This window comes from Lissotriton vulgaris, chromosome 6 (assembly GCF_964263255.1).
Source record: "Lissotriton vulgaris chromosome 6, aLisVul1.2, whole genome shotgun sequence".
Taxonomy (NCBI): domain Eukaryota; kingdom Metazoa; phylum Chordata; class Amphibia; order Caudata; family Salamandridae; genus Lissotriton; species Lissotriton vulgaris.
Genome location: NC_141694.1, coordinates 628,386,613 through 628,458,701, shown reverse-complemented (window position 1 = coordinate 628,458,701; position 72,089 = coordinate 628,386,613).

Here is a 72,089-nt window from a genome sequence, read left to right as displayed (position 1 = left end):
CCACCATCTGAGTTAGATCCTTAAAGCGTAATTCTCTAATTCTCTACTCATGAGCTAAAATCATTTCTTTCTCTTCCATCTCGAGTTTTTCAAACTCTAACTGGAGCACTGTGACAACCGGAAAAGCAAAGCGATGTATTGGTTCCTTACTCCCAGGGGAGGTGATGCACCGATTCCTTACTGCAGAGCAGGGGAGGTGATGCATTGGTGTCTTACTCTCAGGGAAGGAGATGCATCTGTTCCTTCCTGTGAGGGGAGGTAATGTATCAATATCTGGGCACTCCTGGCCTAGGTTTCTCACTGCTGGGCAATATCGATGCAGAACATGGTGCCCAGGTTCAATGTGTTCAAAATCTGGATGAGCTGGCTCGATGTGGCAGCTGGAAAGTAGGCAATACTTTGATTTTCCAGCCACGAGGCAGGTGATGCATCAATTTTCCCAGCTGCAAAGCAGTGCCTGCATCGGAGTCAAAGCATGTGCCTGGGATTTCAGTGACACAGTGGTAAGGACTCTGGCTGCAGCAATATGTCAGGCACTGCATCAATTCTTCAGCTGCATCTCAGTGATGCATTGGTTTTCAACCGCACAACGGTGCTGCATCAGGAAACACATGCACTGGAGGTCAATGCATTCATTTTCTTCAGTCCTTTCCAGAAAGAACACCTTTAAGGGGCCAGAACTGGAATTGGCATCACTTGGCATAACAGAACTTCCAGCAGAGGAGGTCAGGGGCAGAAGATGTAGTCTTTTGGTGGCCCTGAGACTTCTTAACAGGAGGCAAGCACACACAAGCCCTTGGAGAACCTTGGCAAGCAGGGCACAGAAAGCAAAAGTCCAGTTCGTTCACTGCCCAAGTCAGAAGCAGCAAACAGTAGGCCAAGACAACAGAGCAACAGGCACAGTTGCAGTTCCCCTTCTACAGCTTCTCCAGCTCTTCTTCTTGACAGAATCTCCTCTTAGTCCGGATGTGTTCTAAAGTTATGGTGTCACAGCTCCAGTACTTACACCAGTTTCTGCCTTTGAAGTAGGAAAACTTTGAAGGAAAGTCTTTGCAGAGCACAAGATCCTGCCTTTCCCTGGCGTGGCTCCAGACACAATACAAGGGAGTGGAGACGGCTTTGTGTGAGGACAGGCACAGCCCTATTTAGATGGCAGTGACAACTCCTCCCTCCACTCCAGCTCAGGAAGACCAATCAGCCTGGTGATGGGCCTTCAGGTTATGTAGGGCACACCTTAACTCTCTTTGTGTGACTGTTTAGAGTGAATGCAGAAACAGCCCCACTGTCACCCTCTCTCAGATGTGGATTCCACTGGTAGGCAAAGGCACAAAATGGTAAAGCAAGAAAATGCCCATTTTCTAAAAGTGGCATTGTCAAACAAGGAATTTAAAAAACAACTTCACTAAAAGATGCATTTTTAAATTGTGTGTTCTGGGATCCCAAACTCAAAATCTTCATCTCTTCCCAATTGGAAGTCACACTTACAAAAGAGTTTTTAGCTCCAATGATAACCATTGGAATAGATAGTACTTGCAATAGTGAAAAAAGAAATTGGGTATATTTCACTATCAGGACATGTAAAGCACACCAGTACATGTCCTATCCCATGGGGCTATCTTTGGCCTGTCTTAGGGGTGCCTTACATGTAGTAAAAGAGAAGATTTGTGGTGGCAAGTGCACTTGCCAGGTCGACATGACAGTGTACAATTGCCCACACAGACACTGCAGTGCAGTGCAGATCCGAGACATGGTTAAAGGGCTACTCATGCGGGTGGCACAATCAGTGTTGCAGGCCCACTAGTAGCATTTGATTTACAAGCCCTGGGCACATACAGTGCACTTTACTAGGGTTTTACCAGTAAATCAATTATGCCAATCATGGATAACCATTCATACTCACAGTTTACACTGAGAGCATATTAACCTTAGCAGTGGCAAAGTGCTCATAGTCATAAAGCCAACAAAAACAAGTCAGAAAGAATAGGAGGAAAACAGCAAAAGGTTTGGGGATAACCCTGCAAAAAGGACCAGATCCAACAATCTGCTTCTAAAGTCATTGTAGTATGAGCCAAGGGTAAACCAAAGCCAAACACGGTATAGAAAATAATTAGACTGTCCTGACTAAATTAGGGGGACTGTTTAAAAAAACTCACACACATAAGCATGTTTGCTGCTGAGTGCAATTTTATATATGTTTTACACAATTGATTTCCCTCTGTGAGGTAGAAATATCAGTATTATTTAAATAGGGCTCTTGGATAACAATCTTTTTAGTTGGATGTGCTAAGCGTGCATTGTTTTCCTTCCTAATATTCCAATGTAATTCCATAGTACAGGTTGACCACACAATATTTTGAACAAGTTACCTTTACACACATATTTTGCAAATTATTTGCATTTCCTTACTTCATTATTTAGTCAGCTCACTTTTAAAATGTAGCCATCCATTATTACATTATTGCAGTAGCCCTTTATATATGGCACTTCAGACAACAGGCAAAGCAATGCAGACACAGCATTCCTAGAAACTAGGGACCTCATTTGTGTTTTTTGTTGTTGTAGGGCAGCAAAGCAGGCCTTGCTGCTGCTCTGCCCTATATTACTAGGGCAAATTCACGGCTACCCTAAGTGTAGTGAATTCATGATAATAGGGCACACTACCTATTTAAAGGTGCACCATGGCACCAACAGGGTAAGTGTGTCCTGTTTGAGATGCAGACCCTAGATCCATAAGTGGAAGAATCATTGAATAAAAGTCTTCATAGTATGTTCATCTTTAGTAACCATTGTGGCCAAATAAGAAAAATCAAACAAAATCTATCTTCTCAGGTCTTTATCACCACTGCAAAAGTTAATGGATGACACCATATCATGACATGACAGAGAATGTCCTCCTGAAGCACACCTTGTGTATTTCACATTACTGTACGAATATCCTCTTTCAGATTTTGCGTGCAGCACCCATTAATGGTAATCTTTTGAAGTGTTTTTTTATCTGTGAATTATGTGTTAATGAGAGAATGGATGGTGTGTTAAATTAATTTGGGAACTCTAGAGAGTTCCACATCTCGTTAGATCCAGTAATCCTTTGTAGGATTGTTTTTTAGCATATTTTAACACTATTGATTTAGACAGTTAGTTTATACTCCCTTTGATCTTGCCTCACACTGATGCATGTATAGTTCGTACTTAATGCTTCACATAAAGGTTTATCACTCATGTTATTAGGCAGGGGAAAGGGACATTGCTGACTTTGTGGGGGGTTCTGAATGATGTTGCCAATGTGATAGCTGTAGGCCATTCATAAAATCCTCCTGAACAACTGCAACATAGGGTGAGTTGTGAGGCACCCACATGATTAAGCTACCATCACAGGTTTTCTCTGTATTCGGAGAAATCAAAAGGCACAAGATTTGCTATTGCTCAATAACTTGCCTATATTTGATAAATTTTCCAGGAGTATCAGAGCTATGTTTTCCTCAAACAATTCAACCTCAAAGTGCATTAATCAGTTGTTAAACCTGTCATCCTTAGGGTGATGTCCCCCAAACCATTCTGCCTGCTAACCTCCTCTTTTTGCTGTATATTTTTGTTGGCCTTAGGACTCTAAGCACTTTGGCACTGCTGACCAGTGCTAAAGTGCATGTATTTCCCCTCTAAACATGGTGACAATGGTGTATACCCAATTGGCAGATTTAGTTTAAACGTTAGTCCCTTGTAAAGTGGTACACCAAATACACATGGCCTGTAGCCTAAATGCTACTATTGGGCCTACAGTACTGATTATGCCACCTACAAACGTAGCCTTTTAAACCTATCATTGAAAGGCCTGTGAGTGCAGTTTACTGCCACTTCGTCTTGGCATTTAATACCACATGACAAGCCTTAAAGGGACCTTTTATTACAAATATAGTCACTCCTAAGGTAGATCCTACGTAGCTCTAAGGGCAGGGTGCTGCGTAAGTAAAATGAAGGACATGCATTTCTAAGTTTCACATGCCCTGGTAGTGACAAACACCCAAGTTTGTTTCCACTATTTTTAGGCATACTTCCCTCATAGGCAGGCATTGGGAATTCCTTAATACACCTGTAAGCTATAATGATTAGAGAGAAGTACCTGCATCATGTTTCATATCTCTAAAATGGTAATGATAAGTCATCTTTACTGGTAACGTTTATTTATTTATTTCTTTATTTGTTTGTTTGTATAGCGCTAGAATCAACTCCCCAAGGAGTATCTCTGCCCTTAAGCGGACTCTGAGGGGAGGTTGAGGATCCTGACGTACTTAATAGGTACAGAACAAGAAGGTCTTTAACATTTTTCTGAATTTTACATGTTCTGGGCACTGTCTAAGAAATGTAGCAAACAAAAAAGGAGTATCACCATAAAGATTAAAAAAAATCTTAATGGGATGTATGTTGGAGAAAATGAAAAAATCTTCCTTTTTAAAAAAACCCTCACTCACCAACCTAGTGGTGACATGCTTCATCATCGGGGTCCACCCTGATGACCAACTGTCACCAGGGTGTGCTTCAACACCTGAATTACAGTGGAGCTGGTTTGTGTTTGAGTGCAAAAAAAGGATGTTAAAAATTGTCCTAGTTTAAACTCAAGAAATATATTTTATTAGTGCGCAACTGGACAATATTAAAAACAATGTGGAGATACTTTGAGGGTAGTTACGACCAAGAGTATCTCTGCAAGTGGTCTGGTCCTGAATTTTGCATGTTCTGGGCACTATCTAAGAGAAACAGGAAGTTCGTTCCAGTAGAATTTAACATTACTATTTTAGAAAAGCCACTTTTAGAAAGAGGGGATTTCACTATTCTTGCTGCTCTGTGTGAGTTGTACCCTGTCTCCAATACACGTCTGGGGTAGGTGACAGCTACACTTTGTGCTTTCCCCTTTAGACAGCCGCAAACACAGGAATAATGGGCTTACCAGTGAACCTATCTACATTCGTCTGCATTTTGATTGCTCTTCCTGGGCAGGAAAGGGGGGGACTGACACCTACTGTCAGGGTTTAGATCGGTGTGCGCCTACCTGAACTGCAATTCCCATGATTCTTTGGCCCCGAACTACAAGTCCCATGAACCTTTGCGGCACAGCAGGATATAGCGGGGCGGGACTGGAAGAACGGGGCTGGTGATTTTGGCAGTGCTTGCGGGAGCGTCTGGTTCCCGATGTCCCTGGATCCTGTCAGAGCCTTGGGAGGAGAACACGGATTCCGTTCTTACCTGGGAAGGAATCGTTTGGGTAATGTGTGTTCGCGCTGGCAATGCGCGTTGCTTTGGTCTTCTGTAACGGCTCGGGGCTAGTCCGCATGAGTCCACCAGCGCCTCACGGCTGCGAGGACTGAAAAGGAGACTACTTGAACACTCGTGAAGAGTGCCTTATTTGTTTGGACACTTGGGGGTGTTACTTTAGATATTCAAGTGGCGGACTGCAGGGGGGAGTCCTCCTTTATTGCCGTCATGAAAACATGACGTTGTATGTATATTCATAACCTTGTGGATTACAAATACCAAAGCGGATGGCAGTAGTGCAGGAACTACACCATGCCGTGTTTGGTTTAACTTTGATACTTGTTGTGCGGTCTTTGGCACTTTAGTACTTCTTATTGCAGAGGAGGAATCTGCTTGCAGTGTTTATTTACGCTTCTGTGACAGTTCATATTTGGATTTAAGTACCGGTTCTCCATTGCCTTCGGGAGTAGTTTCTCTGAGGTTTCGCTTTATACATTCGGGGTATGTATTTAGTGAGAGCATTTGCTTTAGGAAGTGTAGCGTTTCATTACCTATGTTAATAGCACTCATTGTGTTGTTCAGGGCAGGAAGGAAAACAGAAGATACAGCTTTATGAAGGTTAAGACACAATGCTTACTACAGGTGAATCATACTGCCCTCCATTTAGTGAGAATGTAATGAGAGTAGGGTTAAGAATATTATTAACCAGTTGTGTGTGTTTTTCTTTCAACTTCTTTTTCCCCGTGTTGCGTGTTTATCTAGGTTCCTGATCGATACTGTGACCTTATGCCCCTATTCGGCTATAAATCTATTTATTCTCTATATTGGCATAACCGTTCAAGTGCGATTTTCAGAAAAGTCATCTCTGGCCTCACACGAACAGAGCCACATTCCAGCATAGCTCTCTGACACTTCCTTTGCGACCAATTAGTGCAATGACAGAGCAGAAGTCACTATCTGATATTCTTAGATTAACACTCCGAGTTCTTCAACAAGATAAAAACTCAGCAAACCTGGAAATCCCCGCTTGCTGTGTTTTGATTAGTAATGGAACTCTAATGAGCAACTGATAACTATCACTTCCTAGTGACATCTTTAATTGACGTCTTATGTCCAGCAAACTTGCGTCAAACCCGGCACCTGTCAGGTATAAATATTACCAACATTGCCTTAAGCAATGAGCTACTGTTGTTGTTGCTAGCTGTCTGCAAGACCCCGTGTTGGTGAAGCTAGCACCCTGTCGCTGCAGCCTGCTGTCCCCTTGGTGGTGAAGCTACTGATACCATTATCGCTGCTAAAGCGCGAACGATGGTGCAGAACGCTTAGGAGCTGAACAGCCGTTCCTCTGCGAAGACATCCAGCAGATTCCAGCTGCCCGCGGACGCTCTCCCCCCTCCTTCCTCGACGCGCTGAAGAAGAGCTGCTGCCTTTCTCCTGCAGAGAAATCCAGCTCCGGCGTTTCCGGTCTACCCTTGCGGGTGACTGGGATATCGAGAGTGACCCCTGAAGGAGATACCAAACCTCCATCATTTTATTCAGAGGTATGGTGTTGACTAAACCCTTAGACGAGAATTCTTGAAGCAAACCTTGGCAAAACCAACTTAACTTAAAGCTACTTACTTACTCCCCTTCCACGTGTTAGGCTTAGGTCAGGCACACTGGGGTAGGCATAGTTAGAAGCCCCAGTTGAGTATGTTAGCCTAATGTATATATGACTGTATATATGTTTTATTACTTTTAAACCATTGTATGGCTAAGAAACCATATCAATGCTTTTACAGTATTATTTCGCAATGCTTATCTTACTGTACGTACTTTTTATCATAACAAGTCTTGCAATTGTGGCAATGCATTTCTCTTGTACGAGAAGAAAGAATGTTCAATAAATGTTAACCCTTTATTGACAAACACCAGTCTCTCTATTCTCTACATCTTGTGAAAGTAAACTGCACTAGACTGACTGAGTGAAATACCTGTCTATTGTTTCACACGACCCTAGAGATTGACTCTTGATCTGAGGAGCAAAGTTGTCATGTTGCACGGTTGTTGGAAAGCTGAATCCCTTCTTGTCTGTGCCAGGGAAGCTGATCACTTCCCATGCAGAGAAGAAAGTTTCCAGTGACCTCTGAGCTAGTTGGTAACACACCCAATTAAGTTTAGCATAGTCAGTGGAGGCCTGGAATATAAGCAGTTCCACGTCGATACTACTGTTTATGTTATTCCAATGCGCAGGGCCTAGTGGGAAACTAGGAACTACACTACATGGTGCCCAACCGTTTGGTAAGGCGATAAACTAACGCAAGACGTTAGAGTAACTCAGTCGTGCATATTTCACACAGACCCCTTTCTCCCGTAAATACTCCAATAGACGTCTGGAGTGGGTGAAAGGTTAAAATCCGCCCGACCTTAGTAGGAAGAGATTCCTATGTAAAGCTCTGGTTTATTCAACGTTGAAGGATACAGTGTTCCAAAATATTGTGCACCTAATCTTTGTCTCCTTGGAGACCTACTCTGCAAACCTTGCATTTTAACAATGCCAGGAGTAAACGGAACCACTGGGGCCGCAGCAGATGCGACTCAGCAAGGTCCCGAACACACAGACCCGGATGCTATTATCATCCCGGTCCACTTAAGAAGATCTATAACTTTAAAACTTATAGAGAACGGACTGACACCTCAAGGTGGTACAGTAATTTTCGTGATAGAGGCTCACGAGTATCGGCAGACAGAGGTATTCTATTCATGGATAAACTTTCCAGCGGTAAACGCTATAACAAAAGAGTTTCACTATTACAAAATAGAGAAACCTCCGGAAGAGTACGCTCCTTTCGAGGAGATTGAAATTCCACTTAAATTTCAAGAGCACCTGCTCTGGTTTAATGGCGCCCTAAAACACAATGATCACATAACTAGGCTCTGTCCACTAGGTAGACCAGGAGCCACGTGGCCGGTTCTAGCCAGCTACACACCACATCCTGACATTGTAAAAATGTCAAAGGAAGAGCTGTTAGTACAGCTCAAAACACTAATTAAAATACATAGGCACTTAGTCCAATATGTAATGCGGACTGCAACAGTCCAACCAGCTGTTAATATACCACAGCTGACCCCTCATCAGGGGAACACAAATAAAATTACACCACAGAACATACAGTCATGTCTTGGTAAAACACCCGTAAAACGGGAACAAATTCCTTTCTGGTTAGCACAGAAAATCACTCAAATAGAGACAGTATTTCCTGATACTACCCCTATAGAGAAACACAGAATCTTGACCATCTGCCTTCCAATGGGAATCGCACCACACGTGGAGGACTGCGACACTTGGGGTACAGTCTTTGCTTCCATCTACACAAAAACACACGGTGTTCCGTCTATGGCGGTAATACCAGAAGTGCTAAAACAGATTCAAAATGAATACGGTCCAGAGCCCGCTTTAAATCTAGGTATGAAATTACTGAAAGACTTCAAGCAGGTCTCGGCTATATTATTAGCCAACATTAAAGGAGAAGCAGCATCTGTGGCGATCCGCCAGAAGTTGAAGGAAACAGATATAAAAGATCCTGTTGAGCTTGCAAAAATCATAGAAAAGTGCTATGAAGAATTAGGTAGAGACAGCTTGGGTGGGAAACCGGTAAAGCCCCAACTGCTCGAAAATCCTGAAAAATTATTTATTAAAAATAATTCAAACACTCCTAAAAAGAGCTGGGATGGAAATAAACAATCCACTCCCAAGGAAAAAGTTTTCCAGTCCAGAGGAAGGTCTCCTCGACGGAGGGAAAGAACTCCGACTCGAGAACGCCAGTCTCCCCAGAGGGAGCCCCCTGAGAAAAAATATAACCTTAGAAATAGGGATAATCTGAAAAAACCTGATAGATATCAAAGTATTGATACACGTCCCTCTCGATCTCTTCCACAGAATTCGGAAAGAAGAGGACGGTCAGACCCAGGAGAGCACACCAAGTCCAAAGACAAGGAACCTGCTCAAAATAAGAAATCACAATTTCAGAAAAAGAAGGTAGCCAGTATTAGAGTAATCAACCATGCCGAGAATACTGAGGACACAGTTGAAAAACGGGGAGTGGGCATTGACAATGTTGGACAGTGCAGCAGAAATCAGTATAGCGCGCAAGATCTTGATGAGTCATCTGGAGACAGTGGACACGAATGAATACATTCAAGTTGAAACTGCCGACACCAGACTTAGCGAGCCCCATAGAATATACGAAATAACATTGCGTATAGAGGGTGATAAGACTAGGAAAATAAAGGGTCTATTTTGGGATAAGCTCTCAAAAGGCTATGATATTCTGTTAGCTGGAAAAGATTGGCCCCCAGAGTTTGTCAGGGAGTGCCCTCGTGGTGAAGAAGTGATTATGCCAGCCTTCTCGAATAACATTCCGATTCACAAAAAATATACATATGCAAGGAAATGGGCAGTAGCCCAGGCACCTGCATTATATAAAAATCATGTAGGATGGGATGAGGATTCACCTCCTCACAAAATCCAACTAAAAAGTGAACCAACTGCCCAACGGCAGTATCCCATAAAGCAAGAAGCTAAAAAACAGGTCAGGGAGATCTTAGATCAACTTGAATACCAGGGGGTGATTGAAACATGCACCTCTCAAATGAACAATCCTTTGTTTCCTGTCTCCAAGCCAGACAATTCATATCGTCTAGTTTTGGACTCCTTAATACATGTTGCAAAACTTTTGCAGTACAAAACTCGCATAGTGCAGCCCTAATGAATAATATAGTTAGGAAAAAATATAAAACGACATTAGACATATCTAATGGCTTCTTTTGTCAAAACATTGCACCAGAAAGCAGATATTTGACCGCTTTCTCTGCATTTGGGTCGCAGAAAAAATTCTGTCGACTCCCACAGGGGTTCAAGAACAGCCCAGGACTATTCTCAGCTAGGGTAACAGAGTTACTACAAATCTATGATGATGAGGCATTATCTTACGTAGATGATATTTATCTCACAGACGACGACTTGGATACTCACTTGAAAAGAGTGAACACCATAATACTTGGGTTCGCAGCAGAGGGTTACAAATTCAACTTTAAAAAGTCTCGAATTGCCCATCTGACAGTACTATTTTTAGGGTACGAATTATCAAGTGAAGGGAAAAGCCTAGCAGACAACTTCTTAGAGAAGTGCGCTGTACTCCAAGCTCCAAAAACGCTGAAGAATTTACAATCCATTCTAGGTTTTCTGAATTTCGGAAGAACTTACATCCTAAATTACGCAGAGAGGGTTAAACCTCTCTACGAACTAATTAAACCTGATTTTAAACAAATCAATTGGACTCAAAAACACACAGAAATTTTGAGATCACTGCAAACAGACATGTTAGCAAAAACAAAATTAGATACACGTGACAACACACGCGATCTTGTAATCCGAGTCATCCCAGGAAGATGGGGATTCACGTACCTGACCTCTAATGAGGGAGAAAAGGTACCAATAGCTTACAAATCACATTTGTACACAAAGGCTGAAATAAAATTCAGTTCAACTGAGAAAATTCTAACTGCGGTTCAGACTGCTGTAGAGAAAGAAAGGCCCCTAGCACAAGGTAAACGAATAATAATCGTAACATCTATACCGGCTTTAGAAGCGGTAACTAAAGCAAGCATTCCTAATGCTAAAGCTTTGCATCCGAGATGGATTCAGTGGGTTAATTCTCTTGCTGCAACAGACGTAGTTTACGAATTTGATCCTAACTTAAAAACACAGGAATTTTTACAATATGAATATGAATGTCCTCTGCCAATTGAAATCCTGCCTCTCGAAGAATACAGAAGTATTATATATACTGACGGATCAGCACAACCCGCAGTTGGGGGTAAGCAAGCTTACAGTGCTGCGTGCGCGATTGTAAAAGGTCGCTGGCACAAAGGAAAATTCAGACCACTGGTCACTAAAACACAATCTCTAGGAGATTGCTCGGCTCAACGAGCTGAATTAGTAGCATTTAAGATGGCGCTAGAAAATACCGATCGCGAATTCCCCACACTAATAGTGTGCGATTCTTTTTATTGCGTACAATCTTATAATGAATACTTGCAGAATTGGGTGGAAAATGGTTTCAAAGATGCGAAAGGTGGCACAATAAAGCATAAAATGCTTTGGGAACAGGTAGTTCTTTTACAGAAAGAACTACAAAAGACTCACGTGATACATACACTGAGTCAACAACGTGATGGCGTTCACGTTGCAGGGAATTCATTGGCTGATGAAGCCGCGAAGGCAGCTGTGCAAATGGCTTCCGTAGCTGCGATAACTCGGTCACAAACAAAAATAGACAGCGATATTCTACAAGCTGTCAGTGCGTCAGTAAAAAATTATAAGAAAACACTTCCAAAAGGTTTTCCAGAAAAGTACTTATACTTGACGGATACGAATAATGTTCCTTTTGCTCGAATCCCTGGAGTGGGGGATAGAGTAATTCCAAACAGGGAACACAGGTTAGGACTAATCAAAGCGGCACACGAAGGGCTTGCTTCTGCACACGCTGGCGTTTCCGCAACAATATCACTATTAAAACAGAGATATTGGTGGCCTCGCTTGAGAATACAAACTAAAAAGTATGTATTAGAATGCGACATATGCCAAAGGATAAAAGTATCAACAGTAAAACGACCAGCGCAGACACCCCTTCTCATCTCGGATAAACCATTTGCATGCGTTTACCTGGACCACTGTGGTCCCCTAGAAAGGGACGGCAACTATAGATATATCATGGTAGCAGTGAATTCCTGTACGAGGTTCATATGGATGTGGCCCCAGCGCTCGGCTGACGCTAGAACGGTTATAAAAGATTTGCGAGTCTTTATCGGCACATACGCAATTACCACGTTCCATTCTGACCAGGGTCCTGCTTTCAGCTCTCGAGCTTATAAGGAGGCCATGGCTAGCATGGGAATTGGGTTGCGGTATTCTTGTCCGTCGCACCCCGAAGGGAACAGTGTGGTAGAAAGAAAAAACCGTGACATAAAGCAATCTATAACAGCGAAGGTATTAGGTTCAGGCGCTGGGTGGGTCAAACATTTAATAAGTGTCCAGACTAGTCTTAACAACATGCCAAGAAATTCTCTAAAAGGTTTCAGCCCATACGAACTATTGTTCGGAATTAGAATGCGTATTCAGGACCTCGATAGTCAGATGTCAGTGGTACAAGAAAAAGCAACAAACTTTGACATCAAAGATCGTTTGGCTGTTTTACAGGAACTGAATGAAACAAGAAAATCCTTAAGCAACATAAAGTTAAAGCAACAGCCAAGTACCACTGACGAGGCACCACCAGCAACAGCCCCAGCAAGGCCTTGTCAGACTGGTCAGCTTTTAGAACAGAATTTAAGAGGGTTTTTGACCGAAGGGCTACGTCGTTTAGCGCTGACAGAGAACTCCTGGAATTGAGGCAGGGTAAGGGAGAACTTGTTACTTACTTGACTGCGTTTAACAGGCTGGTGGCCGAAGCGGAATGGCCAGAGGAGAAAAGGATGTCCCTTTTTTACCAGGGGTTGAAAGAGGATTTAAAGGATGTGATGGCACAGGTAGATCCTCAGCCTAATACGTATGTTGATATGGTGAATCTGGCGTTAAGATTGGATAGTCGTATGCCAGAGAGAGAGAGTAACAGAAGAAGATGGGAAAGAGGAACGTATAGTTTTGAAAGAATCCCACGTAAGATAACGGGGGGATCAGAGACCAATCCTGAACCTATGGAGATCGGAGCACTCAGGGCCCCTTTCTCAAGAGAAGAGAGGGAAGTAAGGAGAGTACAGGGCTTATGCATGTACTGTGGGAAGAAAGGGCATTACGTTAGGGAATGCCCCTCCAAACCCAAGACTTCGGGTAGTGTCAACAGGTTTAAGAAAGTGGCTGTATCTACGACTGTGCCCGAAACAGAACAGACGGAAGACATCAAACCCCGGGCCAAAGGGGGACATGAATGGAAACTCACCTCACTGTCCTCCATAGGACAAGATGAAACTGAATTGCATCTTGTGATTGTCATGACAATTGAATGCGAACAAGAGCAACATCAGGTTATGGTGATGTTGGATTCTGGAGCAACAGGCAATTTTATAGACGATGGCTTAGTAACACGTCTAGCCTTGCCTCGTGTTCCTAGGGAGAACCCCAAAGACGTTTTAGCGGTTGATGGGCAACCGTTAACATCGGGTCAAATAACTGAAAGAACCAGTGAGGTGGGTTTGTCTCTGGTGTTGCAGGTATATGTGCATTCTGAGAACTTGACACTGAACATTATCGCTGCTTCCCAGTATGAGGTCATTTTAGGCATGCCTTGGTTGCGTAAACACAATCCTGTGGTAGACTGGAAGACGAAAACATTCCATTTTGTACCCAAGGTTTGCCAGGATCACTTAGTGCCATGTGTTCCGGCTCATGTTGCGGTGTTAACTACCCCTTTTTTGGCAGCTACCGCTGCAGAAACGGATGTTCAACTACCCATTGAATATAGGTCTTATAGGGATGTGTTCAGTGAGACTAAAGCGGAAACCTTACCTCCCCACAGGGAGTATGAGTGCCGCATAGATTTGGCGGAAGGGTCCACGATACCAACATGCAAAGTATACGCCTTGTCTGTGTCTGAAACCAACCATTTGAAAGAATACATAGACCACTACTTACGTTTGGGGTTCATCAGGCCTTCCCGCTCTCCAGCTGCATCCCCACTGTTTTTTATCGCAAAATCCACTCACTGATGGCAGAGTCCAGCAGCACCAGAAGAAGATGAAGGAAGTCATTTATGCCCCTGAGACTTCTAAAACAGGAGACAAGCCCCAACAAGTCCTTGGAGTCATTCTAGTATCAAGTTGGTGGGCCCAGTCCTTATCATCAACAGTGCAAGATGAGCATGCAGTAGGGCAGCTCTGCAAAGAAGAGAAGCAGTTCCTTGGAACAATACCTCACAGTAAAGTGGCAATCTTTACAGCACAGCAGCCTTCACTCCAGCACAGTTCTTCCCCAAGTCCAGTTGTATACTGATTTGGGAGGGTCAGAGCCCTAGTACCTATGCCCAAAAGAAACTTTGATACAGGGGTGTCTTTAAGGTAACTCTCTGAAGTGCACAAGGATGCAATTCAGCCCAACCCTGGCTCCAGACTACCAGTGGGGGGGGGGGGTAAAGCAGCCCATTGTGTGAGAGCAGGACATAGCCCTTTCCTGCCCAAAAAGGTTATCAGTATGTACATTAATGCAGGTGAATCTCTTCTCACACACAATCCTTTATGTGTTGTGGATATCTAGAGGGAAGCACAAAAAAATGTCCACTTTATAAAAGTGACATTTCTAAAATAGTAATGTGAAGTTCAACTTCACTAAAAGGAGGATTTATGATTACAATTCTAAAAGTGCCAGACATGACAAAGTTACTCCTTTCTGATAAGGAATTACAACTTAAAAGTACATAAGGGAATTCCCAATGCTAGCCCATGAGAGGAGTAGGCTTCAAAGTAGTCACAAATGAAAAAGGCTTTTGTCACTACCAGGACATGTCAAACAAAAAAGTACTTGTCCTACCTTTTACTAACACAACACCCTGCACAAAGGGCTACCTAGGAACTACCATAGGGGTGACCTATGTGTAATAAAAGGGGAATTTCAGGCACCGCAAGTAGTTTTAAATGCCAAGTCAAAGTTGCAGTAAACTGCACACTCAGGCCCTGTAGTGGTAGCCCTGGGCCATGGTTAAGGGGCTGCTTATGTGGGTGGCACAAGCATTGTTGCAGTCCCACTAGTAGCATTTCATTTACAGGCCCTGGGCACATGTAGTGAACTTTAATAGGAACCAGAAATCCCAGTACTGACATCCAATCACACATTCACTTAGATTCGTGGTCACACAGCTGAATTACTGTGATCATCATTTATTTGATCAATTGTGAAAAAAAACATTTTAATCGGTTTAGCACAATCACAAATAATTTGAGATGTTTTACATGTACATAACATACATTATCAAACACATTAAAACCAAGGAAGGAAAGGCTCCTAGGAAGAAAGATGAACCCTGGCTGTTTTGTGAGTGTACAATTACCTAGAGTCACGTTTTGTCCTGCTTTGGAATTTCGGCATTTTGAATAAGGCAATTCATAAGAGTGCTCAAATGTCGTGAATCCTGAGGAGAACCCTCAAAAAGAGAAAGGGTTTAAAATGCGTTGACTACTGGAGCTCAGTACTACTGGGGTGCATAGGAGTAATAAATACTCCCTGAGTTTCATTTAGGCACTATTTGGTCATAGCCCACTTAGTTAGGTGCTACAAATGGTGATATAAGAGAATAAAATAAATCAAGTTGCATTTTCTACAATTCATGTTTTGTTGTATATGCATTGTATTTATGATGCACATCCAAAACATTGTTTTTGATTTTTTTGGTTATGTTTCTTCTGTATATGTAAAACCGTCTGACATTGTTTGTAATTATATTTTTCAAAATTGCCAAAATAAATGGTGATCACAGTAATTCACAGTAATTCAGTTGTGTGAAAACTAATTGAAGTGAATGTGTGAATGGGTGTCAGTACTGGCAATTCTGGTGTTGTTTGAGTTTTTTGGGGCCTAGCCTTACTGACTTTGGACCCAACCCTGTATAATTTATACAAATTTCTGAAAAGGGCATTTTCAAGGTTGTGACTTAAAATACGTCGTTACCATTAAAGAGGATTTTAAATTAAAATTCCTAAGACACCAAAGCAGTTAACATTATTTACCTCCCCAAACAAAAGTTATCACTTAATAAATGAAATAAGGAAACCTGATGTTATTCTATGGGAGTGGTAGGCCTCACAGAAGTGAAAAATGGACTTGTGAGTTTTTCACTACTAAACCTTAAAGTACATGTGCCACTTTTTAAATGCAATGCACACTATCCTATGGACTGCTTAGGGCCTATCATAGGGTGACATATATATTAAAAACAGAGTTTTAGGCTTGACGGAAAGTCAAAAATGCAGTTTAAAACTGCACAAAAGCCACAATGGCGACCTGAACAATATTGTAAGGGGCCTCTTAATTAGGTGGCACAATAAGTGCTGCAGGCCCACTAGTAGCATTTAATTTACCAGCCAGGAGTATATGGTATACCACTTTACCAGGGACATAAGTAAATTAGTGTTGGACCTGACCTCCTTAGGGGAAATTACCCTGAAACTTTTTTTTTGCTTCTTCCTCCTAGTCTTTGACGAGTCTCTCTGCATAACCTTAGGAAACTGAGCTCCTTTCCACTGTACAGCAGACGGAAGATGCATGCAGTCGCCTCACCAGCATTGGGCAGGCAGCACATATAGAATGGGTTTAGGTGTTGTACCTCAGTGTGCGCTGTAAACAGGTACACCACATACCTGTGGTGGGTACGGCACTGGCTAGGAGTGGGAGTGTACCACCCACTGAATAGCCCTCAACCCTATATTGGCCCTTCCAGGACAGGTCAGTGGGGTGACATTGCTCCCCTGCCTATGATTGCATCGCTTTTGCCTCAGGGAACCCTGAGTGGGTCGTCCCATACAATGAGGGCTCCCCCATAGGGAAGCCCTGACATGCACCACGGAGGTGGTAGGCTGCAGACCAGGCAGACACATATGGATGTGCCCTCCCCAGGTAGGGAGGACCCCCAAAATAGGGCTTCCCCTGCCTTAGAGTTCGGCTCTACCCATGGATACTCCAGGGGTGTTGCCGATTCTCTGGAGGGTCTCAGGGCCCTGCAAACATCTTTCCTGTCAAAGTCGTGTGGAAGTGCATGTGCCAGCCTACTCAGATTAGGAAGAGATGCTGACATGCTATTCTGAAACATGTGCTGGTCTGCCAGTGCAGACTGAGGTGTGTGCACAGGCCCTGATGCTTTTTCAGATAAGTGTCCCACCTGCAGTGGAATACTGGAGGATGCGCTATGGCACCTGTGGCATTTTGGATAGTTGCCCACACTGCCAACATGGACTGAAGAGCGTATACCTGCATCCCCAATGTTAGGTCTGCCAGTGCAATCCTGTGTGTGCACGCATGCATCCATGGTGCTAGAGGAAAGACTCCTGGCCTGGTGTCACTGGCTGGGAGTGTACAATGGCACCCGGAAGTGGGTCCATCCAAGTCCAGTGATTCCAAGCAGGGTGGTGTGTGCACTCCTGCAACAAAGGTGCTATGTCCTCAGTAAGGCATGAGGCAAGTGTGTCCTTGCTGCGTGAAAACACACGCACCCTCCCTTTCCATGCTGGGAAGTGGTTATAATTCCATTTTCTGAAACACAGGCTGATCTGTCTTTCCAGAATGGTTGACACCCACTGTTATCTATCATGAGAAAACTCATGGGCAGCATGCCATTAAAGGCTGCTTTAGATACACACTTGCACCTATTGTGTCAATGCAGGCTTGTGTGTGCGCACAGACACTTGCATTACTTAAACCTGTGTCCAATCTGTGGTGCTGATTTGGGCAGGTGCACTTCAATCACTGGTGCTGGAAGCTATGTGTTCCTCCTGCCATTGATGATCGGTGTGCGAAGTAGCACATGTGCGCCCAGTTAGTGATGCATACCTATTTGTGTTTTCACTACCTATGAGTTCTGCTATTTCCATAGGTTAACATGGAAAAGTGATTGACAATAATTTGGACTGTCATAGTGGATGGCAGTGGAGCAGCCTCATGATGTTTGATATCAATGGACTCACAGTGCCAAACCCTTTCCATTGGTAAAGGGGGTTTTGGCATGACTCGCTTAGGAATGCCTCCCATAGAATAGGGACATTCCTATGCTCCAAGAGTCTCGAGTACTATGCTATCTGGCACCAGTAGACACCAGGGGTCAGGAGAGCAGAATCTGAGAATCTGTGCATTCCCAAATTCACAGCCAATAAACTCCGGGCATCCCACAGGAGCAGAAGGCCTCTACCATTTGAGGGCTGAATGGAATAGATTGAAGATAGAGGTTGTGACATTCAGCCTCCACGGCTGGTTCATGGCTCTATTAAAGATTAATTTCTGCACTCCATGACCCCATGGCAGACAGGCCTAAAATTTAGTGGAGACATCTGTAGTTCAAAGGGAAACACCCTAAACCACCCTAAACTTCAAAGACAATATAACTATGGGTGCCATCCTTCAACAATTAGTGAGATAGGCTTGTAGGGACGTGAGACCGAAGAACCCGTACTGCAAGGTGCACATTTTCAGAGGACTCTGTTGTGCTCATGGAGGATAATTGTCTGAATAGAGTCTGGCCTGGGACGAGGATCTGCTGAATTGTGGAGCCCCGAAGTGTGCTCTCCATGGACCTGCCCACAGGCCTTCTGTTCTCAAGGACATCAAAGATCTTCCACGAAGGACCTACAGCATCTACCTGTGACATCTGGAGAGCGATGCCCTCTCAAGAGCCCACATCGGCTACTGAATCTCAACTGGTAGCGTGGTGCGAGTGTGCAACTACTATTTGTGTCTGGAAACCAGATTGTCCAGTTCAGAGCCCCAGAAAATGTGCACGGTTCTACGATGTGTGGTTCCTGTACTGTGGGAACCCTGACACTCATAAGCGTCTAGTTGGTGGGGAGCAAATTAACCATTTGCCCGACCCTGCATGGCCTTTTTTGTTGATTGTGTTGCATCTCTCTTGTACGACATGCCGACTGCATGCTCATTTTGTGTGGTATCCCATTCACAGGGTGTGACCCTCAGAGGTGGGGGTGAACCCAGAGTAGTGCCTCATTCTACCTTATGTGGGTCTGCTGAACGTGCGCTTATGTGTGTGAGTAGACTGGTCTGGTGCAGCTGTATCATCGTGCACTGAACACAGTCCCCCCTTTCCAGGGAGAGACGGAATTGAATCACTTTGCTGTGTCTGACTGGAATTGCCTGGTGCAATACATCTCAACATGTGCCGGTCATTGTGCCTCCTTTCCAGGGAGGCGTGAATTTTCAAATTACTGTGTTGGAAATCCGAAGTACTTAGCGTTACTCATCCCAACTCGCACCAAGTGCTGTGTCTGGATTGCATGGGCACAACTTGGATCATCATGTCCCGTTTGGGGCTTCTCATCCTATCGAGAGGCTCCCCTGTGTTACTCCCAAATTACTGGTTGCTCCCTTGTTGACCTTCATCGCAGCGGACTAACTGACCTCTCCACACCTAGACCCTCCCGAAGATGTCTTGGCACCAGGTAGTAGCAAGAGAGATTGTCTGGGTTGAAGAAACACTTCAGAGACAGTAAGGAGGCAGGTTAAGAGACTGCATGACTCCTTTGTGTTGTGAGACCTGTGGGCGAACTTCCCGAGTGGCTTCTAACCTCTCCCTTGTTTACGTCTACCTCCTAATTAAAACTGTTACATATTTTGACCTACTTCCAGATGACCCAGACAGTGTGACTTTAGCCGCATGCAGCCCAGTGTCCATGGTGTGGGGTTGGTTATCTTCCATTCAGGGTATAGGACAATCAGGGTGAACTAAAGGGGTAAGGGAGGTTGGTCCATGGAGTCTGTAGAGGGTGAACCATTGACCTGCTAGGTACCAGTGAGACGGTATTAGCATGCGCAGTACATATGTGCGTGTTGGAGCATGCCATACGAACTGGGTAATACCTGTTTTCCTGCATAGTGGTGTTGAGTGAGTGAGTGTGAGTGGGAGTGATCATGCGTGCACCGCCTGTGATTCACAGCACTGGACAGCAGTGCTGCATTATATGTTGATTGTTGCCTAAAGCATACTACCTTCTGTTATTGGGTTTTCCCGCATGACCCTGGCTCGCGGTGCTGCTAAAATTTTTTATTTTTTTTGTGTATGTGTATACTATTAATATCGTGCACCGCATAAGGGTGCTCTCACTCAACGGGAGGAGGGTTAGATTAGGAATTGTTCAGAGTGTGCAGAATAGTGATATCATAACAATACGTGTGGGCCTAGTACTACTATTAATATTTCCAAATGTGTTTTGTGCCCAAAATGTATATGATGGTCATGGTGTCGCAGGGATTCTGCTCCTACACAGAACTGTGCACAGAGACCCAGGACCTCAGTGAATTGTGGTGTACCAAAAACTCACCTTAGTGCCTAGAAACCCTAACCAGCTAGCATCAGTGTCACATTAGCTCTTCGTCCTATAGCAAAGGAACCGATGATTAGACAACTCAGAACATGCGACTAAGGTATACTCAGGAATGGTGGGAAGCAAGAACACTCTTTCGTTATACTGTCGTACCAGTCCACAACAGGAGTAAAAAAGAGGCAGGGGAAAGGTTAAAATATTTATTTTAACGACATGCTCTAAGAAGCAGTATCTTTGCTAACGTATGCAGACATATGATTAGAAATAATATGATCAGGATTGTTACAATTCCATAAAACACAAAAGGAGAAATCATATTACAATGATGGTGAAAAAAGGTCTTATAGCTCCTAGTATGTCACCCTCCCTACCTAGGAACTATGGGCCAGATGTAGGTAATTCTATTTTACCGATTCATAAATACCGAATTTTACCGATTCGGTATTTATGAATCGGTAAAATAGAAGGGGGGAGATGTAGGTGAAATCGGTAATTGAATCACCGATTCTGTAACAATCGGTATTTACCGAATCGGTAAATACCGATTCGGTAATGCCCAGTGATTCCTATGGGCATTGAAGCCCATAGGAATCAATGGGCATTACCGAATCGGTATTTACCTATTAGGTAAATACCGATTCTAGCAAGGGTGCAGGGGGTGTCACTTTGACACCTCTAGCACCCCAAATACAGGCATGTGTGCCATGTGGCACACAGACATGCCCTAAGGGCATGTCTGTCTGTCACAAGGCATAGGTGTGCATGCACACAAGTGCATTCACACCTGGATTCGGTATTTTACCACCCAATTGGATTGGGTGGTAAAATACCGAATCTGTAAGGCATTTGGGACTCAGAAGAGTCCCACCTACATCAGGAAGTTACCGAATCGGTAAAAATACCGATTCGGTATTTTACTGATTCGGTAAATTTACCGAATCGGTAAAATAGGGCCCCTACATGCCAATTCCTAAATACCGGTCGGTAACGGACGAAATCGGCCGTTACCGACCGGTATTTGGGCTCCTACATCTGGCCCTATGTTTTATAAAATATAGAAGGTCTTCTTGGGGGACCCATACCTCCAAGATCAGCAGGTGTGAATCATATCAAGAACTGCAACAGCTCTCTGTGTCTCTGAAAAAACGGGATTCTTCCAAGTTCCTGAAATCATGCTTACAGTGCAATATTAAAAGCACCAGAAACACGTTGGCTGCAGCTGCATGTATGTGATAGCTAAAACATGAGCCGGTCAGCCCGAACAACAGCTACCTTATTATGATAACCTTGGAGGCTTTATCACTCAGTGTGCAGACTAGAGTCAAGCTGTAAGTCTAGGGATGCTGAAAACAAGCCATTCTCATGTGAAGAATTTCATGCAGCCTAACCTACAACAACAGTTATATGCCGTGTTGTGTGCAAAAGCAGCAGAAAGGTAAGATGGCGTTTAAACTTCAAATAAGCTTATGCTAACATAGCAATGTGTGCAACAAGGATCAGCCCTCACTACAATGGTTTAATTAATGAATATGTGTGTAAAATAGGAATATTTTTTCATAGATCCTGCATGAAGTATAGTTTGTGATGCTCAGCTTGTTTATCGCGAGTGGTTGCTGTGCCTTTGCTTTAAACATTGGCTCTGTAGTAAGCCTGACTGCTCAGAGCCAAGCTACTCTAGGGTGAGCATGGGCTATTCAGCAAGTGTAATCACAAAAGTCACTAAATTAACCACTGCTTAACCCTCTGGTAGTTTGATGCAAAAGCAGTCAGGCTTAACTTAGATTCAATGTATAAGGCATATATGCAGCACACACACAGTAATATAGTAATAAAAAAGACAACACACAACACAAGAACAAATCACAAACCAATTTAGAAAAATACAGTAACCTTTCCTAAATTAAATGATACCAAAATGGTAAAAATGTAATCAGCTATGAGATGTAAAATTGTTAGGTAAAAAAATACTGTGCGGGGAGGTGATGCGTTGGTTTCTTACTGCAGCCCTAGTGCCCTTATAGACACCGCAGCCCGGTGTGATGCGTGGTGTTTGGGAATGTGTCGGCTCTTGATGCATAGGCAACTGTGCTGCTTTGGTGTCTCAAGCCGCGGTCCCATGGTGTGTTGGTTTTTGCAGTTGCCCAGCAGGGCCTGCGTTGGAATCAGTGGGGTGATCAGACTTCAGAGATTGGTGCATGGGATTCGGCGTGTGGGGATTTCTCCAGCCACGGGCTGGTGCAGCATCGTTGTCTTCAGCAGCGGTGCATCAGAAATTGTGAAGATGTGTTGCGCTTCTCTTAGTTGCATATCTTTTCCAGCTTCCAACTGCAGGAACAACCTCCAGAAGCCCAACACAGAAAAAGGCACCTCTTGGTAGGTCAGAACTCCAAGCAAGGAAGTTCAGGCGGGCTGGTGGTTAAGTTTTTGTGTCCCTAAGACTTCAGAACAGGAGTCAAACTCTACTTCAAGCCCACAGTAAAGTCCGTATCCTCTTCTTGGCAGATACAGCTACTGAAGGCCAACCCCTGACAGCATAAAGTAAAGTGACAGTACTTCTACTTCAGTTTTCCTAGCTTTTCTCCTCCGCAGAGGTTCCTCTTGAGTCCAGAAGTAATCTAAAGTTCTGGGGTATGGGCCCCAATAATTAAGTTCCATTTATCTTTATTCTCTTGTGGCAGAGAGGCTCTGTGCTCAGTCAAAACCAGTACTGTCCTCCCTGGTCCAGCTTCACGGGAGGAGGTGGAGACAGCATTGTGTAAGGCAGACCAGACCCATTCAGGTAAAAGGAAATCTCCTCCCCCTACTCTAAATGAAGCCCAGGTGAATTCAGTCCAACCCTGGCTCATCCAGGAAAGGCAGGACATACCTCAGATACCCCAGTGGCTGTCTACAGTGAATGCACACCCCCAGCCCCTGTCACTCACAATCCACAAACCAGCAGAGGTACACAGGTTGGCTAAGAAAGACAAATATCCACTCTCTAAAATTGTATTTTCAAATACACAATATAAAAATCATGTTTACTAAAAGATGCATTTTTATATTCTGAGTTCAGACATTCTAAACTCCCTCTTTCTACCTGGTCCCAATGGGAAATTATACTTATAAGATGTTATAAATAAACTCCCATTCTACCTTCTGAGACAGATAACCTTTCAATAGTGAAAAACAAATTACACTCTAGTTCACTATCAGGACATGGTACACACACCAGGACATTTCCTTCCTTCAACATAAACTGTACCCTGCCCAGAGGGGTACCTTGGGCCTACCCAAAAGTCCTACAGGTGAGTAAAATGTAATAATGTAGCAGGGATTCTGCCCCTACACAGAACTGTGCATAGGGACTTGGAACCTCAGTGAATTAGGGTGTGCCAAAACTCACCTTAGTAGCCAAAATCCCCTACCAGACTAGCAATCAGTGTCTCATTGGTTCTTCCTTAACCCCAATGATTAGACAACCCAGAACATGGAACTTAGAATACCTCAGGCAATGTGGAACACATGAACACTCTTTCCTTATACTCTCATACCAGTCCAAAACAGGGAGTAAATAGAGACACGTGCAAGTTTGAAATATTTATTTCTAATGCCGTGTTCTCATACGCAGTATTTTAGCTAATACAAGCAGACATATTATAATCAACAAGATTATCAGCATAGTTACTATTCCATAAAATACAAAGGGAGAAAGCATGTTACAATGCTAAATGGAAACAGGTTAGAAGGTCTCTTGGGATTACAAGGGCGGCCCTATACCTCTGGTCCTAGCAGACATGGATCATATCAGTTTCTGCAGCAGCTCTCTGCATGCAAATGTTCTTTAAGTGTGTGTGATCATGCCTGCGCAGTGCATTATTAAACGCGCCAAAATCAGAGGTGGCTACAGCTGCATATATGTTATGTCTAGAACGTGCGCTAATCAGTCCGAACAACAACCACTGTGTTGAAATAACCTTGAAGGCCTCGGCACTCACTGTTCAGACAAAGCTTACCAAGGAAGGCTGCTAATATAGAAAAACATATTATTCTTGTGTGAAGCAGAACGCTATGCTAACTCTAAAAATGTATAATAATGTGTGCCGTGTGCAAAGGCAGCAGAAAGGAAAAATGTCATTTAAACTTCTAATAAGCTCATGCCAACTTAACATAGTGTAAATGCAAGCCTCATCCCCATGACAAGAAAAGGGAAGGTTATGGTCAGGCAAGGGGGTGCACTTGCCAAGTTGACTTAGCAGTAAAAACTGCACACAGACACTGCAGTGGCAGGTCTGAGAACCTTTTGCAAGGCGCTGCTTTTGAGGGAGGCCCAATCAGTGCTGCAAGCCCACTAGAAGCATTTGGCTTACAGGCCTTGGGCACACACAGTGCACTGTACTAGGGACTTAGTAGTAAGTCAAATAAGCCAATCATGGAAACATCAATCCATAATAACAATGTTGAAAGAGAGCACATGCTCTTTAGCACTAATCAGCTGTGGTAATATTCCCAAATGCAGGGGGATGTCTAGAGGGTCCAAGAGCCCCCTTGTCTCACCTCCAGGTTGCTGCCTTCAGGTGGCTCACTGATAGTGCCTATTGTTGTTGTGGTTCACTGTGAGTGTGCTTCCTAATGGCATGTTTGCATCTGTACCCGCATCTATAATATGTTGTGGGAGCATTGGCAATAGATTCCCTAATTTTCATGGGCCATGCAAATGAGGGAACACCTTCTCATGGTAGTGCTGGCGCTGCGTGTGTGTCAGCCCTATCAGTAATACCATTGTCAGTCACAGTCACACAAAGCAGGCGCACACCTCCCTGGCACCCCTTGGGCACAATGTATAATATCATACCTGATGTCTGAGGTGCTGGCTTTTAGATTTCAGGTCAGAGTGTGCCCTTAGGATAATGGTGAGCGAGCCACCCTAGAGCAAAACAATTGCAGTTTTCCAGGTTTCTCCTGGGAAACATTTCTGTATTCCAATTGTGCATGTTTAGCTATACAGTATACACCTATATATCTGCTTATGTGATAATTTTCCTGAACGTGTGAAGATTAATCAAAATACCATAAGTCACATCATGTCGTTAAGGTATGAGCAATCCTCAATGTTGGTCATCGCATCACATTCTGGGAACAAATTCCTGAAAAAATTGTACATGTTGACTCTTGTGGCTAAAACTGGTACCTGGCTCAGCGGAGAAGTTAAAAACTGTTAATTTATGTTAATAAAACTGCTGTGGGAAGTGTGCCTAGAGATTTTATAAGAAACAGAGGCCCAGGTATAGCTATATGTCACACAAACGCAGAGTATCAACCAAAGTTGTTACGTTGAGCGACAGGGAGAGGGGAGGAGGAAAGTGCCATATCTACAGAGATATGGCACTCTCCTCCCCTCTCCCTGGCGCCTGCGCACAATCAGGCTGCCTAGCGCCACGGACACACCTTTGCACTATATTTTAATGATTGTTTCATAAATTAAAACTTTTCCATAAATTAAAACTTTGCCTACTTCGTATGAGTGCTGTACAGTGCAGCACACATACAAAGTCTGAAAACAGGAGATTCGCACTTTTCCTTTTTACACCTGTTTCAAGTGGTGTTAATTTTTGGCAATTGACCTACTAATGTTAATAGATATGGTTTTGCATCAATAACCATGGGTGGTAGCACAGAAATGCCCACGTACCACCCATCGCACTCCTCCTTGACGCAGAGTAACGCAAAGCAGCACTGGGTTCCATTACAGTTTCCAGCAAAACCAACGCAAATACTAATTTGCGTTCGTTTGTAAGTCCCCAAGAAGATTTTGCGTTGAAAAAGTTACGCAGACCCGATGAAAAACAGTTGTAAATCTGAGCTAAAGTTTTATTTCACAATACTAATCTATCCGTTGCCTAAAATTTGAATTAATTCCATAAAACCTTTGGGTGGTTTGGGCTCCAATGTGGAATTAAACAGGACTCGACTTTCATCTGTACATCACACTTCTGTACTTTCTTCTACTAAACCTTTCTAAGAATATCTCAGTTGAAATCTAGCTTCGCTTCAGAGATACATAATATATGTGCTGAATATAAACGTGAAGGCTTGTCTCATGATTTGACTTTGCATTTATTAATTCAGCGATTAGTTCAATTTTAAAATGCTGATTGCTTTTTATCCCCATCAATCGCATGAAAGGGTCACTCAGATGGAGCAAGGTAATTTACAATTCTGGAATTCCAATTACTACACTTACTGGAGAGAATTAATAAAACATTTATAGAAGCAAAGGCTAGCGGGCTGGTCTGCAAGAGGGTTAGAGCTCATAGCACATATGGGGTCTTTACATGTCACTCTGAACCCTGCAAGCATCCATTTAATGACACACACGGCCGTGATGAATGCATAACGCTATCTTAAATATCTCGGTGTCATTTATTAAGGCAGGTTTAAAAAAAAGTATAACTAGATGTCACACGAAAAATAATTAGGGTCATTTCATTTTAGAAGGGGAGCTAAGTTTCTGAAAGAGACAGCCATTTGGGGTCATGAGGGCTCTTTTATCGACGATCGAGGATATCTTATTGCTAAAAAACATCAATGGCTAAAGAAAAGGCCCATGGCTTTTTAAATCATGGCAGAGAGAACAATTGCCCACAAAAAGAAAAAAGAAATTTCTGAAAAAATGACTGGGGAGGTTGAACATAATCAAAGACCTTCTATTCCTTACATTAAGCCCTCTAACCTTTTCACTCTGATATGGCCATTGCTCCCCTTACATTCGCTGAAAAATATGTCCAGTACATTTGCAAATGTAAACAAAGAAATCCCAAAGATTAATTACCGAAAGGGATTAAACATTTTAATTGTACACCGAAGCCAGTCATGGATAAAATGCTGAGATAAAGGTAGAGTAGAAATATACTTTTCGAGCAAATACAACTCGATGTGGAATCAATTTGGGAGCATTAAGTAGCAAAGCCTTTTTTCTTCTAAAGCATGTACTTTATATATTTATACGTCTTTGAAACGACCATTGTGGTTGGAAGTTTTAAGTGTGCCTGATAGTAGTAAAAGATCAAGGTAGAGAGGAATGCCCCCTGACTCCTGCTCTCACGCACAATATACAGTGACCTACTGTCCCCTGGCATGAATATTACATGCGTGAACGAAATTTCTTAATAAAAAATTGCATTATCTGTAACGTCCTTGAGTATGTTAATATTGATTTCTACTTATGGTATTGCAATAAATTAGAAGCATTCCTCTTCCTTACCCTCCTACTGCTCCCACTGCCCTTTATCAGTGGAATTCACTGTGCAGTAATCCAAATACAAAAATATATTGGAGCTTGGTCCAAGTTCCAAAGATATATTGATATATAGTGATCTTCTAGGCTTCAACAGGTCTGATTACAGCGTTAGTTGCCAGACATCCTATCACTTCACAGCACAGCACTTCCCACAATATACACAATATGCGCCACGCACAACGCACACATAACAGAAAGGGCACTGGGCTATCTAGCCCTCTTTAGCAACTAGCGTCCTTGAGTGAGAACCTATCAGGCATAGGCCTGCTAACTGTCCATCACATTTTAAGAGCAGTCCACATGTCAACAATGTCAGTCTGATAACCAGTATCAGCAGGATTAAGGCCTGAACACAATCCTGAGCACCCTTTTTCCGAAATCTTTATTTTTTTGGTTTTGTTCAAACCGAAGGCTCAGATTTTGCCAGCAGTTCATTTCCCCATGTTTTGCGTTGTTGCTTTGGGGTTCTGAAATTCATGCCTCAGAAAGTGGCGTAATCACTAAATCTGGGGGGCATATTATCAAGGTCCGGTGTTAAAATTATCGCCGTTTTATCGGCGGGAAACTGCCGATAAAACAGCGATAATTTTAACACCGGTCCTTGTCCTTGATTATATGCCCCCGGGTTCGTTGATCTGGAGCTGCTGTTTTTTGTTGCAATATATAAATGGGCCTGGAAGAGACCCTTTCTTAAAGGAGAGACAGAGATGAAGACGTGTAATAAAATCCCTGTCTCATACTTTAACGCAGATATGAGGAAAATCCTAGGGGCATATTATCAAGAAACAGAGTTAAGATTATCGCTGCTTTAGCTTGGGCTTGATAATATGCCCTTGTGAGTTCTCATAGAAGCCCATGTTCTGGTATGAGCATGGGCTTCTATTAGAATTCTCTACGGCATATTATCAAGCCCATTATCGCCGCTTTAGCAGCAGTTTCCTGCCCCTAAAGCGGCGATAATCTTAACTCCGTTCTTGATAAAATGCCTCCTAGTGTTAAGTTCATATAAAGTCACAACTTGCTTGAGCAATGTTAACCCCCACAACAAGCAATGGCAAAGCAAGTCTTTGATTTTTTGAAAGCCAATTTTATGTATTTTTTTTCTTCTTTTTGTCCTCATATTCGCCCTAGGTAACCATATAGTAACAGAAAGATAGAGGAGATGACAGGAACACTGACCCAGATATACTGGGGGGGGGGGTATTAGCGATTCCTACCGGAGTACCCCGCAGTGCATAGCATCATCAACCTCTTATTCGTCACGTGGTACCATCTAGGCTAACATGCTGCTATATAATACCCACTTCATAACCGAAATCACCCTTATAGGGTATGTGTAGCCAAGGGGGACCAGTTGAGGAGACCCTTCCAGGCAGCGTAATCATAGGACATGGGGGAAAAAAAAGAAAGAAAAAAAACCCCATGCTATTATATTCCATGATTACCAATTCAATAGAAGCCAAAATCTTCTCTTATTTGGGTTCCCAGCTCTGATCATATCTAATTTTGACGTCTGTAGCATAGAAGCACGCCAATCTGTTAGAAGTGGAGGTGCCTTATCTTTCCATCGTTTACATATTTCTCTTCTAGCCAACAAACAGCCATAGAAGACCAATTTTTTACCCATGCCACAAAGCTCTGGGAAAATGCAAGGACTGACTTGAGACCCTACAGCCAAGGAGAGGGACACGCAGATCTCATTCCAGAATGATGTTAGGGATGGACACTCGAAAAACATATGTACATCTGATGCGGCTACCAAATGGCATCTGGGACAAGCAACCAGAGCGTTATTAGGAAATTTTGATAAACGTAATGGAGAATAATACGCCCTATGTAGTGTGAACAGATGGTTGCGACAAAGCCATGAATGTTTCACAATGTCCCCCAGAATTTTAAACGATTCTAGCCACAGGCTCTCCGTATCAATATTAGTGATATATGTGTCCCAGAGCGAGTGGGGGAGCAAAAATTCACCATCAGCCTCGTCTATCATGAGGTTATACCAAAATGTGATCTCTTTCTTAAAAGGTAATTTATCTATCAGATGGGATACCAGATTACTCTCAGCACCTATTTTAAATCTGCCCCTACCCTGACTTTGAGCGTGAGCCCAGCTCTGAATTTGAAGGTATTTAAATCTTGAGAAACGCGTTCCTATTATTGAACTCAAAGCCTCCCATGAAAATAACGTGCCTTCAACAAACAGGTCCCCCCATGATGTAAGACCTGCCTCTCCAACAGGTAGAGCTAGACTATCCAAGAGCCAAGAGGGAGAGCCCGGAGAATCCCAAAGTGGAGCCCTACTGTGATAGTAATCAAGTCTGAGTGCACATCTAAAATTACCCCATGTTCTAGCTAGATCCCTCAATACCTTTAGCTTGACTTTCTTAAAATATTTGGGGTCACCAAACTTTAATAAAAAATTTGCAGGCCTAACTTTTTCCCCTTTAAGAAGTGCTGAAAATAGTTTCCCACACCCAGTGCAATTAGGGGTCTTTAAAAGCATCCTGACGTGAGAGAGTTGAAAGGCCCATCCATAATACTGCAAATCTGGTGCCGCAAGGCCCCCTTTTTCTCGGCGACGTCTTATCTTCTTCCAGGCCAATCTGGGTGTATGACGGTTCCATATAAATGTGTTTATTTCGGCTTGGAGTTTTGCAATCATTGATGGATCAAAAAAAAGAGGGATAGTGCTAAACAGAAACATAATCTTAGGTAAAATAGTCATTTTAACCAGGTTAGACCTGCCTAACAGGGAGATAGGGAGAGCTGACCATGTTCTCATCAACCTATGACACTCCTTAGCCACGAGAGCAAAATTTAAGGGGACGACCTTATTAATATCTGCATAGATGTTTAAACCCAAATACCTCAGGATAGAGCTAGGCTGTGCCCCTGCCACCGGCACAGGATGATTCCAAACCATGATATTGGTTTTAGAAGCGTTGACTTCATAGCCGGATACTGCCCCAAACTCTTCTGCAATGGCTATCGCTGTTGGAAACGCCGAGCTCAACTCGGATGAGAAAATGAGAACATCATCCGCATATAATGCGACTTTCCGCTCCCACCCTTCAAAAGTAAAAGGTTTTATATTAGGGTTATCACGAATTAATTGGGCAAAAGGTTCTATATATAAATCAAATAAAAGAGGGGAAAGGGGACACCCTTGGCGGGTTCCGCGCGTAATACTAAATGACTCTGTTAGTTCCCCATTAACCAATAATGAGGCGGAAGGGTCTTTGTATAAAAGTTTTACAGCCCGCCTAAAATTATCACCTAAGTTAAACTTTCACAGATCCTCTGATAGGTACACCCAATTTACCCTATCAAAGGCCTTTGTGGCATCGAGCGTGAGATCTGCCAGAGGAAGAGATGCAGACGTGGCCATGTCTATTGCGCCGATGAGGTCATAGGTCAGCTCATATAGCTGCCGGTCCTTTACAAATCCCTTCTGGTCCATGTGCAGGATGTTATTTGCCAGCGCTCCCAGTCTATTTGCTAGCACAGATGCAAAAATGTTATAATCTGTATTGAGAATTGAAATCGGCCTATATGACCCACAGTTAGTTGCTGGTTTGCCCGGCTTTAGGATCAAAGGTATGGAGGCCTTATCCCAAGAAGTGGGGGGCAAAACACCTTCCAGCAGGATATTATTAAACAGGTCCGTTAGATAGGGAAGGATTGTTGAACAGATTACTTTATAGATTTCAGATGGTAACCCGTTGGGTCCTGAAGCCCTTCCTTTTTTGCTTTTAAGAACAGCCGACCGTACTTCCTCCAATGAGAAAAGGGCACTCCAGGGCGTTTCTTTGTTCTGGTGATAACGCAGGAAGGGAAATCCCTGACAACCATTCCATTGCTTGATTTGGTTGTACATTCTTGTCCTCACGATATATTTAGCTAAAAAAGCTCCTAAAAGCCCCACTAAATCCCTCATCAGTAGAGTGTATTACACCATCCTTACTAATGGAACTAATATTATTTCAGACCCTGTCTGTCTTCGCCTTCCAGGCCAGGAGCTTACCCGCACCTTCCCCATATTCAAAGTGGGCCAATTTGCTGGCCTCCCATCTCTCCATGACCCGCACATTCAAGACTGAGGAAAGATCTCCTTTTAAAACCGTTAGCTTATCCTGCAAGTCCTCTAATGTGGCCCCAGATGCTACTGGGTACCTATCGATTTCTGCTTGAACTCCCTCAATCTCCAATTCAAGCGAGGCTACGGATTCCCTGTATATCTTGTTTTTATATGCAGTTTTGTTAGTTAGATACCCCCTTAATGTAGATTTAAACGCATCCCATCTGATGCCAGGTGGGGCAGAACCCTGATTAATCTCCCAAAAAAACTTAACTTCCTGGTTTAGTGCATCTGTAATGTCAAATGAGGCAAGGATTGATCTATCGAAGGACCAAGTTCTTAGAGAGGCCCTGGACATGACCTCGAGCTCAAGAAGGATGGCTGTATGGTCAGAAAGATGGAAAGGTAAATGACACACTGATTTAACCTGTTTAACCAAGATATGACTAATCAAAATGAAATCAATACGAGACTGATGGTGAAATTTATAGTTCCTGAAAGTGACCCCCCTTTGAGACCCATGAAGTGTCCGCCATATATCATTGTAATTTAGTGCTTTCATGTTGTCTAACAAAAAAATCCTAGTTTTAGATAAAGTTTTGGCCCTATTGGAAGGTGATTTATCCAGCACAGGGTCAAGGACTACATTGTAATCCCCTGCCAAGATAACCGGCTCTGGGAATAGGTATAGTTGTGAGAAGAGTGTGGATAGAACTGATGGATCATCCTGATTCGGGCCATAGTATCCTTCTATAGTAAATGGCGAACCTGAGATAATAACTGAGGCTATGGCCCATCGGCCGTATGGGTCCACCTGCTTAGAAACCAACCTCTCCCTAATAGATTTTTAAAAATGGATGGCCACTCCCCTAATTTGTGATGATTGTGATGTGATAACACCAAAGTCTATCCACCTATTCTTACCCAACAGATTTACAGCCTGATTCATGTAGCTAAATTGCACTCGCAAAGGGCCAGATTCTCAGAATCTGGCCCTTTGCGAGCGCAATTTTTGCATTTGGTATTCATGATACCAAATGCAAAAATCGCTATTTAAGAATTCGCATATTTGCGTGGAATGGCATTTAAGGAATCTCTAATAGAGATTCCTTAAATGCTATTCATGACACACAACAAAATAGCGATTTTGGACTTTTGGGGCCGCTATTTACCGACAGGTCAGACCTGTCGGTAAATAGCAAAAACTCCGAAAAATGCTTTTAAAAGCATTTTTCAAAGTTGCATGTAGCACACACACATGTCCTTTGGACATGTGTGTGCGCAACACCTGTCCAAAAGTGCATTTTAGGGGTGCTACAGGGCGTCCTTTGGACACCCCTGTCACCCTTAAAATCGCTATCTTAGTTGCGAGTAGCAAATTGCTACTCGCAAATCCCCATTCATTCCAATGGGCCTCTTGGCCCATAGGAATGAATGGGGAGTATTTGCGAGTAGCAAATTGCTACTCGCAAATAAAGAACATGTAGGAATCGCTATTTAAGTAGCAATTCCTACATGAATGCCGTTTTGCGTGTCCTCAATAGCGAATCGCTATGATTCGCTATTAGGGACACGCAAAACGGCCCGTACATGAATCAGGCTGTTAGTATTTCAGCTTCTGCCAAATGTGTCTCCTGGAGCACTATTATTTGCGCTGCCGAGTCTCGTAAATATTGCATTATATTGTTTCTTCTTGGACAAGTTCGAAGACCATTAGTGTTCCAGGAGAGAATGCGGAGTTTATTCATTGTGATAGAGTTCCCACCCGAGCAACAAAATCACAAGGACCAATGACCAATCTTGCTATACTCCCGTACATAAGTTATGTAACAGCTTACACCTGTCTTTCACCTCTCGAAAATGTTTTTGAGGACGTTTTAGAGGACAATTTTTACGTTTTCAACCCCCCCTAGTCCCCCTCCCACTCCAAACCCCCCTCCCTCGGAAAACCCCCAATCTATCTATCTGGAAAACCAGAGAGATAGCACCCTGCTATGGACTCCCGCTAAAACCAACCACAAACCCGGGGGACAATAACCAAAGAAGGAATCAACAAAACCAAAATTTAGAGCTCTAAAACATAATACTCTATGCTAAGTGAAATTACCCCCCCCAAAATGTGACCCTTAAGTTAGAGCGACCACCAAGCCTATCACTGTGCGAACCAGAATGTGATAACCAGTACTAAGGCCTAACTTTTTTTTTCCCTTTCCTTTTCTCTTCCCTCTTCCCCATTCCCTCACATTTTTTTTTTTAAATTGTGTATGTTATCTTTTTTTTTTTTTAGCAATTTTACCCACCACCATTTTATTTTGATAATCTCCCACTTTTTTTTTTCTATTTCTATTTCATTAAATCATGTACCTGTAGAGGATCTCTAACCTCTAATCTATCATAGAATAGATGTTAGTACGCCTGTCAAAACCAGAAAACGAAGGAAGAAAAGCCGCAAGAGACCCAGCAAGGTAAATATGAAAAAGCCCAAGCTACTTAGCTGGCCCCGACCCCCTACTCATGGTCTGCAAAAGCTCATCTGCAGCCTGCACTGATCTTATATTATACATGGTATTCTTGTACATAACTCTTAATGCTGCCGGAAAAACTAACTGAGCATCAGCCCCATGGCTTCTAAAGGCCTCCAATCTCTTGCATAGCTCCCAATGTTTGTCGAGTGTGGTTCTGGATAAATCCGATCTGATCTGAAAGTTGAACCCTTTAGCGTTTACGACCTTCTGTTTCAGCACAATATTCAAAATGGATTCTTTGACAGAGTAGGTAAGAAAGTTAACCAGAACCTTTCTAGATTTTACCCTCTGGGGGTTCCTTCGGAACAGCTCTCTATGAATGCGCTGGATGTCTAAGGCTATTTCCTGTTCGGTCAGGTCTAGTCGCAGTGCTTCCTTTAGCAGAGAAACCACAAATTGCTTGATATCTGATCCCTCTTTCTCCTCTGGAATATTCAGAATGTGCAAATTGTTCCTCCGGGCGTTATTTTCTAACGTCTCCATCCTATCGGACAAACTCTGATTCTTTTGTCTAAGGCCCACTATTTCCGTCTTTGTAGCGTCCATGTTGATGGTCACTTCTGTAACCGTATCCTCAAGGACTTCTGTCCTAGTGGTAAGGGCGCCAAGCTTATTATCAAGAGATTCACAAAAGCAGCGGATATCAGCTTGGTTTGATGCAGAGGTCTCAAAGCCCTTTTTAATGTCTGCGGCCAAAGTTGAAAACATTGCCTGAAAGGAAGCCTGAAGTGTGGTGACCAAGTCCGTATTCGAAACATGGGTTGCGTCGTAGGCAGTGCCTGTACCTCCCCCAGCCATTAGACCTGCCGTTGAACCTGCTCCTTGAATGACTGACTGCAAACTCAACCCAGACGCGACAATAGGAGGGGCAAAAGGGAGTGGGGGAGCCAGTGGAGGAGCCAGAACCAAGGAAAAAGGTGCAGGCAACGCCAACTCACTCGGGACATGACAATCCACTAAGTCGGCTCGGCCCGTCTCTCCTGACCTTGGGGAGGTCTCTTGATCCAAAATGCTGTCATTATCATTATTGTCATTATTGTCATTATTAGCATTGTTACTGACATTATTAATATTGACAGTGGCATAGTTACTATTGTCATTGGGCCCCCCCACACCTTCTAGTGTAAGATTAAATATGGGATCGTCTCCATGTTCTCCATAGATGACTTTTCAGCTTCATTAGTGGCCATCCGTACTTCCGGCGTAAGATCACCTACTGCCTGACCCTGTGGACCGGGGGGAGTGTTGTCACCCAACAGTACCAATTGAGGCACCACCTTAAAGTAAGATCGCAGTGAGGGAGTTATTTTTGATGCAGAGGCAGAATTCTTCCCTTTAAACTTTTTTGCTAGCTTAGGGGTGTACGCCCGCTTCGCTTTAACTTGCCCTGTTAAATATGTTGACAATTTTTTACAATCAGCACTAATGCTGGTATTAGTGCCTGCAGGCGACTTTAAGGTCAATTCCCCCTCTTCGCTATTGGCACTAGTGGGATCTATATCCTTCACCTCGCTTATACTTATACCAGCGTTAACATTGGAAGATTTGACTTTAAATAAGGAGGTTTGGGATGCAGACCCTTTTAAAAGTTCAATGTCTTCGGTGCTTTTATCAGTAATTACACCCATACTGGTCCCTTTTTCTCTCGTACTCCCTTTCCCCCTTCCTCTACCCCTCCTAGGGGCCCCCCCAGTGGTTACTGGTTTGCCAACATGTTTTGCCACGCCTTCCAAACTTCCCACTTCAACCCCGTTACCGCAGATATTGCTCTTGTTACTCTCGTTCTGGTACTGGTGGTACTGGTGTTGATGCAGGGCTTGAAGCTGCTCTTCCTCCAGAGCCTCTCCCTCCTCACACTGCTCCTCCCGTGCAGTGGCAGCAGCAGGCGTAGGAGCAGCCAAACAACACCGCTCGAGCAGAGCTCCCCGAATGCGGCGACCCCTCCTGAACTCCAGGGCGGCCAGCGACCAGATCCACCCCCCTGCCGGGAAAAGCAGGGGCTCCTGCGCCAAGAGGTTAACTGTCTTGGAGCACGCAGGCTCCTGTAAGCACTCGACCACTGCCGCTGCTGCAGGCTTTACAGGCTCCTCCCCCAAACACATGAAGAGCGGGTGTATGGCGAGGAGACGCTGCCGTTCGAGAAAAGAAAAAACACTGCTAACCCGCTAATCCGCTTAATCCGCTATTATTACAAAAATACTGAAGCAGAACAGCGGGGCATCATGCCGGGGCTCAAATGTGCAGATTTTCGCCAAAGAGGTACGTCCCTAATATCAGCACACGCGGGAGCCCATAAGCAGAGCACCGCCGCGGCTCAACCAGCTGCCGCCATGTTTCCCTCTATTGTACCCAATTTTATGTATTTTAGGCTAAATTATTTGCAAATTGAGTAGTAGGTGTATTATTTGTAGCATTTAGGCTCGGGCGACTGATGACAACCAAACTTGTGCATGTTTGCTTATAGTGTAATGGTAACGGAACAGCCTTTTAACACATATCATCCTAGACTAAGAGCATGCTTTCCAGTCAAAGATAATCAGCGGGTAACTCTGTTAAGTACTGAGGAAAAAGATACCAATCAGACATTTGTCACATGGTATGATAAAAGATCATGCAACTGTGCTATTAAATTTCTCCATGTGCATACTTTCTGTTAAATCCCTGCTTTTAATTGCCAAAACACAGAACAGCGCCCCAAGTAATGCTTTTGGATCAGGAATGCACTTTGTTACACATACTTACACGTAAGTGCCCATTCATCCAATCATTAACTCATTCCTGTATTCACCCTGTAGCCTATCTACAAAAACATACATGTCAAGTCAAGTCAAGTATTTCTTTATTCGGTTTTTGGCAAGTGAAAAAACCATAAAAGCATTTACATTAAAAAAATTAAATTTCTTGATCTCCTTTAAAAACGAAATACTGGCGTGTGATACAATTACTTAAAACCATTCTGTGTTTTTAAAAACAGAGAAATTACCTATTAGTTTCTTAAGACAAATTCAATATATATACATAGAACATTCTGAGGCAATGTCTTTATCTCTTTACACAGTTGATTAAGTTGTCAAGACACAACTCTATGCAGCGATTTACTATTTCCTTTTTTACAAGTTTAGTCGATGTCGAAAAAAATGCATTTCAAGAACTTAACAATGCACTTCGATGTCCACTCCTCGCCCAAATACTGTAGAAATAGCAAGGCTGGACGGCATCTTCTAATTCCAACAAGTTTTAGTAACGGAATCAGCTAGATCTTTCTGTGCTCTCTATAATACTTACAAAAAAAGAAAGTGTGAATGGTTGCCTGGGTGGAAGTCTCGTCGCACGGGCACATATATAGCACTAAGTCCCAGTTATTTCTTTTTGGAAAAGGAACCAAACGATGTAAGGTATATAACCTGAATCTAATTAAGAAGAATCTTTCTAAGGTGGTGAGATCGTGGGTTAAATAGGGCTGAATGGAAAAGTTGTTTGAACAGCGATGCAGTGTTGGACAGATGATTAAGAGGCTTCTTTGGTTAACCAAATTTCTTCTAGATAGGCAAGTGAGAGCACCTGTAACGCCTTCCTTGATAATGACCGGATTGTGGTTGGAGACAGATAATACTTTTCCAATCCTAGGTCAGTTAAGAAACATTTTATTTATGCTAACCAGCCAATGTTGTGTGAGTGGTCCAAGGCCATACAGTCTAAGATAATTTTCTGAGTAAGTGTGTTTTTGTCCACTGACCATATGCCGTGCCAGAGTAGGAGTGGCTGTATTTTTACTAAGTCCATTAAATAAGAAATTCCCAATTCTGTGTGACACGAAAAGGTAGATGTGCTTTTTGGTACCGCTAAAAGGAATCGGAGGAAGACGTTTTCTGCCACTTGTAAGTTGTTGGTGTTTGCGTACCCCCACACTCCTGTGCCATATAACGCAACTGACTGGCATTTAGTTCTATATATCTTTAAAAGCTCTACCGGCGGTCTCCTACCCAATTTTTTAGGAAAGTTTACGAGGGCCATAGTAGTTCTTACTAGATGAAATTTTCTTGACTCTATAGCTGGGATCTAGTTTAATTTATGGTCGATGATAATGCCCAAATATGGGTATTGTGCTGTTACTTCCAATTTCTCCTTGTTTAAGTATATGTTCTTTGCCCTTTGTTTCCCTAGTCCTGCAGTCATAACAAAGGTTTTTTTTAATGTTAATACGTAGGTCCAGCTCACCCATGAGTGTACCTGGAGTACCTATTAAGTGCCTTCTGGAGTTCTAGGGGGGTGCGTGCCAATATCACGACGTCGTCCGCATAGAGCAGAGCCGGAATCGAGCGGTTTTTAACTTGAGGAAGGTCCTGGCTCCCATTCAACATGGCTCGCCCCAATCCGTTGGTATAAAGCGTAAAAAAAAGGGACCAGGACACATCCTTGTCTCACTCCCCTCTCTACTCCAAACAACGCGGATAGCTCGCCGTTTGCACCAAACCCCAGCCTGGCTTAAGCGTTAGCATACAGTTCGCGCAGAAAATTTACCAACGGTAAATCTACCCCCATGTCCAACAGTAATGACCATAGTTTGGTGTGGCAAACGCAGTCAAAGGCTGCTGACAGATCCACGTATACCATGTAAATACTGCCCGCCTTTGCACATACGTATTTCCCTAAGATCAATGTCAGGTTCAGCGCCTGTTCAACTATCCCTAGGCACTCCCGGAAACCGAATTGAATATCCGAGAGGATACTGCCATCCTCCGCCCACTGCCGAAGACGATCAAGAATAATTCTGCACGCAACTTTAACCAAGGAATCCAGCAGAGAGATTGGACGGTAGCATGATACCTCCTGACGGTTCCCCTTTTTAAAAATGGGGACCATGATTGATTTGGACCATGAATCCAATAGCCCCACCTCACAGGCAGCCCTAAGTACCCTTGTAACAATTGGAGCCCGTAGAACTACGTTCGATTTAAATAGATCTATCTGGACACCGTCGGGGCCTGGGGCTTTGCCGTTTTTGCTAGCTTTAATAGCCCCTATAACCTCATTGATGTCAATTTCTATTTCCATTGGATAAGGGGTAGTGGGTGGGACGACGGTTAAGTCTGCTGGGCCCCCCCTAAAGATCTTTGAGAAGTGGTCCACCCAACTCAATTAGCCAATTGCCACATCAATGGTCGGTGAATCCTTTTGCTCAGATAGAAATGGAGATTTTACCACAGACCAAAATGCTGAGCTATTTTTATGGATACAACTTTTATGTAGGTGAACCCATAAGGCCTGTTTGAGTTCAGTTTTCCTGTCCTTTAGTGCTTTATTATACTCCCACCTTAGGTTTGCTATTTCTTGGGGGACCCTATTTGGGTTTTGCAGTGCTATTTTTAGTTTGGAATGCGCTGCTGTGCATCTATGGTTGAACCATCCTACTTTGTTCTGTTGAGTGTTTTTTAACTTTGCGAACAGTGCCACGTTTATTGCTTTTATGACCACCTTAAAGTTTCTTAATACTTCTTCACTATGTACTGTCCGATCTAAGCATTTGAGGATTGAACAATAAGCCGTTTTTATGACTCTCCTCGAAATTTCTTGGGGGTCAACTTTCTCCCATTTTAAGGAGAATCTGTTAAGTTTGTCCAAGTGTAAAGTATTTTGCCTTAATGCACTAACTATACTTTGCTTGCTGTGCTCTTGAAGTAGGTGAAATGTTATGGTGAGGGCACAGTGATCGCTTTGTGTGTTTATGAGGGTTATCAGAATGAAGTCTATGGTGGTATGCCTGCCCCTGCCAATAAATGTTGCATCTAGCATCTGGGTAGATGCATTCATTATATTTACAATTGTAAGATCCAGGTCAAAAAGAGATTCATTTGAACAATTTCCAATACATGTGTGGGAGAAATGTACTAAAGGATCCTCGTTCTCATCTGTTATCCCACACAGGTTCGGTTGCTATGTTGGCAGGGGTGTTGATTAAAATCACCCCCCATAGAATGGTTGCCCCGCTGATGGATCCCCCAGTCAGGGGAGATAATTGAGAGTATAACTGTCGCACAACAGACAGTAGTTCTCCAACTGGTAAGTTGTTATAGAAGTTTACCAGTAGAACAATGTTGTCTTTGCTAATGCGAAGGCTCAAAATCTGTTAATTTGCTTCCAGGGCTACCGAAGGTATGCCCAGACCCCCTATTGTGTTTGAGATGAATACGGTCAAGCCACCTTTTGCTCGACCTGAAGCTACATGTATTGCGGGAGAGAAAACGGTTTTATGGCCAACCAGATGGATTTCAGTTGTTGACCAATTCTCCTGGAGACATATTATATTATATTTCTGTATGAAGTTTACCCCAGTACCATTTTCTATCTTGGGGCGTAGACCGTCAATATTCCAGAAGAGAAACTCGATGGAAGAGCCTGCTTGACCTGGGTGAGTTTCCACTAACCCTGAAGGCTGTTCCACGAGTAACTCATCCGTTTTTCCCAAAGCCTCACCTTTTACGTGCATAATAATGCCAGGAGCAATACCTCCTGCCATGACAGGTTTACTACCTGCCTCGTAGTAGGCTAACAATGGGTATATGGTGGAATCCAAGATTTCAGACTGATTACCACCCTTTAGGTTGGCCATTTGGATTGCTGGAATTTCTATTTGTTTTAGTACATGATTTACCCCGGGGTCCTGATTAAAAACTCACTCAACACCTTCCAGCCCAGAGAGCGTGGAGAAGTGATTAAATGTGGGAACATTAAAACCAAATACGGTTAAACCAGAGCTTTCTGAGAAACACCCATGAGGGGCGCGGGATCTTGGGGGATGAGCCAGTAGGGATTGAAGGTAGAGGTAGCTTAGGTTGTGTGTGGAGATTTCTTCCCTTCCACTCTCAGAGTACCAATCACCAATGTGTTTGATTACTCTGCGGTCCCTAAAGTTTATTATAATGACATCCCCTCTTATGTCCTTTGGTCTGTTACCTACCCACCCAAGTCTTCTATAGGCATGAGCGGATTTTGCGGATTGGCAATCCACGAATTTGCGGATTTGCGAATTTGCGGATTGTGAAAATCCGCAAAATCCGCGAATCCGCGCAGATTTTTTTTTTATGTTCGCACAGGTTTTTGCAAGTTCGCGAGGGTTTTGTACAATTTCGCAAATTGCGAAATTGTACAAAACGCGTGCGAACTTGCAGAAACCCGTGCGAACACAATGTGCCTCTTGTGTGAATAAAAGGTCAGAGAAAGTTCAGTTCAGCAGATGAAGAGAAAGAAGCTCCTGGTCACAGGAACAGCACGGGTATTGCGCTCGTGAAAGTCAAGGATGGAAAGCCTATCCAGCATCACAGCTGATTTTCCACGGTAGATTTGGGAAGAAGGCACACCTGTCCAGCCTCGACGACGCTCACGATTGTTTTTGGGCTAATGAATGAGTCACTGAATTTGAGCATCAACTAGTTCGAGCGACCATGTGTGTGTTACTATGCAATCGCCCCGAAGGGCGCAGGGGTCCCTTGAGTGAGCTGCAGACCTGTGCCCAGCCATGCAACTATTTTATAATGGCGCCAGCAAGCTGCCAGCGCCGTTGTAAAATAGTTACAAAGTTAGCTTGCACAGGAAGCACTTAGACAAAATAAAGCAGCACCTGGTTCATTTTATGTAGTGGTTCCTGTGCAAGCTAACTTTGTAACTATTTTACAACGGCGCTGGCAGCTTGCTGGCGCCTTTGTAAAATAGTTGCATGAGTGGGGGTTCAACTTTTGAACCCGTTACGTTCGCGGATTTTTTTTGCGGATTTTGCGGGAATACCGCAAAATTTGCGGATTGCGGATTTCCCAAAAATCCGCAAAATCCGCGAGCGTAACGGATTTCCCGCTCACACCTAGTCTTCTAACATAAAGATTTTCACCGTTTATATTGGGAGGTAGTGGCCTGTGGTTTCTCAGCCAATATTTCACTTTATTTTTAAGCTCCTGGTGGCCTTCGATTTTATCTACTGTTAATTCCGGAACACCGGTTAGTACCACAACATAATCTATTTTTTGCTGGTTTGCCATTAGAGGCTTGGCAGGAAGAGGCTTCCTAGAAGCACTTATCTGAGGATTATCTGTTGTTTTGGCCTGCCCATCCGATCTTACTTCCCTATGGCTAGAATGACCCTTGTCTGTTGTCTGAGGGGCTGTGATGTTCTTAACTGTTGCTATTGGGAGACTCTTACTGGATGATTTATCAGCTGATGTTGTCCCTATTGATGTCTTGCATTTGTGTCGATTATGTCTAGCATTGGCAAATTCCTTAATTGAGTCTGTGTTGGTTATGATCGCTTTTTCTATATACCCCAGTTGTTCTGCCATTCTTTTAATCCACTCTATCAGTGGTAATATTAGTGACTTAACTAATTTCGCCATGCACCCCATTAATTCACCAGTGGGGCACGTGGGTAAAGGGTAATGGTCCTGTGTGTTCTTTCTCGCAGGTTCTTTGAGGGGCTCCTAAACAATTTAGGCATTTTTACATTGTTATCACTATGGTTTGTCCCCCCACGCTTTCTTTTTTTATTTGTTTGCCCATGACCTATTGTTTTGATGTGCGTTTCCTTGAACAAGAAATCCCTAGAGGATGTTGTGAATGTTTGCTCCTCTGATGTGATCTCTGCTGGTGGGTCAGTAAATGAGTCATTTATATTTGAGGGCGTGAGAGATGTTTGATCTTGTAGTTGTAATGGCATACTAATGTCGGCGTTTTGGGATTTTTCGGATATCTGGGCTGGTGGTGTGATCGCTGACTGAATTTTACCCAAAGATGAACGTTTGTTGTACAAATGTTCTGAGGATAGGCGCCATTCTGTGATTTCAATCTCGCGTTCAAGCACGGAGGCAGCCCTAGTAATGAAACGATCAAGAGTCCCCCTAACAGACCCTCCCACCAAGGATTTCCTGGGTTTACTGTGGCGTCCACTCATGTTCCTATGTTCTTAGATCTAGGAGCTGGGCAACTAAAAAGAGTAGATATCAAAACCAGACAAGACTATAGTAAGTAGGTGTAGGCGCTATGTTATAATACAATACAAAGCAGACAATGACAAAACCAATAGTTAAAAAGTCAGAAATAAGTCTATGCTCTTACTCTGGGTATCTCGGAGTCAATGTAAGGGGGGTAGCCCAGCCCAGCCTTGCCCAGCCCCGGACGTCCACAGACGGCCCGCCCTAAAACCCCGGGCTTAGCCAGGCGACCGCCCGCGCGCGTCCCGCAACGCATTAGAATCAACACAGTTTTAAGCGCCTCCCAGGCCCGTCAGTGGGCGGGGCTCCGATGTGCAGGATCCTGGGGGCTGTAGTCCCCCCGCTCGGCGGCCGCGGTGTTCCTGAGCGGCAGCGGGGGGACTGGTAGCCAAAGGTGTTGTTGGGAAAAAACTGAGCGCTGGAAGGTGAGGGCACACACAGTACGTTCCGCGCCAAATGACAAGAAGTTCTCCCGCTCCACCGAAGGATCAACCCAGTTTTAAGTGCCTTCCGGGCGCGTCAGTGGGCAGGGCTTCAATGTGGAGGATCCTGGTTGCTGTAGACCCCCCGCTCGGTGGCCGCGGTGTTCCTGAGCGGCACCGGGAGGGACTGGTAGCCAAAGGTGTTGTTGGGACAAAACTGAGCGCTGGAAGGTGAGGGCACACACAGTACGTTCCGCGCCAAATGACAAGAAGTTCTCCCACTCCACCAAAGGATCAACACAGTTTTAAGCGCCTTCCGGGCGCGTCAGTGGGCGGGGCTCCGATGTGGAGGATCCTGGGGGCTGTAGTCCCCCCGCTCGGCGGCCACGGTGTTCCTGAGCGGCAGTGGGGGGGATTGGTAGCCAAAAAGTGTTGTTGGGACAAAACTGAGCGCTGGAAGGTGAGGGCACACACAGTACGTTTCGCGCCAAATGACAAGAAGTTCTCCCTCTCCACCGAAGGATCAACACAGTTTTAAGCGCCTTCCGGGTGCGTCAGTGGGTGGGGCTCTGATGTGGAGGATTCTGGGAGCTGTAGTCCCCCCGCTCAGCGGCCGCGGTGTTCCTGAGCGGCAGCGGGGGGGACTGGTAGCCAAAGGTGTTGTTGGGACAAAACTGAGCGCTGGAAGGTGAGGGCACACACAGTACGTTCTGCGCCAAATGACAAGAAGTTATCCCGCTCCACCGAAGGATCAACACAGTTTTAAGCGCCTTCCAGGCGCGTCAGTGGGTGGGGCTCCAATGTGGAGGATCCTGGGGGCTGTAGTCCCCCCGCTCAGTGGCCGCGGTGTTCCTGAGTGGCAGCAGGGGGACTGGTAGCCAATGGTGTTGTTGGGACAAAACTGAGCGCTGGAAGGTGAGGGCACACACAGTACGCTCCGTGTCAAATGACAAGGAGTTTAAATAATTGACATACATGTCAATTGATTAAAAAAAAAAACTTTGGGGGGCATGTCCACTGAAGCCAAGATAGCAGTTGCATAACCTCACAGCTCTACAGATTAGGCCCTTTATCCTGCACTAATCGCACCTAATGAGCATCATTGCACTGGTCTGCGGCTTCGGACAGCTCGAGGGGGCATATCAGCAATGGCTGGCGATAATTATCGATCTGCGCACTTAGCGCTAGGATAAATATTGCCGGCTAATGCTGAATTTCATCGCTGAGATAGTGTGCTATCAGCAACGCTTATCTCCACAGCGATAAAATGCTGCCAAATGTTCGATTATCGCTGGAAATCCAGAGATAATCGCACAACGTTTGGCGATAGCTTGATGATAGGGCAGGGCAGACTTAGCCATGATATCCACCTTCCATTGGATATTATGGCTTAGTCAGACTGAAAACAGGCCTAAGGAATGTAGGGATAACGGCGGTTAGGGCGACTTTTCTTATCGCCATGCAAGTTGGCGGAAGGATTGTTGATAGGAGAAATGTCAGTTTCTCACGTTATTTTTGTGCTGTACGTCCACTTTGCATCTCATTAGAGATGCAAAGCTGGGCTTTGAGGGGAAGGGAGCTAAGGTAAGGATTTACGCGATAGCATAACCTTGCTGATAAAGCGATAAAATTATTGCGCTTTTCGTCCAAAGACACTAAAGCAACAACAATTTTATCGTGACACCTTGTTGATATGCCCTAAGGCTCCTACCTGAAGTTCGACTGGAGCGGAGCTCATCGCCGTGGGGGCCCCAAAACCTGCGGGGTTCTCAGGCATTAATTAGCCTTCGTGCCCAGGTTGTCTCGGATGCTGGTGGCGCTGAGGCCCCCGAGCTCCTGGCAGTCTCACCTGCAGTGCTGCTGCCCTTGTGGTACACTCACTGGCAGATCAGCAAGACATATTTTGGGGGCCCAGTTGTGAAACAAATGTATCGTTTTTTTACCTGTTCCATGCTAATTCAAACCCTCATGATGCCAAACAGTTCAAAATAACATGTTAAACATTATCAAGGACAAACAAAAACAGTTGAAATATGTCTTCCATGGGACCCTAAAAATCCTTAAGATGACATTGGGTAAAGCGAAAGAGTCAGAGGAAGAGAGAGAGCGAGAGTAAGAGACGTTTAGATAGAAAAATAGAATAGACAGGGGTCAAAAAGAGAGAAAGTCAATTTTCCAGTGGGGGCCCTTGAAACGTCGGGCCTTGGACAATTGCCCAGTTTGCTAATACCTTAAAATGTCTGCTCACTGACATGGATGAGGCACTGGCAGACAACCTCAGGGCTCTCCCGCCTGCAGAGTGCTCTGGATGCAGCCGGGGCGGCCACAGCTTTGGGGTGTGGTCATCTCTTATGCTGCAATAGTGCTCTGGATCCACCTGTACTTGCTGATGTCCCCTCCATCGAGTGAGGGACTTGAGGCCTCTGTTTTGTGGACCCCCTTTCTAACCTGAGGAGAGGTGATACTTGCCTATTGGCTAAGGAGGTGCCAGACATCACAATGGACATCCTCCAGAGGGTGCCATTCCCTCGATTAAGATCTGGCGCGTATCTTGGTTTCCACCTGCCTTACTGCTGCATGTACAGTGGATGTTTCTGCAGTCCTGCTCCTTTGGTGCCATTAATACCCCCTCTACTTCACCCTTCTTGCCCCCATGTCGCCTCTGGGAACCTGCGTGGATTAATTGGTCCCTACTGATGTCCCTGTCATTCATGTTGCCTGGCAAAGGATCGTGGCCTAGGTATTATCTATAGGTCGTCTCCCCCTTGTGTGTCCTTTTGATAAGGGACAGAGTTGGATGCATTGGATGGGGGAGAGAATTAGACTCCATGCCTGGTATCTAGGTGCTTGGATGTGTGAATCTTCAGAGTAGTGTGGACTGTAGCTTTCCATCTCCCAATTCTTTTCTGTACCAGTTTGCGGTAGTAGTAGTTTCATTTAATCATCTGGGTGGGTTACATGGACTGATAACTTATTGAAGACTGCACAAGGATAACCACCCCTCCCTGAACTCAATGTCCTTCACCAGCTAATCTCCCTACTCCTACTTTGGTGCCATTACTGTTCTGATGTACCCTAATTTAGCACAAGACAGAGAGCCAGAGCTTGTGCAGCTGTGGAAAAATATCACCGCAGTGGGCTGCTTGTGGTGCAGGTGTTCTCCTTCACCCCCTCTGCCTCCTCTAGAGATATGCCTTGGCCCACAGATGGGAAGAATTCCAGAATTTAAGCAAGAACTCCATAACCTTACACACTCTTGTCATATAATCGACAATGGGCATATCCCGCACCTGTGTGATCACTCATCTGACTCCTCTTCAGGAGTGTCCATTGGCTAAAGAGCATAATTTGATATTTCCCTCGCCTGAAGGCCCCAAAGAGGCTGCTGACAAAGTGGCTTTCATGCTGGCTGCCATAGCGGGAACACACTCTTCACTGGAATGCAAGGTCCATGCTGTGTCTATTGAACTCATCTTGCTCCATGATGTGCATTGCAAATTGTCTAATTGCGCCTCCCATACTGAAAGTATACAATCAGACCTGAAGCCTCCACTTACTGACATCCAATCATATTGCACAGATCTCTTGGACAGGGTACAGATTTTGGAGTAAAGGGCTGAGGACATCGAGGACCTTGCAGGCTGGAGCAACCTTAGGATATTGGACCTGCTGGAGGGAATGGAAGGCAGGCTTCTATAACTTACTCCGAGACCTGGATCAAACGTTTCATGCCTCCACAGAAACTCACTACCTTATTCTCCAGTGAGAAGGCTGACAGAGTCCTGAGATGCGGCATCCAACTGGATAGCACCCACTCATGGTTGCCAAGTTCCTTCTTTACAAGGACTGCAATCAGATGCTGAAGAGGCCCAAAACATTCTCTGCTGGAAGTGGACAATCAATGTTGCACTCTCTGACATGGATCTTAAATTCAGAACTGTACTAGAACCAAAACTGGAGTGGCCTTGCCACAAAGCCTATAAAATTATATACCCTCCCAATCTGAGGGAAAATGCAGCCGAAAACTTACAACTAAAACCCCTAAATTCGCTCTCAGAAACTCCAATGTCTGACACATACTTCTGCTAAAAAAAAGGTTACATTAGGTGAGCTTATCCTCTACACAAATAGTCGGCTTAATGGAGGTAATCCCTGTACTCATTGCTCTTGATCACCACATCTGGGAAAAGCCCTCATGGTCTAAGACTTTCTGTAGCTCCCCCTCCCGCTTACAGAGCTGATGTGATCTCCCTATATAACAATGGGATTATCCTCATCCAGTTTTCTGATCAAAACCTAGAACTGTTTGATGACATTTTTTCAAACATCAAAAATTCATTGATCAGCAATTAATCCGCCCCCTCCCAATCTCATCCTAGCTCATTATCCCCAAGTAGTATTCTCACATATCTTCACCACTTCCATGCTCTACTTCTCTCACTCCCTCTGCTTCTCCCCTTCACGGATATCAACATACATCCCTCTTCCTCTCCTCCTCTTGTGAGGCATAAATTGCCCCTCCTGAAGCACCAAATGGGTTCTCACCCATACTTCACCCCCATGGCTACGAATACAGACGTACATAGATATGCAAATAACATAATTTCCTTGACACTTCCGCTGACGTCCAAACAGACCTGTGTTGATTCTACTAACCTCCCTACTACACTCTTTATGGACCAAGTAAGGATAACATCAGAACTGAATCTCAAACACCCAAAGAGCAACATGACCTATATGAGCCCAGCACTCTTACACTGCCCCTCCCCCTCAAGCCTTACCCCCATATCCAACCAGCCCACCTCTCCACAGGTTCTCTATGACCAGTGGTGTTCCATCACCACAGTCCCAGGCTCCCCCCGCCTCCTGATCCAATCCACAGCATCCAATTCCCACACTTAACTAGAATCAAGACTTAGGAAAATCACACTGGACCGATAACAACTTAAGGCTGACTTACATGGCCTAATAAACACCACCTTAGAGCTTTCAAACAATAGTTGCCGAACAGGTCCACAGGACAAGAATAGTCACAAAAATGCCCATACTACCAACTCCCAGACTAGTTTGCTTTCACACCCCCCTACCAGCGTGATCTCTACAATCTCGACTACCCCACTAGGCCTGTTAGTTTCAAAGATCCATTTGCTGACAGCTACATTCACTCCCTCCTCCATTCCTATGACTCAACATCATCTGACTCACAGACACTCTGGGAAAAATCCAAATTAATCCTACAAATGACTCGGAGAACATAGGATCAACTCAATAGCTGTAAACAAATCCAACGTTACAAGGGTTTCCATCACACAGACTACCTCAGTGGATACCATATCTCATTTGAAATGCATGCTACTCAATTGCAGATCAACAGTAAGGCACTCAGCAGACATCACTGACCTCATCCTTACACATGAACTCAACCTCATAATTCTTACTGAAACATGGCTACATGATTCTTTCACGCCCATCATGGACTCACTAGTCATCATACAATTAGATAGATTCCACATAACAGGGGGTGGTATTGCCTACACACACCAGACCAATATTTCAGTAAAACAGTCACAAACAGTTGATAAGTCTTCATGTGAATACCTATGCTTCAACATTGCAATTAACAACAGCCCACTATGTAAACACAATCTACCATCCACCAAGAGAAAACCTCTCATTCTTGTAACAAACTATGGAAATCATCACATCCTACACGGGACATCACTTCACCCAGATTTTCCTTGGAGATTTCAACCTCCACTGGAATGACCAATTGACTCTGCAGTGAACAACCTTAAAACCTTCCTAGATGATCTCAACCTGTTCCAAATCTGCAAAAGGCCTACACACAACAAGAGTGTGACTTTAGATCAAATTATTGCCAAGGTCAATTCCATTTCGCTTAAATATTTAGCCCCGTTTGATTGTAAAGACCACAACAGAACCACCTTCCTCATTACAGAACGAATTATATTTTTTTGATAACCAATTTTATTGAGTTTTGATTGCAACAAAGAAAACAGCCCCATTCAGGACTACATCTGAAAAGGCAGAACCAAGGCAAAAGCACATCACATTGATATAAAAGGATAGACACACATAAGGCCAATCTCGGCATTTCCACTTCCAATCTAAATATCATATTAATCCGAATTAGTCTTATATCACGGCAAACCATTTGCCCAACGTTCGGCGAAATTTCTTAGGACATCCCTGGCCACATAGAGAGGCCGTTCCTGGGCATCACACCAGTCCACCCCTCTACTCTAGTGCGCCAATGTAGGTGCAGTAGTGTTCAACCAGTGAGCCGCAATATCCCTCTTGGCGACTACTACTTCTGTATTAAGGAAGAGTTTCTCAGCCTTGGTGCCATCCAGCCCCTCAGTGGTACCCAGGAGAACATGTGTAGGATCAAGAGGAACCTCCCAGCCCAAGACCTCCTTGAGTTCTCCTGTTACGGACTCCCAATACCCCTGTATCACAAGGCAAAGCCATACCATATGATAGAAGTCTGCCTGGGAATGGGGACAGCGGGGGCAGGGGGCTTCAGGCAGAAGCCCCTCACTATGTAGATGCAGTGGTGTAAGATAGGCAGCATGTAGAAAATATATTTGGACCAGCCGAAGCCTCACTGAGACCCCAATCATTTAGGGGAAATGAGAATGTCTCTCCAGTCAGCATCTTCCAGAGCCCGAGCCAACCCTCCCACTTGTCCGGGAGTTGAGAGAGGGAATTTGGAGTATAGTTGGTGAGTGAACAATACATTTGGGAGAACGCTCCCTTTCCTAGATCGCTGGTCTCGACCCGAGCTTTGGGTGGACTGTACTCAGGCAAGGAAGTGCCATCTGAAATATAGGAGCAGAGGGCACAGCACAGCTGCAAATATTGAAAAAATTGAGAGGAGTGGAGGGAGTGGCTGGCCTGCAAATCCTGAAAGGAGCATAGATGGGTACAACTCCAGACATCACTCAGCAAGGAGATCCCGATGAGGTCCCAGGGCTGGAACCCCAAAAGGGAAGCAACCTCCCGGAGCATGGTGCCGTACCACAGGGGGGTATACTGGATCAGCTTGCCCAGCGGGTATGATGTAGTGATGCCCGCCAGTCCAGGAGCACTCCACGAGTGACCTCAGGGAGATCCTGTGGAACAAAGTCCCCATACAGCATACTCTGAATAGTAGAGAAGCCTAGGGTGTGTAGTTCCAAATTGTATGCCGGGTGTGACCAGCCGCCATTAAACCAATTGTATACCGTAAGAAGCAGAGTCGCTACATAATAAAGATAGAGGCTCGTCACGCCAAGACCACCATCAAAAGGTGGGATTTGAAATTGGGACAGAGCCAGACTGGGCCGCCCCCCCATAAAAACTTATTGGCCAAACCGTCTATCTCACGGAACCAGGACTTAGCAAAGGAAGGATGTGTATTTTGAAGCATGTAAAGAAAGTGAGGTAAAATCATTATTTTAAAAAGGGCTATCCTGCCTAGAGGTTTTGGGGGCAGCATACGCCATTTAAGGAGACCAGAGCGGACCAGATTAACCAGTGGGGTGACGTTGATTGACCATGCAAGGTTGGGGAGAAGGGCTACCCAGATCCCCAGGTACTTGAAGTACTGCTGTCGAAGGGGAATCGTCGACTGCCAATCAAAGCATTTACGTGACAAGTGAAGGGGAACCAAAACAGACTTTGCCGGGTTTAGCAGAAGGCCAGAGGTGTGCTCAAAGTGGTCCAATGCTCAGAGGCATTTGGCCCTGATTGAGCCAGGTCTGCCAGAAACAACAGTATATCATCTCTGTAGAGCGCAATCTTCTCCTCTTCAAAGCCGGGCCATCACCATCTAGTGATGGAGTGGTCATATCGAATAAGGCAGGGAAGGGGCTCCATTGCCAAAGCAAAGAGGATCGAAGAGAGGGGACACCCCTGCAGCATCCCCCTTCTAATAGGGAAGAGACGAGATAGAGCTCCATTAACAAGGACCTGCTCCTGGGGCCGATGATATAGCGTCTTCACCCGGTTGCAGAAGGGGATTCCGAAGCCCACATGCTCCAACACTGCCTCCAAATAACTCCAGTCAACCGAATCAAAAGCCTTCTCAAAATCTACAAGAAGGAGAGACGAATAGGGGGACAGCAAGTGCTGGTTTGCAAGAACAAGAGGAAGGTGTCTAAGACAGTGTCTAGTCCCTCGGAGAGGCATGAAGCCACATTGGGCTGGATTAACCCTGGGAGTAGTTTGTGTAGTAGTGCTACACATTGCAACGCGAAGTGCACTTCACACTACGCAAGCTACGCGTAGGTATGCGAACTGCGTAGTGCAATAGGAAAAATTCTGTTCGCACTGATTGCTCACTGCCAGATACTTGTCCGCACCATGCAATCATTGCAAACTGCATCTTGCACAGTGCAAGCTATCGTTTTCTGCCACTCGAGTAGATTTGTACTCCCCGTATTGAGAATCTCGCTGAGAGGTATATTTGTCACGCTCGTGATCGGCAACTTGATGTTGCTGATTGCGAACGAGGAAAAAAGTCTCGCCGGGATGTTGATTGTGCTCGCTCGCAGCCGCCAACTTGATGTTGAGGACAGTGAGCAAGCAAAATATGACCCCCTAGGCACAGTGCTGTATGCCATTCGCATAGCACATTGGAGCAAGCGCGCTCACCGAACGTAGCAAAGTCCTACGCCCAGGGTTAGTCTGGATGAGCCAGATTAGCTAGGTGCGGTCTTGTGTGGTTGGCCAGGACAGGGGCGAAGACCTTAAGCTCAATATTAATAAGTGAGCTTGGACAATAGTCGGAGCAGCAGTTCAAGGGGGGCTGAGACTTAGGGATCACTACAATGGTAGCTAGTCCGTCTCCGGGTGAAAACCTCTTCATGGTATATCGCCATTAGAGGTGAGACCAAGGTGTCTTGGGGGAGCCCGCCCCGTCCTAATGTCTTACCGGCTGACATGCGTGATATGGCATCTGACACCTCCTCTGGGGTGATCAGAAGGTCCAGTGCCTCTGCCTAAGATTCACTAGGGTGTGGAAGGGAGAACTGTTCCTGCCAGAGGAGCTCGGGAGCAAAAGACCAGGTGTCCGTGCCAAATAGAGGGTAGCATAGCAAGTGGCAAAGCATTGGGCCACCGCTATCGGAGTGCGATGAATCTCGCCGCTCGTATCAGCTACCTCCGGTATTATATGGTTGGCCATAGGGTAAGTGGCAAGGCGGTGGAGGAGCTTCCCATTCTTATCTCCCCAACCATACACGCGGGCCACGGAAGATCGCCAAAGCAACTTGACAGCTTCCAGGGAGATCTGTCTGATTTGATCTCTTAGGAACGTAAGTCTCCTGTCTTAAGAATCAGTTCTGTCTTTAGGGGGCAGTGTTTCGAGCTGGGCGGCCTGCGCTTCCAAAAGCGTGGGCTTGAAGTCACGCGCATCACGGGTGAGCTTGAGTTGACCCTTGGCGAAGTCCTGAATGGTGGCCTTCCAGGCCTACCAGAGGGTACGAGAGGAGAACACTGAACCTCGTTGTGAAGAAACCAGGTGTTGAGTCACCAAATTGGGCATGAGGACAAGGGGAGGGAGCCTATGTGCTAACTTCACTGAGGAATGGTCCAACAAGCCTCCGGGGAGGATAGAAATTGCTTGAATCACCCGGCAACCCTGGTCTGGCAAGAAAATGTAATCTATGCGCTTGTGTGTATGGTGAGAGGCTGAGGTATGGGTGTATTGTCGCACTGTTGGGTACCAAAGTCTCCAGGCATCTTTGAGACCGAGGCTGGCAGCATATGTTGAGAGGAGGCCGGATTGGGCAGTCCTGGAGGTGGAGTGGGGCGATGGGGTGTCAAGTCCGGGGTCCATAACTGTGTTGAAATCACCCCCAATGATGGTCATTCCTAGGGGCAGGGCAGAAACCTCTGAGGTGAGTCACTGGAGTGTGAAGGCCAACAGGGTGGGTGTTAGCAGATGAAGAGGGGGATCTCCAAGGGTCCTCTCCAGAAGAATAAGACAGCACTGAGGGTCGTGCGTCACTTTACGTGCCAGTAGAGGAAGAGTGTGACGCACCATAATAGTCACTCATCTTGACCCCCTACTAAATCCAGAGTGCCAGACTGTGCCATAGCCATGCTGTGCCAGAAAGGGACAATGATTGCCCAGTAAATGGGTCTCTTGAAATGGGAGTATGTCAGCGGCTTGACGTTGGGCATATCGCAGGACATCTGCGAGCTTGACCTTGTCTAGCAGGCCATTAACATTCCAGGACATTATATGGAGCGACGAAGCCCCGCTAGAATCACCAGACGGGGGAAGTCATGTAAGGAGCCGGGTAGCCGGCAAGCATAGCAGAGGTAGTGGAATTGGGACTACGCCTAGAGCAGGTGGATATGGTATCGTAGCGGTGAGTGACGTGTTCAGCTAGATATATGAGTACAAGAATGGTGCAAAAAATAAAAAAAATAAAACCGCAACCCCAAACTCACCCAACCCCGCCCCCACCCTTCACTTCAGGAATGGAAGCATCTGCCGCCCGAACAATAAACAGTGAAGCGAAAGAACGCAACTAAAATGCTTGGAAACAGGGAAAATCATGGAGGACCCCTCCTCGTAGCAGGATGTTCATACCTATAGCCATCAGTGACAAGTTAGTCGCTAGGCAGAGTGCTAGCATTGGATGAAACCAGACAACATCTGAAGAGGTGAAAGAAAAGTTAACAGTTCAGCAAAAAGCTCAAACCGGCCCTGGGAGGAGCGTCAGACTGCAGTAGAGATCAGTGTCCAGGAGGTCCCGCAAAGAAGGGCGAGGTGAAGCAGTCCCGGGGTCGGAGCGACCAGAGGAGCCGGAGTGCCACCTAGTAGGGGAGGTCTCTCCAGGTGGCTCAGGCATGAGTCTCTGTGAAGAGCCCATCGGGAAGTCCAAGCGTGCACGTCTTTGGCCCCTGCGCTTACCAGAGTGCAAGCATTTTGGTCGGAGGACCTGCATGTCCCGCAGGGCATCCCCATTGCCACTGGATGGGGTTGGGTTCTGGGAGTTCAGTCTCAACGGACGTTCCTCTGTTATCCATGTCCATGCCTCCTCAGGAGTGTCAAAGAAAAGAGATTTGTCTTGGAAAACCTCTCTCGGAGCAGCCGGGAAGAGGAGCTTATACTGGATGTTAAGCGAGTGTAGTATTTGCTTGACCTTGCCGAAGGAACGGCACGGGGCTTGGACATCTCGTTGTTGTCAGATTCTCATATTTAAGAGACTGCCTTTTGAAAGATTCTGTCAAGATAGCATCCCAATCCTTGAAGTTGAGGATCTGCAGGAGGATCGGTCTAGGAGGGGCACCCGGCTGTGGGCGAAGAGCAAGCAAACAATGGGCCCTCTCGAGCGTGAACCAAGGGGAGAGAGAGCCCTTGGGCACCAAGGAGCATAACCAATGCTCCACGAAGTCCACCACTCGACCCTGCTCCACGCCTTCGGAAAAACCAATCAGGCGAAGGGTATTGTGATGGGACCGATTTTCAGCATCCTCGGCCCGCCGATGTAGCTCCTGTGGGTCGGATTGGAATTGAGTCACCTGGAGCTTGAGTTGATGGACATCGTCCTCTATGGTAGATATGCGAGACTCCGATTCTTTAATCTGAGCAGTAGCATTGCAGAGGTCTTGCCGGATCAGGGTCATGTCTACTTGGACTTCCGCAATCTTACCCTAGACCGAGAATTGCGATGTATGGATCGCCTGGAGAATAGTAGAGAGGTCCACGGATGCAGGCGTTTCTATGTCTGTGGGACCACCAGTGGCCCCGGAGTACATGGTGGTAAACTGATCCATCTTGGTTTGGGTGGCGGGAATTTTGGGTACCCTTTTTCTGCCCATGGCTACTGCCGAGCAGGGAGAGAATGCATCATGGGCTCCGGGCAGGCAGGCAGGCCGGGGAAGGTATGGTGGCTAGGGAGGGGAGAAGGAGGCAAGGCACGTCCAGGCCACACAACTTCGAGACCACTGCCGAAGTCTTCAGCAGTATACCCATGCAGGCTAGTGGGAAGAGCTCCAGGCGCACCGATCCACAGGGGTCAAGGTTGGTGTCAGGCCAGGCCCTCCGGGCACACAGGAGCGGAGGGACAGAAGTCAACAACCTGGTGGTAAGACGAGTGATCAAGTCAGAGTCTGGGGGGGGGGACTGAGTTGAAGCAAGGGCCAATGAGACACCGCCTCTTGATGTAGTGGCCGAGATCTACCTGGTAAGGCTGCAGCCTATCACCACCGCCCAACACCAGGCAATCTAGGAGGAACACCCCACACAGATAGGGCCACCTAGAATGACATAAGTGGTTCCACATATCAGGAATTGCCCTATATTTCTCTCTGATACTGGGGTGAGGTATTTTTTTCACATATGGCTGTTGCGGCATTCCTTATAATGGCGGCAAGGAAAAAAAATCTTTTAGGTTGAGACATGTGTTGGATTGTGTTTTGGATATGTCTCCCTTCATAAGGATGTCTTTCAGATGATTTTTGCCCTCCTATACGTAATTAGGGGACGTTTAGATATTAGTTTTTATTGGGGGCTCTTGCAAACAGACTTTGGGCAGCAATTCTTCTCTCTGTTTACTCATCCTTTTTTACTTGAAGTGTGATATAATGTGACTTGGAGAAAGAAAAAACGTAAATTGTATGTGAGAATTAAGAAATTGTGTTTGGCTGAAATATAAGGGTGAGTGAAGAACAACCTCAAGAGCCCCCAATAAAAAACAACATCTAAACGCTCCCTAATAATGTATAGAAAGGGGAAAATACATCACCCTAGTTTTGAAGAGAAACATAGAGCAATTCCTGACATGTGGAACCACCTATGTCATTTACATTCTAGAATGTCCCTGCCATTTGAGGTATTTAGGGAGCACTACTCTAGCTGCCAAAAAGAGAGTAATGGGGCATATGAGGGCAATAAACAATAAAGACCCACATTACCCAGTAGCCAGGCATTTTGCCGAGTACCACTTGTCCCATAGCTCACTGTTAACATTCTATGCAAAAGAACAAATGGAATACAACAGAGGGGGTGGCAATAGAGAATTACAACTTAGACAACGTGAGTTCTGGAATAATATTAACTTACAGAGTAAACATCCTGGGAGCCTAAACCAGGACGAGGAACTGAGCGTACATCTACAAAAACATTAAGTATCAGTAATCATGTCTGGAAATTTGGAAATATGTACGATTTTGGGACCAGTATGATGTACCCTGACGTATAAATTTGGGAGATTGATTGATGGAATCGGATAGAAAATTGCTATGTGAGAAAATGTATATTATTAGTGTTTTAATCTTTACTATTAGATACTGATAGTTCTTTCTTTTTCTGTATTTTCTTTTAACTATAGGAGGAAAGGAAGGAGCCGACTCCAGAAGGGAATCGAGATTCTCCCCCACTCTTTTCTTCAAGGACGTCACATAAACATATAGCGACTTGGCAATATTACAAATAAGAGAACCTTTGTGTTCCTAATAATACGTTTGTGTTCTATTCTGTATATTTATTGTGTGCAAATGTATTAAGGGGATATAGGTAGCACTATAATGTTTGCATATTTACACTTGTAGTCACGGTTTTGTGGTTGGCCTTAAAGTTTATTTTTTGTGGGAGTTAAGTTTTACGTAAGGGATCAACAAGACATAATCTGGCAGAATATTAGATTAATCTGCACACAAGCATGAATAGGCACTATGTCGAGAATAGAGATAAATGATAACCCTGGAATATATCCACAGTAAGAATACATGCTGTAGACATAGAAGGAAATGGCAGTGCAGCAATTGAAAACATGTTTATATCTGAATTCGACACTAGACACTATGTCAAGAGGAACTGTTTATTGGAGTAATGATCTTTGCACAGACCACATGCAGTAGAAATATTGTTGACCAATCATATACATTGTATGACAAATACTAGTCCAAAATGACCGCTATGTTTACTATGTCAAAAATAGAGATAAATAATAACCGTGGAACATATCCGTAGTAAGAATACAATCTGTAAACATAGAGCGAAGTGGCAGTGCAGCTATCATAAACATGTGTATATCTGAATTGGACTCAAGACACTATGTCGAGCGGAACTGTTCACTGAAAAAATTATCTATGCACAGACCAAATGCAGCATGAATAGTATTGAATAATTATACACATTGTATGACGAATACTTGTTCAAAATGGCCGCTATGTTTACGCGTGTTGTAGGACTATCCGAATGAAGTCCTCCTTCTCTGCCATGTATTTGACAGAATATATGTAATTCAACGCCACACCTCAGTGTGTGAGCAAGCCTGCTGTGACAAGCGAAACACATTACTGAGATTAAATAAGACATGGTGGTGAGAATATACACTCTTGTGTGATCGTCTACTCTGAAAAGTATATACATATATATATTCACTAAAAAAAACATAAGTTTGAGTCCTTTTTTTAGTTAGGAATTAGCATAAAAAAACTTAGAAATTCACTAAAAAAACATAGGTTTCAGGCATGTTATAGTTAGTGGGACATTTTACTCGTACAAAACCATTGAAATTCCCACGTTATAGTTAGTTGTTCTAACTATAACTCGCGCGCACACAATAAACTGCTAATGATGTCACATATTACATAATTCATGACATGGTCAGTGACATCACTGATGACATCTCAAATGACATCACTGATGACATCACCGATGAAATCATCCACGTGACAATCAGATGCACCTCATTTTACACTAGTATAACCTTTTATCACTCACTGTAAAATACAGAGTACTATATTTGTATATATGTCACATCATCAGCAGTGGATTGCGGGCGCGTGAGTTATAGTTTAATACAACTAACTATAACATGGGAATTTCAAAGGTTTTTAAAATGCTAATTCCTAACTATAACCTGCCTGAAACCTGTGGTTTTTCAGTGAATTTCAAAAATTTTGTAAATGACAATTTTTAAATTTATTTATTGTTATTTTAATTTTTTTATACTGATTTTCTACATTTATGTAAACTATTTATTTTTAGATATTTTATTTTCTAAATTACATTATAATTGCATTATACATTACATTATACATTATATTAAAAACTTTCTCAAAATGAATTACTTTAGTTTAAATACTTTGCAAATAGGCAATAGACTTTTAAGTACAGTAGTTACAATTTCAAACACAATGCAACATTGAGGTCAATTTGAATTTCTAGTTAAATGTAATTAATTACTTTTTGGATTACTTTTCTAACCACAGGACTGGATCCTAAATTCAGTCCTGAGATATCACCTGTAAACAGTTGAGAAAAAGCGTTTAGGTTACAGTAGTGATTTATAAGGAATATTATTGTATTTTAAAAGTTGACACTTAGAAACTTTTTCACATAGATTCACCAATGCTATCCTTTGGGAGGAAATTCACTTAGCAGTTAAGTAGTGTTAACATAACTTTTTCTTACTCAGTGGTGGCTCCTGGATCCAGCACCGCTGCATCTCCTTTAAACAGTTGATAGTCATACAGGCATACAGGCAATTTTTAAGGAGTATTTCTAGTTTGTGAAAATAGACACTTAGAAACGTTTCTGGTGAAAACCAGACAATGGATTCCTATTGAAGGAAATACAAGTTACTCGTAAGTATGCTTAGAATTACTTTTCAGGGTCAGTGCTGGGCTAAAAGATGACGCACTGGGTTCTCTCCTGATAACAGGTGAGTTCGGATGATTTTAGAGCAATATTTGTACAATGGTGAAGGAAGGGGGCTTGGCCTGAGGTGACATGTGTGCAAACACGCCCTGTGGCGCGTTTTAAGTTGCGGGATTAAGTGCCCTTGAATCCTGAGGTCCCCTGGGGGCCAACTAGCCCACCAGGTACCTCCAGTATGCGCCAAGAGACAGTGTTGCAGAGAGGTGTTCAGAGGCCACGCCCCTTTTTACAAAACGCTGCAACGCAGCTCCGTGGCGCTTACTGGAGGTAGCTCGTGGGCTAGTTGGCCCCCAGGGACCCTCAGTATTGACAAGGAATTAATTCCTCAACTTAAACCGCATCACAGGGCGTGTTTGCACACATGTGAACTCAGACCCCGCCCCCTTCCTTCACCACTGTACAAACGTGCACTGTGACGCATTTTAAGTTGGGGATTAACTCCTCTTGAATACTGAGGGTCTCTGGGGTGCAACTAGCCCACCAGCTACCCCTAGTAAGCGCCACAGAGCTGCAATGCAGAGGTGTAAAAAGGGCGTGGCCTCAGAACTCCACTCTGGAAGGCAGCTCCCTGGCGCATACTGGAGGTACCTGGTGGGCTAGTTGGCCTCCAGGGCCCCCCATATTCAAGTGGAATTGTTTCCCCCTCTGCAAACGCGCCAGGGGGCAAGTTTTCAGAGTGGTGCAGTAAGGGGGCGTGGCTTCTGGCCAGATCCTGTTAAACAAAAAAAATTGTGAAGGGGGCTTTGTAACCACCCTTCCTTTTTTGGGTAGGGGGCCCTGGGTACCACATCCCCCTGGGCCTCACCCCCATGTTAAATTAAAAAATATATATTTACGGTAAGGGGGCCATGTGGCCCACTCCAGTGGCCAATTCCGGGCCCCGGGGACCCCATCCCTCGGGCATGGCCACATTTTTTTAAATGGAAGGGGCTGCATAGCCCCCCTCCTCAGGCCACTTAAGGCCCCAGGGACCCCATCTCCCGAGGCTGGCCCTCACCGTTGTGGACTGTGAGGGGTCCCCAATGCCCCCAACGTACCGGCGGCTCTCCGTCTCCTGCGGGAGCCGGCATTGCTTTTCCACATGGGGAGCAGCTAACATGCTGCTCCCCATATGGAAAAGAAATCTGCTTTGCTTTATTCAAACGAGAGCAGGTTTCCCTGCTCTTGCTTCAATGAAGCAAAGCAGTTTGCAATGGAAGGGTGGGATCCGCGAGGCTCCCGCCCTGCCATTGTAAACAGCAGTTCCCCGGGGGTGGGCACCCCGGAACACTGCAGGAGCGGGCCCTGGGGGGTGGTGGTCCCCAGGGCCACCTTGGGCTCCAGGAGGGGGCCATGTGGCCCCCCTCCCACATATTTGAGAAGGCCCGGGGTGGCTGTTCCTGGGGCTGGGGGGGCCTGAGAGCCCTCCACCCATTTGTTTAAAGCCCCGGAGGTGGTGGTCCCTGGGGCTGCGGGGGGCCATGAGCCCCCCGCATTCAATTAATTCTTGCCCCTAGGGGTGGCGGTCCCTGAGGCTGGGGGGCCTGAGAGCCCCCCTCCCATTTCAAAATAACCCCGGGGTGGCTGTTCCCGGGGCTGCGGCTGGACCTGTGAGCCCCCCGCATACATTAAAATTGAGCCCCAGGAGGTGGTGGTCCCCGGGGCTGTGGTGCCTCATAGCCCCCCAGTTCATATTTTAAAGCCCCGGGGTGGCGGTTCCCACGGCTGGGGGGCCTGAGAACCCCCTACCCATTTTGAATAAGCCCCGGGGGTGGCGGTCCCCGGGGCTGCAGGGGGCCCATGAGCCCCCTCGCACATATTAAATTAGAGCCCCCCCCCCCACACTTTTTTTTCAATAATGCCCCCGGGATTTGGCCCCCAGGGGCAAATTTACATATTTTCCGCGGTAGACTGCGTTTCTTTTTTTTTAATTAATTTCGCTAGGATTCGCGGATCCAATGCGGATCCGGCAATTTAAAAAAAAATATATATATTTTTTGGTGCCCTGGGGGTCCTTTTGGGACCCCCTGAGCAGGCCTAGGGGTTCAGGGTGTGTCTACTCTGCCCCCTTTATGCATTTTGCGGTGTTTGTGTTTGTTTTCTTTTGCCTCCGTTCTACCGAGGCACAAGATGGCTGTCAACACTTCCTGATTTTGACAGTTGTCAGCCAATGAGCAATCAGCTCGTGCACAGCAGTGTGCTTGTAGGCTGCGCGTAGTGTACACGGATAGTACTCTGGAGCCACCACGCCCATAAATATATAAATGACTTTAACTGTCGTTTTCTCAAGAACTACTGGACGGATTTACACCTAAAAAGTGAGGAAATATGAATTTTTATGATCAATTGTGTCCCCTATCTTAGACCCCAACGACTCCGTGTACGCGCTACAAGTACATGTATGTTCCCTCCACTTCCAGCTATGAAGACGCAAATACATTTGCGTCCAACGTTAACATGTCCTCTTTCAGATCCACCATGAATGGGTCGGATATTCCGTTCCTAAGTATGCCTTGCCAACGTCTTTATGTGGTGTACTTTACACGTTTTTCAGCTCTGCCGAAGTAGGCCCTGAATTCTGCCATCGAGCCTTTCCCTGCCTTCTGCCTCTGAATGTTTCAGCCGGGGCCTGCATCTGTATCCGTGACCTTTGTCTTACTCCCCGCACTGCTAACGGTGCTTGGCTCGGCCTGTTGCCTGCCAAGACTGTATTCAGCCTTCAAGTTATCTGCTCCGCTCCTCGAAAAATACATTCCTGTCTAGTAGTTCAAGTAAACATCCTTCCAGCTGCAGAGCAAAGGGCCCGGCCTCACTGTCTCCGTGCAAGTAATTCATAGCTCCTGTTACCATGGTAGGCCCATGCCCCCTCGCATCTCATGCAGACGTGTAGACGCTTATACACGCACTCACAGTTAGTATAGAATAGCCTCTGCCCGAGAGACCTTTCCTTCCAGATAATACAGTTCCTTAAACACCGAGATATTAGATACGATTTGGGATTAGGTTGATCTGACATCCCAGACTTCTGTCTCCTCATGTAGGGCTAAATGTCAAGTCCCCTTCACCCTCCAGTGACACGTCAGTCACACGTCATGCTGCCTGCGCGCGCATCTCTGCCATGTATTTCTGCTGACACTGCAGGATTCTCTTATGGATCCACCCACTTGTGACATCTTCTTAATGACGTTTCTAGTACACGCCTTCATGCACGCCTATTGTAACGCCTTTTCATTACGTATATGTACTCTTATCTCTCCTCTCAGCTGTTACGCCTACTGCATCTGTCTTTACTGTAATGCATTGACTATATATACGATTAACTGTCAATAAAGTATTGTCTGTCAGTCCCTTCCCGAACCTACGTGGTGACGGAATGGTATGCTACCTTGGTTCGAACCAATACCAATTCCTTTTTAAGGAATAAAACCCCTTTATAAACCTCAAATATCACGGATTTTGCCTCTTCTTTTTGACTGAGTTATTCTTATTGAACTTTACCGCATAAATTAAGTATAGGTAATTTAAATTTACCACATAATTGGCGCCCGAATAGGGACCCCTCCCCCACCCGACGCGCCGGAGGTGCGTTGCAGGCCTAGCCCCCTGCCACAGCCGGACGGACAACTACGCGTACCTGCAGGATTTCCTGTATCTCCCTCAGGCCAACGGAGGTGACTGAGGCTGCGATTAACACCCAGACGAGGCGGTGAGGAGTGCGGAGGATCCCGACCAGAGCCTAGCTGAGAGAGCAAGATCCGAGGTATACAGAGGCCCACCAGGTTCCGAAGTTCCGAAGTATCTGCGTCACGAGTCCGGTCCAGTCCAGTCCAGTTTCCGAGGCCTTCCGTTCCGTGCTTCCCGGTGAGTACCATTGCTGGGGATGCATCTAGACGTGTACATTAATTTGTGCCGGTCAAGACGGGCTTGGGTACACAGACCTGGTCTGCACTGTTTAGCAGTGTATCTGTACTGTTTAGCAGTATATCCTGTCTGCACTGTTTAGCGGTGTATCTGTACTGTTTAGCAGTACATCCAGTATCATGTAGTTAGCTAGTTTTATTCTAATCATTGTTGTTCGTTTTTAAATGTTTTAATGTGTTTTAAAAATGTCGTGGTATGAGTGATTGTTCGATTTTCATTATTGTGATTATTGTGTTAATTGTGTTCATATCTAAGTAAGGATCAAGTAGCCTGAGTTTTAAGATGCCGTTATTCTCCAAATTAAGACAGATAAAAACTAGAAAAGGGATACTCGAGGAAGCCGTTCCCATTCCACCTAGGGACACTCCAGGGTACTTTATGTACCACAAACATGGCCTAGATGCCGTTTTATATCTCCATTCATGGGTGGACTACACCAAGGATCTAGCAGAGAATCAGAGATGGCCCGCTGCTGGGACATGGGATGCAGATTGCATCATGAGAGTAGAAGAAGCATTATGGAAAAAGAAAGCCAGACAGTCACAGAAAGATGCCATGGAATTATGGCGTAAAGAATCGCATAGGCGTACAGAAAAAGCACACAGAAAAGAAGAGAAAAGTAGAGAGGATTCAGACAAGGCCCGAGAAAACGTATTAGTTGAGGAAGGTATCCGAGTAAAAATAGAACAAGTAGATAGACAACGAAACACCCTTATGAATGGTATGTATCCTCTTCTGGCCGAGGGTTTACCTAAGGCCACCCCGGAAGTACCAAAAGATCTGCCACCTCCAATGCTCCAGACTAAAATGCATCATAAAACCGCAAAGGATATTTTCCTTTCTTCCTATCTAGACGATACAGCCCCCGAATATGTTAATACCGCACCGCCCCGCACACGCCCTACTGGCGGCGCTCGACCCCGAGATAGTCAACCCCCACCTCCGCGACAAGCTACTCCTCCTCCCGTTCCAACCCTTCCGGCTGTCCTTCCACCTCTTCCTGCACCTATTCCTCCTACTTTACACCCAACGAATCCCTTCGGATCCGGTGCCTCAGGAGGCGCGTCAGGAGGGGCGATAGGTTTCCAAACCCCACCACCAACACATCGATGGACTTATAGGGATCTAGCACAACAACGTACACCTCAAGCAGCCGATTTTGACATATATAAAGAACGTCTTGCAGATTGTAGATATGATCCAGTACCCGGTAAAAAGAATGACGATAGAATGATGCTCGCATCAGTACGATTGCGACGAGTTACAAACTTTTTATTGACACTACCTGGAATGGTTGATCATCTAGATAGAATATATCATTTTCTTCAAACAGGGGTAGGCCCTGAAAGTATTGGCGAGGCCATGGCTTACCAAAAAGTTGATACTCAAGGCAAGATATTACGGTTTTTTATAAACTGCCTAATAAGAGAAGTGGATAGGCCGGGTGCAAACCCGGAAGAAATAAAAGCACTTCACAGATGGGGTCAGAATATAGCAGACGGGAATCATGATAAACAGGCTTGTATAGAAAATATGTACCGAAGGATCAGAAATGCAGTAATAAAGATACATGAAAGAAGACAGCCAGCACCAGAAATAGATTCAGACAAACTTGAATCCTCGGGGGAGGAGGACGCACCAGAAGAGACAGCAGGACAAGCACAATTACCAGTTAGAGAAATGATAGCTTATGTAGGTAAAGGAAGATCCTATAATAATTCAATGCGTCCAGTACGTCCAGAAAGTAAAAGAATTTTTCAGGAAGCCATGTCTAATCCGAGAACGCCTGAACACTTATTCCAAGCCACTGACAACAGACTTCGAGAACGAATGGGGTACCATGTACTCGATTCTATGGACGAACAAGAATTAGCTAGATCAGCAGTACAATGGGCTGACAATCCTGAGAAATATAGTGATGATGCGTTAGCACACACATTTTTGAATATGACACCAAGCGAACAGCGTTTAGCTGGTATGTACATGATACAACACCTACTCATATTGTATAGAAGCCAACACTCCGATCCAGGTCCCCTGCCTGATATAATAGCAGAACTACTCATGAATAAATGGAGAGGTCTAGGTACCGATCTAATTAAAGTAATTCTAGAACATCGGCACAGATATAGTGCCTTCCTGTGTCCACAGCCTGATTCAACACACTCCATGGAAAGAAAAATGTATTACATAGACAGACAGAATCCGTTACGAGAAGTGCACCCAGTTAAGAATGATGATAATACGCTCAGATGCGTGTTTGTGTACACGCCCATAACTAAAATAGAATTATTGGAAATGAAAAAATTAGTGCCCAGCCATGACAAAGATCCAGCAGGTTTTCATCGTGAAATAAAAGACATGTTACTCATGGGTGATTACACTTATCCTGACCTTATGAAAATATTGAAAGTACTACTGCCTGCTGGTATTTACGGGAAACTCAAAGAAAAAGAATGGGAAGTGGGAAATGCAAAGATTGATTGGGCTGCATTAGAAAACGAAGAAAATACCCGAATTCCAGGCCTAGGGCTTGGAGACAAAGTTAAAGTGTTACCAGGGTTGTTAGTACAAGTATTGCCACGTTTATTAACTACGAAAAAGGAAGACTGGGGTGCAATCTCAGCCTGTAAACAGAAACCCAATGAGGACACTAGCGATTTTTATTCCCGATTTAAAAAATGTTTTGGTATTAACAGCGGCCTGAAAGCAAGTAGCGAATCATATCCACATCTTTTTGTAACAAAATTAGTCGAGAATTCACTGCCCCAGGTCAAGAACAGAGTACTAAAAGTCGAGAGTACTTGGCAAGCTAATACCCCTTCACAAATGTTGCAAATGTTACAGTACCACCAGAATAGAATTAGAGAAGAACAAGAACACGAACAAAGACGTATGAAAGACACGAAAATGAAAATGTTAGTTGCTCAGTCAGTTCCAGCTGACGGTCACAAAAAGGGTGCGACCCAGCCCAGTAATTCGACGGCCCCTGTTAAAGGGGTATGTAACTATTGTAAACAGCCAGGTCATTATATAAACGATTGTGCAGTTCTGAAACACAATATCTCCACGGGTAAGACCAAGGAGAGACCACGTCCACCTAGACAAGATCAAGCCCAACAACAAGTACCCCAGAATTCCATGTCATTAAAAATCCCCTTCCAAAAAGATTCTAACTTTGGACAAGAGAAAAAAACATGGTGCCAGCCACCCTGACCATTGGCTTTGCATCTAAAGCATTTATTCTCATAATCAGGGAATATTCTCTGCAAGGCCTCCGGGGTATAATATGCCAACCAGCGAGAGAGAAAGGACATTCGTTTATAATTAGCTGCCCGGAGTGCTTTATGTCCTAGCTGACATATTACTTCCCAGTCTTTTTCTGAAAAAACGCACTGTGTCGTGAGGCTTATTTTGTCTAGATGTTTAAGAATTACCTGAGGAGGTCCTGGAGGGAGTAGCCTTTTATACCAGTATCCTATGCCCGTATGTTTTTCCCCATATAAAGCTGATAACAAGGCATTGGGTAAAGTGTCAGACCCCCCTAATTCTTTTCTTATCAGATAAACCAGTTGTAAATAGTCAAAAAACATAAGCCGCCTAGGATATGCTCTATCTACAACTGTTTGCCAGCTAATTACCTTATGTTGGAAAAATAAGTGTCTTATTTCACGAAACCCGGCTGAGTCCCATTGTAGCAGATGATTATGAGATATCTTAAGTCCCATTTTACCACATTCTATTAATTTCAACTGGGAAAACACTGCTACCTGAAGCAGAAGTGGCCCTTTTTGGTATTTGTAAAGATAGGGATAGGTTAAATAGCACAGAAGAGACTTTTATTTTTATTTCTACTATGGTAGCACGGTCTATGATTTTACAAAATTGGAAATCTGAGGTAATCCCATGTCAATTAAAATGGGTCAATAAAATGAAAAGAACATGTTCATTTGAGAGAGCTTATGCAGGTAGGGTGGGTGCGATCAAAAGATTTGAAAGGAATTGGAAATATTTTGAGAGGTTGGAATATATAAAAGGAAATTGATATTGTACCATTGTCTTTTTATTAGCTGCTATCACATTTTTTGCACTTTATTCGGATATTTTGCACTGTATTGCACTCGCACTTTAATAATTCAAATAATAACTTTGCTACTTTATCTGATGGGTTTTGATATACAAGTATATGAAGAATCATTCAGTAACAACGATGTATATTCTAGCACTGTCACTTTAGAATTATATCTTTATTACATACGATGTTTCTGTATTTTAAATTAGTAGGGTTAAAGGAATTAGAGTGGAAACTCGAATGTTTTTTCTTCCTTAGCCCTCTTCGTACATTGTTAATTTTCCATGTTCTTGCACAAGCACTTTAATATAATTAGTATTTTTGCATCTACAAATTAGCAGCTTATTTCGGTTTACTCTGTATGATTCTGCTTTAGTACTTTGAAGAAGGGTACAATGTAATAGGAAATTTGACGCATTGGATTAACTGTTTTCCTTATTCCATTTTACACTAGCATTTTAAGATTGACTTAAATTATTTGTTAGCTATAATGTATATGCTTGGTCTGTCTCTTGTATACTGTATGAAAATCTTATTTAGAGTCGAAAAATCAAATGTACCAATATATACCTACTGTCTTGTTCAATAAAAAAAAAAAAAAAAAAAAAACAAGTACCCCAGAATATACAGCATATACCGCCTATGCCAGCTTCACAACAGACCGTAGCAGTACCACAGCCACAGCCTATTGCAGCAACACAAAACACAACACAACAGATGTACCAGTATGCACAAAATGACTACCCCGACTACCAGCGATACACATGAAACAACCTAGAGAAGGAGGTTGGCTTGCCTCTTAATGAGGTTCCTGTAGATCAAGAGGGTCCTTATGTACACAGTCAAGTATTAGGGAAAGACAGAAAGTTTTTAATTGATACAGGGGCAAGCAGAACAACGATTAGTCACGATGAGGTTCCAGGGGCACCCCTCTCAGGCTCACAGAATGTTTCCCTTGGATTTTCAGGAAAACCTATTATTAACGAAGTATCACAACCTCTTCCTCTTGCAGTTGGTCCTCTGACACGGACTACAGATTTATTGCTTACAAAATCATGCCCAGAAAACTTGCTAGGTATAAAGACACTGAAAGCTCTAGGAGCTATAATATGCTGTTCTCCGGAAGGAGTACGATTATTCTTGCGAGATTTTAAAGGTCACTATGTATTGAGAGACATGGTTTACCGATTACAGAATGTCCCTGCACATTTGTGGGCACAAGGCCCCACTGATGTAGGTTGTATGCACATTACACCATATCGAGTCACACTCAAAGCAGGAGTGGTATTACCACGAATTCGGCAATACAAGTTACCCCCAGATGCTGTAGTGGCTTTACTGAAAATCATTGACGAGCTCATTGCACAAGGAGTGGTCGTAGAGACCGACTCCAATGTATGTAATTCTCCTATCATTCCAGTTCTTAAACGTACTGATCCAAATGCACCACCAGTTTATCGATTAGTTATTGATCTGCGCGAATTGAATAAATGCATTGTACCACAGTATCTAGTGGTTCCAGATATCTCTTCATTACTGACAGCTATTGATTCAGAAGCAGCGTTCTTTACTGTAATTGACCTCAAGAACGCCTTCTTTAGCGTCCCAATCGATCCGGAAAGCCAATACTTGTTCGGATTCTGTTTAAATGGACGAAGTTTCAAATTTGCACGCGCACCTCAAGGATTCACAGAAAGCCCCAGCATCTATAGCCAAGCACTGAAAAGACAACTTGACAGTATCCACATGCCTGTTAACACCGCCCTACTTCAGTATGTCGATGATCTGCTGATCACCGCCCGAAGCGAACCCGAATGTGAAAAAGCATCACTGACGGTTTTAAATTTTCTGGCCGACAAGGGGCACAAGGTATCCCCTTCGAAGCTGCAATTCTGTGTTCAGCAAGTTGTGTACCTTGGTCACTTGCTGTCCAAAGGGGGGAGACAGCTCACACCTGATCGCATCCAGTTAATTGTAAACATGTCACCACCGAAGACACAAAAGGAGGTGCGGACCTTTATAGGCCTCACTTCGTACTGCAGACAATGGATCCCCCAATATGCATTTCTAGCAAAACCACTCATTCAGTTGACAACCCAGGAGGCAGCGACATCGACTGTCCTCCCTTGGACTCAAGAACATACACAAGCTTTTGAAGACTTAAAAAAAGCCTTATGTCAAGCACCTGTTTTAGCAACACCATGTTACAGTAAGCCTTTTACACTTTTTGTCACAGAACGCGAAGGTACTGCCTTGTCAGTACTCACTCAGGAACAAGCAGGTTCACACAAACCGTGTGCTTACTTTTCTAGCACATTAGATCCAGTAGCCCAGGCTCTGCCTGCGTGCTTGAAATCAGTTGCAGCGACAGCTTTAGCAATCAGGCAAAGCGATTCCATAGTGTTAGGACATCAATTGACAGTACAAGTTCCACATTCCGTGGAAGTTCTTTTAAACCGTACACAGACCCAACACTTGACTATAGCAAGACTGACAGGTTATGAATTGACATTGTTTCAGCCACACATAGAAATCAGACGCTGTAGTACATTAAATCCTGCCACACTTTTGCCATTAAGTGGCATAGACCCATTGGCACATGATTGTATTGAAGTCATTACTATTACGACGAAACCCAGACAAGACTTGACAGACGTCCCATTACCAGATCCAGACCTGACACTTTATGTGGATGGTTCATGTATGAGAACAAGTACAGGTGAATTAGTGGCCGCCTACGCAGTCACGACAGACACCGAAGTTATTGAAACCAATTGTATCGACACCCTGTCAGCTCAAGCAGCAGAGCTCATCGCTCTGACACAAGCCTGCATTCAAGCCAAAAATAAGAAAGTTAACATATACACAGATTCACGTTATGCATTCGGAGTCGTTCACGACTTTGGAGTCCTCTGGCGAGAGAGAGGTTACTTAACTTCTCACGGTGCCAACATTCAACACGGTCCCCTCATTCAAGCTCTGTTAGATGCAATACATCTGCCGACTGAAATATCTATCATGAAGTGTAAAGCACATACAAAAGTCACCGATATCATCTCCCAGGGTAACGACCTGGCAGATCGAACAGCTAAGCAAACTGCTCAGAATCAAACTCATGTAACTGACGTGACAAAGACAATAGTTCTGACATCGACACATTGCATGACAGTCAGGGATCCCACACATGATGTAATTGACATACAGACACATGCTACACCAGATGAAATCAAGAAATGGACTGAACTAGGAGGGATCCAAACAGATCAGGGATGGATGACGAAGGGAAAATCTACATGGTTTCTCCCCGACTCTATGGTTCAAGTCATCATTAACACGATACATAGTCCAGCACACCTAGGAGAAAAAGCCATGCTAGACAGTATTCAACATATATGGTTCAATAAAAACTTGCGAGCAGCAGCCAAACAGAAAGTGCGTACTTGCATGATTTGTTGTCAGTTCAATCCAGGTAAAAGCATTCCCGTAGAGCAAGGTGGATTTCAGCCTCCTGATCACCCTTTTGAAGTCCTCCAGATGGATTATATCCAGATGGAACGTTGTCGAGGATTCAAATATGTCCTCGTAGTCGTATGTGCACTTTCCCGATGGACAGAAGCATATCCCGTCCCAGATTACACTGCTCCGACCACTGCCAAGCAGCTGGTTCGCGAATTCTTCCCACGGTATAGTTTGCCCCGTATCGTGTACTCAGATAACGGTCAGCCATTCTCATCCGAGCTTGTGAAACACATTACACTCCTGTTAGGCTATCAATGGAAATTCCATTGTGTCCGGCATCCCGAGGCAGCAGGTCTCGTGGAGCGCCATAATCAGACTCTGAAAATCCGACTTTCAAAAATCTGCAGAGAGAAAGGCGTTGACTGGATAGTAGCTTTGCCAGTTGCGCTCTACTACATGAGAATGATTGCGCATTCTCGAACAGGGCTATCCCCGTATGAGGTGGTCTTCGGTAGGCCACCAAATATGTGGGGGACGCCCATACCCCGTAAAATAACAGATGTTGACTGTATTATGCTGACAGATTACCTTGCTTCCTTGATGTCTGCACTACAATCTTGTCGTTCACAGGTAGCTGCAGCCTTTCCCGACAACACCGATGTGAAGCCCCATGAAGTGGTCCCTGGGGATTTTGTTTTTGTACGTAATTTCGACCGGAGAAGTCCGCTGGAACCCCGCTGGCAAACCCCGAAATTGGTTCTTCTGACGACGAGGACTGCCGTGAAGATTGAGGGCAGGAAAGGGTGGCTGCACTCGAGCCACATTAAAAAGTTTCATGGACTTCCTTCTGACTTGAACTCTCAGCCCTGCCCTCCTCCACAGACTGACTCAAAACTCCCCCTGGTTGAGAAAACCGCATCTCAAGAATATAGATTGAAACTACGGTCTAGCAAGTCAGACAGTTTAATTGTTTAAGTCCTCCCCTAGGTGAATCGGTTAAATTAGTTTCTGACATGTATCCCCTAGACCGAGATAGAGAGAGAGATAGACAGAGACAGCTCAAGAAACGTTCATATTGTAAATCACTTCGTAGTCACTGTATAGTGACATTATTGATTATGTTTTTTCTAAGTCTTCTGATTATTGCTGCAAGTATATTCCTGCATATCTATTACCCTATTTTCAAGCGTGCACATTCTGCTTTCAACGTAACTGCCGAACATTCTTTTAGCGACTTACCTCCGCATGAATTGTCTTACAGACTTGCGCTGCACAACAACACATTCATTAGTATGTTACATCACTCCCATCTGACCAACAACGCTACAAATTGTTGGATATGTGGCCGACTCCCTCCCTACCAGAAATA